The 64901-nt window shown below is 36.7% G+C and overlaps 2 protein-coding genes across 6 annotated transcripts; one reads left to right on the plus strand and one right to left on the minus strand.

The window, feature by feature from the left end:
- Positions 1-10326: 10326 nt before the first annotated feature.
- LOC144958353 (gamma-glutamylaminecyclotransferase C-like) lies at positions 10327-26658 on the minus strand. Of its 4 annotated transcripts, none has more exons than XM_078890297.1 (3): positions 26576-26658; positions 18682-18887; positions 10327-17088 (listed from the first exon to the last, which is right to left on the minus strand). In XM_078890297.1, exons 2-3 carry the CDS (start codon positions 18877-18879, stop codon positions 16774-16776), a joined length of 513 nt encoding a protein of 170 aa, XP_078746423.1. In that variant the 5' UTR covers positions 18880-18887; positions 26576-26658; the 3' UTR covers positions 10327-16773. The 4 variants fall into 4 exon arrangements, with proteins under 4 accessions (XP_078746423.1, XP_078746421.1, XP_078746425.1 ...); XM_078890295.1 differs by lacking the exon at positions 26576-26658 and adding an exon at positions 26215-26330; XM_078890299.1 differs by lacking the exon at positions 26576-26658 and adding an exon at positions 25626-25969.
- Positions 26659-26692: 34 nt separating this feature from the next.
- Positions 26693-59584, plus strand: LOC144958349 (WD repeat, SAM and U-box domain-containing protein 1-like). Of its 2 annotated transcripts, none has more exons than XM_078890292.1 (13): positions 26693-27223; positions 28172-28363; positions 29981-30210; positions 31148-31362; positions 32821-32925; positions 35658-35751; positions 39040-39073; positions 39666-39706; positions 40649-40755; positions 42053-42262; positions 45744-45896; positions 47298-48009; positions 49759-59584. In XM_078890292.1, the coding sequence occupies exons 1-12, from the start codon at positions 27155-27157 to the stop codon at positions 47456-47458; spliced, it is 1611 nt and encodes a 536-aa protein (XP_078746418.1). In that variant the 5' UTR covers positions 26693-27154; the 3' UTR covers positions 47459-48009; positions 49759-59584. The 2 variants fall into 2 exon arrangements, with proteins under 2 accessions (XP_078746418.1, XP_078746417.1); XM_078890291.1 differs by having other exon boundaries at positions 26929-27223; positions 49395-59584.
- The last annotated feature ends 5317 nt before the right edge of the window (positions 59585-64901 follow it).

A 64901-nucleotide genomic window follows, 5' to 3' on the forward strand; every position in this document is an offset into this window, starting at 1 on the left:
AGCTTGGGTAGAGTTTTTAAAAGCGTATTTTTTAAAGACTTAAGCTTTTATATGGCGCAATGTCCACTAAACTTGCTTAAAGCACTTTACAGGGATAAGCATTGATCACAAACTACGTTTGTTTGTTACAGTCTTAGGATTCTACTGTTCCCACCTGCATCCGGGATCTGGGTGGGGATCCTGACCTCCCATAGTGGGTTGGGTTCCTGACCTCCTAGTGGGCAGGGAGGTACTTCCTGTGTCTTCTATCCCCCTGTATCTGTTTTTCAACTTGCTTTCCTGTGTGGAGTTCCTGACCTCCCATAGTGGGCAGGGAGGTACTTACTGTGTCTTCTATCCCCCCTTATCTTTCCAACTTGCTTTCTGTCTTTGTCTTGGAATGAGATTACTTGATTTTGTCCTGGCCCTGGCCGGATACCCTTGCTGAGAGGGAAACAGTCAAATGTATTGTTTGTTTTGGGAGATAATTTTTTCCTTGTATATCATCTCTCTGTTATGAACTGTATTGTGTTTTATTTACATATTGTATATGATTTGTAAAACATTTGAGAGTATTCCTCTTAGTGGGCACCTGTGTTTGTGTCTAGATGAGACTTTTTTCACTGGGTGGGGTTCCTGACCTCCCATAGTGGGCAGGGAGGTACTTAATGTCTCTTCTATCCCCCTATATCTGTTTTCCATTGGCTTTCTGTCTTTGTCTTGGAATGAGATTACTTGGTTTTGTCCTGTCCCTGGACGGATGTCCTGGCTGAGAGGGAAACAGTCAAATGTATAGTTAGTTTTGGGAGATGATGTTTTTTTCCTTGTAAATCATCTCTCTGTTATGAACTGTATTATGTTTTGTTTACGTGTTATATATAATTTGTAAACATTTGAGTGTATTCCTCTTAGTGGGGGCCTGTGCTTGTGTCTGGATGAGACTTTTAGGTGATCTCAAACGAAGTACTTTGATGGGGTGCTCTTGGAATATACATCTGTTTCCTATTTGAACCAATTCCCCTTTGTCTTACCTTTTCTTGGGTGCTTTAATTGTAATTCTAGAACTTTTTACTTTCCCATTTTCTTCCTTTTTACTGGCGCTGATATGACCTTAATGTGTTGCAAGCGCCGTAAAACCCTTAAAAACAAAAACAAAACACTTTTTTCATTTATTCATCCCATGATCTGATGATAGTCGGGGGGATACATGAGATGAGACTCACACCACTTTCCGCCTTCTTCTCTATAGTTGGCCTTCTCCAAGAGTTCTTCCATCTTCATTCCTGTCCATTCCTTGATATTGTCCATCCAAATTTTCCTGTCTTCCTCTTCTTCTTCCTCCTTCAATGGTACCCTCCATCGCTGTTCTGCACAAACCTTCATGCCTCACATGGTGGCCAAACCATGACAGTTTCCTTCTTCTACCTGTGGTTGAGGGGTTCCTGTCGTCCTGCACGATTTTGCACCTCTTCCAATACGTCTTTATCGGTTCTGTGTTCTGTATACGGCATCTGCAGAAGTTTTCGATAACTTTCCATCTCAAAAGCAGAGATTCTGCGCTCTAATTCCGCAGTTAATGTCCATGACTCACAGCCGTATAGTAAGATGGAAAGTACCAGTGATTTGTACAGTTTAATTTTTATTTGCAAACTGATTGGGCTTTTCCATATTTTTGTCAGTCTCGTTCGTGTTACTGTTGACATTCCTATTCTTGTCTTAATCTCAATTGAATGGGTACCGTCCTTGGTTAGCAGAACACCCAAGTATTTAAATGTTGATATTTTCTTGAGTTTGTCATTATCGATTGAAATTCTGCATGTCCATCATTTCTGTTGTCTACCAGTATCTGAGACTTTTCTGTACTTATTTTAATGCCGTACTACATTGCTTTATGTGTAAGTGATTAGTTGCTGGGCTGCCACATGCGTGACTAAATTGGCCAAAGAGAGAATCTATACTTTGGCATTAGACACCAATTACCTGATATATCTTGTACTTCTTGTTCGCTTTCAGTCATGAGGTTTATGTCGTCAGCAAAACGCAAATTACAAACTAAGTACTGTGATAGTGTGCCCTTGGAATCTACATCTAATTCCTATTTGAACCAATTCCCATCCCCCTTTGTACCTTTTCTTGGGTACTTTAATTGTAAATCTAGAACTTTTTACTATCCCATTTCTTCCTTTTTACTGGCGCTGATATGACCTTAATGTGTTGCAAGCGCCGTAAAACCCTTAAAAACATAAAAACAAACATAAAAACGTATTTATCTATAAATTAGGCTAGGGGACGGTGGCGACAGCGGCTTCCAACTCTTTCAACTGTTTTCCCAATCTCATTCTGCCTGTCCGAACGTTTAAATTTAAATCATCGCATGCCTGTTGCATATCAAAAGACGCTTCCAACGATAATACGTGTTTAGTATAAAAAAAAAAGTCACTGACGTTAGTCGAGTTTGACTGGAAGCTTGGTCGTCCTTCTGGGGCGTATTTATTAAAGGGGGATAACAAATAAGATTAAAAATACGGTTGTGTCGCTGAAGGATTGTTCCCTTTGAGTTTTGGATACGATAAACATCGGATAACTTATTTTCTGGTCCCCGAGAGTTTATCTTAAGCGACTGCAGTGAAGATCATATGTATTTTTATGTTCAGATGAACGAAGTCAAATGTTTTGAATTATAAACGTGTGTGTTTCTATTGAGTTGGATTGTAAGTCCTGGCTGAGTGTACAAACAATAGATCGATAGACAAGAGAGTGAGTCGGGCAGGTATGTAGGTAGGCAGGCCGGCCGGCCGGCCGGCAGACAGATAGATAGATAGATAGATATAGATAGATAGATAGAAACAGAGAGAGAGAGAGAGAGGAAGAGGGGGGGTATGAATGTGTTGTGCATGTTTGTTGCGCGCGCGCGCGCGCGTGTGTGTGTGTGTGTGTGTAAGTGTGTGTGATTCTCTAAGGGTTTTGAGGTGCATGAAACACAATTAGATCATTTCATCGTCAGCAAAAAGGGAAGATGATAGGAAAACATGAGGTAGATGAAGAAGTTAAAAGCATCTCATGTTTGTTTTTATTTTTACGGGTTTGACGGCTCTTGCAACACATTTAGGTCATATCAGCGCCAGTAAAAAGGAATAAAATTGGATATTTGAAAACATTCTAGATGCACAATTAAAAATAATTGAGGAAAAAGTAAGACAAAGGAGAATGGTTCAAATAGGGAACAGATGTAGATTCCAAGAGCACACTATCAGTGTACTTAGTTTGAGATTACCAAAAAGTCTCACCCAGACACCAGCACAAGCTCCCACTAGGAGGAATACACTCAAATGTTTACAAATCATATGATTTTTTTTAAAAAAAACGGTACATAATAGAGAGATGAGTTACAAGAAAAAAAATATCATCTCCCAAAGCTATAACTATACATTCAACTGTTTCCCTCCCAGCCAAGGACTCCGGCCAGGGTCGTGACAAAACCAAGTAATCTCAATTCCAAGACAAAGACAGAATGCAATTTGGAAAACAGATATAAAGGAAAAGAAGACACAGTAAGTCACTCCCTGCCCACAATGAGAGGTCGGGAATCCCACCCAGGTCTATTTTGTTTGTTTTGTTTTTAAGGGTTTTACGGCGCTTGCAACACATTTAGGTTATATCAGCGCCAGTAAAAAGGAAGAAAATGGGATAGTAAAAAGTTTAAGACATAGGGGAACTGGGAACAAATAGGGATCAGATGTACATTCCAAGAGCATACCACCAATGCACTTAGTTTGAGATCACCTTAAGTCTCATCCAGACACAAGCACAAAATCCAACAAAGAGGAATACACTCAAATGCTTGCATTATCCATTAAAAATAACAAATATAATAACACATAACAGAGAGATGATTTACAAGGAAAAAAATATCATCTCCCAAAACAATAACTATGCATTTGACTGTTTCCCTCCCAGTCAAGGACTCCGGCCAGGGTCGGGACAAAACCGAGCAATCTCACACCAAGACAAAGACAGAAAGCAAGTTGGAAAACAGATATGACATCATTTCTTAATATAACAGTCCCATCCAGGCCCGAACAATGGACCCCCGCTATGAAGGATAAAGTCAATTGTTTACAAAGCACAATATATCAAAAACTGAAAAAAAAAATTAGTATTACCTAACAGAGAGATGATTAAGAAGGGGGAGGGGGTGAAAATCTCTCTAAAAAAGGAATTATCCATTTAACTGTCATCTTCTCAGCTAAGGACAAAAAAAATAATCAATGCCAATCTAGAACAAAGACCGAGAGCAACATGGAAAAGGGAAAACAGATATAGAAGAATAGATGTTATAGCAATAGTGACCTCTCCGCCCATGATGGGCAGTCAAATTACCCCACCCAGCGAATACAATCAGGAAATAATAATAATAATAATAATAATAATAATAATAATAATAATAATAATAATAATAATAATAATAATGCTGAAAACTTATATAGCGCTATAACTCCGAGACACCAGACTCTAAGCGCTTAAATTACAAATTATTTTTTTTTTGGTAGTTATTGTATCCGTTAAAAACTTAAATTTTTATCAAAGGAAATAATTGCCACAAAACCAAACAATCTCTTATTGGTCCAAAATTCAAGAGGCAAAGTTTCCACTTAACTAAGGCAATCCCCCCCCCCCCCCCCCCCCCCCCCCCCCCCCCCCCCCCCCGAAAAAAAAAACCAAGGCAGAAGAAAAGAGTTACATATTTATGTTATTCGAAGATCTTTATATCCGTAGTTAGTTATTTCATTTAGACAAAGTGGGGCAGATATGAGTTCATTAAAAATGGACAAAATATTAAATCATGGAAGAAAAATAATAAACGCAGTGATTATGCGGATTCTGGATTATTGGTTTCTGTTTGTTTTTTAAGGGTTTTACTGCGCTTTCGTCACTTTTAGGTCATTTCAGTGCTAGTATAAAGTAAGAAAATGGGATTCTAGTCCAAAAAGTTATAGATTTACAATTGAAATCACACGAGAATAAAAATAATAATGATAATAATAATAATAATAATAATAATAATAATAATAATAATAATAATAATAATAATAATAATAATAAGACACTTGTTGAGTGCTTTCCATGAAACCAAACATCTCAAAGTGCTTTACAGTTAATAAATTACGTTACAGTCACAGGTAGTCAAAATTAAATATTGAAACAAAAAACAAAATGGTTTAATAAATAATAGTATACAAACATTACAATCGGCATGGTGTAAACTGAATTTTGAAAAAGTGGGCTTTTAAATCAGATTTGAAGTTTGAAATATTCTCGATTTCTCTAATGGGGTGGGGGATGTAGGGTATTCCAGAGTTTGGGGCCATAACATTGAAAAGAGCGATCACCGATAACTTACTTTTTTGGTACAGATAATAAAGTGGTGTCGTATGATGATAGAATGCTTCTGATTCCAGGCTTAAGGTTTATAAGTTCAGAAAGATATTTTGTTTTGTTTGTTTGTTTGTTGCTTTAGGTCTCTTCCAACACAACTGAGGTTATATGAGAGACCGCTGAAACAAAAAAAAACAAACAATCTAACAAAAATAGTACAAATGTAAATCAAAATCATAACCTAAAGATATCATAAGCTAAATTATAAATAACCAAGAACAAACAGGCAGAAGATTTACAGAAAAAAAAATATCCCCTGTCAAAAATACAATCACAAACCAAAGAAGCAGGATAGTCTAGTAAAGAGAAGAAGAAACGACATCACTATCGGATCGTACACCCATGCGAACATCATAGGTATATGATTCAAGGGTGATGCTCCCATCCAACCACCCGCTCAGAAAGATAAAGAGGGGCTAAATTTTAAATCGTTTGAAAACTAATAAAGCAATTGTGTAATCTATTCTGTCGCGAACAGGAAGCCAGTGCAAATTTTCCAAAAGTGGGTGATATTAATGAATTTTCTTTTTTTGATATATTAGGTGGGCTGCTGAATTTTGTACCCGTTGTAATTTACTAATTAAATTCAGTGGGAGACCTGACAAAAGGGAGCTACATAATCAAGTTTTGATAAAAACCAAAGAAACCATTAATTTTTTGGTGACATTTTCAGTTAAAAACTTTCTGATTAGGAATATTCTTATGATTTCAAAAATGAAACATTTTCAGACATTCTTTTCATGGAATGACATGGAGAAAAAGTAAAACAAGGGAGAATGGTTCAAAAAGGGAACAGATGTTACATTTTAATTCCACTTCTCCGACAGTCACCAAAATTAAGAAAATCCTACACGACAACGATTTACACCAGCACATCACCGAGACAACACACCAGGCCGGCAACATAATTGATTGGGTCATCTCCCCTGTGTCAAGTAATAGAATAAGAAAGACCGAAATTGTTGACCTAGCGATATCCGATCACAAAGTTTTATTTGTGGATATCGTATTAAAGAAAGTTGATCTCCCGAAACGAAACATAACAACAAGGAATTATAGACAAATTGATATCAGTGGTTTACAAGATAGCATTCGTGACGTCATAAATGAGGTTAAAAATATAAACGACTTCAACAAAGTATTGCGATCTATTATTGACCGTGAGGCACCGCCACAACGTCGGGTCGTATCGAATCGACCACACTCGCGATGGTTCAATTCCGAGATAAAGGAATTAAAGAGAAAAAAGAGACAGGCTGAAAGGAAATGGCGAAAGAGTGGCCTAACGGTATTTAAGGATATCTACAAAGCAGCTAAGTCGGCTCTTTATAACGCCATCACATGCGCAAAAAAGGCCCACTACAACGAAAAATTTCAAAGCATTACATCTTGCAAAGAACTGTTTTCCACCGCAAACGACCTTCTTGGCAGTAAGAAATCCACACCCCTTCCAGCGTCTAGAAATAACACCGAACTAGCTCAAAATTTTGCCAACTATTTCCTCGACAAGATAAAATCCATTAGGGAAAACTTAGACAATACATCATCATCATCGTCACCGAGCTTTGGACCATTCCATGGAACGCCACTACATGTTTTCGATCCAGCCACTGAAGATGAAGTGAAGTCAGCCATTTTAGATAGCCCATCAAAATATTGTGACTTAGTAGACCCCATCCCAACTAGTATTCTTAAGACTTGTATTGAAGAACTGTTACCAACAATAACTGAACTTATAAATAATTCGTTGGTCTCAGGTAGTGTCCCCGACTCGTTTAAAACGTGCCATTGTTAAACCACTATTAAAGAAGTCCGATCTAAATGTAAACGAACTGAAAAATTACAGACCTGTCTCCAACCTTCCATATCTATCCAAAGTGCTTGAACGCATTGTGTTAAAAAGACTTTTGTATCATATCCATCTAAATAATTTAAGTGAAAATTTCCAATCTGCCTATAAATCACATCATAGCACTGAAACTGCCCTTTTAAAAGTATGCACTGATATTCTTAATAGTATTGACAAAAATCATGTCTCTTTATTGACTATGTTGAACCTTTCGGCTGCATTTGACACCATTGATCACGAGATACTTATTAAACGATTAGAAATTACTTTTGGAATAAGAGACACTGCGCTTAGTTGGTTTAAATCATACCTAACATCAAGATCTCAGTCGGTTCTGATCGATGGCGCAGTATCAGAAACATTTCCTCTAAATTACGGCGTTCCGCAGGGGTCTGTCCTTGGTCCTGTTATTTTTACTCTTTATACTCAACCTCTTTCGGATATTTTTGTTAAAAATAAATTAATGTATCATTTCTATGCTGATGACACTCAGATCTATGTAAGCGATATCCCTAGTAATATCCCATCATTAATTACCCGTGTTGAAGACTGTATTAGAGATGTTAAATGCTGGATGGAAATTAACAAGTTAAAGCTGAATAATGAAAAGACAGAGGTGATGGTGTGTGGTAGAAAAAGTGTTTTGAAAGATGATTTTCTGAAGTTTACTCTAAATATAAATGGGTGCACAATTAACCTCTCAACGTGTGTGAAAAACCTCGGGGTAATGCTAGATCAACATATGACTATGCAGGCACAGTTTGATTCTCTATGTAGAAGTTTGACAATAGGATTAAAAAGAATTGCTTCAGTTAGACCTTTCCTAACAAGAGAAGTAACATGCAAACTAATAACATCTTTCATACTATCCAAAATAGATTACTGTAATTCGTTAATCTCGAATGTAAGCAACGATAAAATATCACGCCTTCAAAGTATCCAGAATGCGGCTGCTAAATTGATTTTAAGAAAGAAGATAACATCCTACTCGTTGCCACTTTTGTATGAGCTGCATTGGTTACCAGTTAAAGTGAGAATCGAATTCAAACTAGCAGTATTGTGCTATAAGTGCCTTAATGATCAAGCACCATTGTATATTACTGAATTTTTAGAAACTTATAAGCCAACGAGGAGTCTACGTTCTGCACTAGATTCTACAAAGCTAATTGTTACAAATAAATATAAATATAAATTTTACGGCGGCAGATCGTTCAGTCACGTCGGACCTTCCATCTGGAACTCTCTTCCTAAAAGAATAAGAGAAGCGCAGTCCTTATCAATATTTAAATCAAAGTTAAAACACCATCTCTTTGTTAAAACACATCTTGATTAATGCATCTTTGTAATTTGACCTCAATATGAATGTTAATTTAGTTAATGTTATTATATCATTATTTTACTTGGTGGGGATCCTGACCTCCCATAGCGGGCAGGGAGGTACAAACTGTGTCTTCTATCCCCCTTTATCTGTTATCCAACATGCTTTCTGTTTTTGTCTTGGAATGATATTACTTGGTTTTGTCCTGGCACTGGCCGGAATCCTGGCTGGGAGGGAAACAGTCAAATGCATAGTTATTGTTTTGGGAGATGATATTTTTTTCCTTGTAAATCATCTCTCTGTTATGTATTATTATTTTTATTTTGAATGTATAATGTAAGCATTTGAGTGTGTTCCTCTTTGTTGGATTTTGTGCTTGTGTCTGGATGAGACTTGTAGGTGATTTCAAACTAAGTACATTGGTGGTATGCTCTTGGAATCTACATCTGAGCCCTATTTGTTCTCAATTCCCCTTTGTCTTACTTTTTCTTGGGTGCTTTAATTGTAATTCTAGAACTTTTTGCTATCGCATTTTCTTCCTTTTTACTGGCGCTGATATAACCTAAATGTGTTGCAAGCGCCGTAAAACCCTTAAAAACAACAAACAAACATATCATTATTTTATATTATTTCCGTATTTGACATAGCATGTGGATATATTATAACATATCTTGTATTAATGACTTTATGTTTAGTTATTACATTGTTGTATAATGATAATATTATGTAGTTTGTATAATGTTTCATTTGTATAATAATGTCACTGTATTATTGTTTCGCGCATTGAGCATCACCCAGTGATGAAAATGTGCGTTATAAATGTCATGTATTATTATTTAGATGTAGAATCCAAGAGCATACTATCAGTGTACTTAGTTTGATGGGTTTTTAAACATGTTTTTAAGGGTTTTACGGCGCTTGCAACACATAAAGGTTATATCAGCGTCAGTAAAAAAGGAAGAAAATGGGATAGTAAAAAGTTCTAGAATTACAATTAATGCACAAAGAGAAAGTAAGACAAAGGGGAACTGGGAACAAATAGGGATCAGATGTAGATTCCAAGAGCATACCACCAATGTACTTTAGTTTGAGATCACCTATAAGTCTCATCCGGACACAAACATAAATTCCAACAAAGAGGAATGCACTCAAATGCTTACATTATACATTCAAAATAACAAAACAGAGAGATGATTTACAAGGAAAAAAATATCTCCCAAAACAATAACTATACATTTGACTGTTTCCCTCCCAGCCAGGACTCCAGCCAGGGCCAGGACAAAACCAAGTATAATCTCATTCCAAGACAAAGACAGAAAGCAAGTTGGAAAACAGATATAAGGGGATAGAAGCTACGATATGTATCTCCCTGCCCACTATGGGAGGTAAGGAACCCCACCCAGGTATTTAGATTGAGAATATCTAAAATTCTCATCCAGACACAAATATAGGATCCCACTGAGAGGAACACACTGAAATGCTTACATTATACATTCAAAACAACATATAATATAACAATACATAACAGAGAGGTGACTTAGAAACAAACAAAAATAAATCATCTCCCATAAATCAAACATTCGACTGTTTCCCTTTCAGCCAAGGACAAAGACAGAGCAACTCATAAAACAGATATAGGGGGACAGAAGACACAGGAAGAGACCTCCTGCCAACCATGAGAGGTCAGAAGTGTCCACCCAGATTATGTGGACTCCACTGTATGAAAGAAAGAGACAAATATATGTAATATTATAGTCTTTATATTCAAATACAAGTCTCTCAAATCCAAACATCTCCATTTCTAGCATTTAAGTTTCTTTTGATCAGAAAGCTCGTCCTTCGAATAGCTATTGATTTAAAATGACCCTCATCTTATCAAAAACTCTCAAACTTGGGACTTCGAGAAAGTTCCAGAATTGAGAATATAAATAAGCTGGATAGTCATTAAAAGTGAAACACTTAGATAAATTCTTTTTTTTATTTTTAATGTAACAAATTTTTATAAAAACCTGGACATTTACATAACAAAATATGAAAGTGAACAAAAATGTGATGACACCCAAAAGGTCAAATTTTTTCAGGTGAATTTAAGTAAGATGAAAAATGGGATGATTTGTGTTGAATGCTTTTATCGATTGCAAGACACATTAGCATATTATATTCAACTCTCCACCCATAGCACAATTTGAATAAAAAATATTCAAATGCTCTTAAATGTGACCCCTCACCACAAAACGGTATTAAGTCGGGATGATTAAGATGCTAAAAATGGAATTTGTAGCCAGAAATAGCATGCTTACGTTGAGTTTATATGCTTTATAGAGGAGAAGGGGAATATCATATTTTACTGTGCTAAATACCAACGTTTCATATTTTTGAACAGCTTGATTATAATTTGACTTTTTAGTATCTGGTCCATCCCGACATAATAGCGTTTTTAGACGAGGGGTCACAAATGTATGGTTAGAAAGCTTCATAACAGTACATAATAAGAGCACTTTGTAATCACAAAATTAATTTTTTCTAAACAAACAAACAATAAAAAAAAGAAAAAAAGAATCAGCAGTGTGTAAATCCAACAACAAGAAAAAGTTATGATTTTTTTAAAAACGGAAGCCAATCACAGGTATGTCATTCTGGTTATAAATATAAATTGTGAAGAAACGTTTGTTTTGTTTGTCTTTAACTCTCTCCTAACCAATCATTTTCAATATGTTTCCAAAATGTCACGCTTACCAAGCAGAACAAAAATGATTTTTTAAACTCAAACAAGCTCTCTATAAAACAACTTTATGTTCTTATTGATTAAACAACAAAGATCATTCTTCAAAGTTTGTGATGTACAAAATAAATCTGAAAAAGGAAAAAATGTATATTGTGTCGTAACAAATGTGACAATTTTACTGTAGGTGGTAAGAAGAGGGTTAATTGTCTCCTCACCAACTATAAGAAAATCGGCACATCCGTTACGATACAGCCAACATTTTGCTCTTTCAGATTATTTTTACACATTACAAAATTTGAAGACATATTTTTCTATAGTTATGAGAACTTAATGCTGTCTTTTAAATAATGTTTTGAGAAACAAAATTATGTACCTATATCGTGTAGATATTCATTTTGAGTTGGAGTATGAGGTTTCTGGGAAAATCCGGAAAATGGTCGTGAGGAGAGAGTTAAGGGTTTTTCTACGCTTGAGACAAATTCAGGTCATTCCTGTAAAAAGATAAATAATGGGATAGTCAAAAAATTATAGAATTACAATTAAAACCAAACGAGAAACAATAAGGCAAAAGTGAATTGGTTCAAATAGGAATGGATGAAGATTCCAAGAGTACTCTATCAGTGCTTACTTAGTTTGAGATCACCTAAAAATCTCATCCAGACACCAGCATAGGATCCCACTTACAGGAATACACTCAAATGTTTATAAACCATTATATACATTCAAAACAAATAAAATGTAACAGTAATAACAAAGAGATGATTTACAAGGGGAAAAAATATCATCTCCCAAAACAAACACTATACAATTGACTATTTCCCTCTCAGACAAGGACTCCCGCTAGGGCCAGGACAAACCCAAGCAATCCTGACCACAATATTTAAAAAACAAACCAACAAACCCGATAAGATATGTAAAGCATTGTGTGTCATTCTGGTATCATGTCAGAATAAACTGTAACTAGACGAAGAAAATTGAGTTTAACCCTAGAGGTTTCAGAGCCGATTCCACTCCAAAAAAAAATTATTTTTTTTTGAAGACCAAACTTTTGTCAGAATTTATTTATTTATATTTTCTTTATTTTTAAGGGTTTTACTACGCTTGCAACACATGGAGGTCATATCAGCGCCAATAAAAAGGAAGAAAATGGGATAGTAAAAAGTTCTAGAATTACAGTTAAAGCACCTAAGAAAAGGTAAGACAAAGGGGAATTGGTTCAAATAAGAAACAGGAGTAGATTCCAAGAGCACAGGTTCAAAGTACTTAGTTTGAGATCACTAAAAGTCTCATCCAGAGACAAGCAAAGGTCCCCACTAAGAGGAATACTCTCAAATGTTTACAAATCATATTTAATAAATAAACAATACATATTACAGTGGATAACAGAGAGATGATTTACAAGGAAAAAAAATTCTCCCAAAACTAACTATATACATTTGACTGTTTCCCTCTCAGCTAGGATATCCGGCCAGGGCCAGGACAAAACCAAGTAATCTCATTCCAAGACAAAGACAGAAATCAAGTTGTTTGTTTGTTTGTTTTTAAGGGTTTTACGGCGCTTGCAACACATTTAGGACATATCAGCGCCAGTATAAAGGAAGAAAATGGATAGTAAAAAGTTCTAGAATTACAATTAAAGCACCCAAGAAAAGGTAAGACAAAGGGGAACTGGGAACAAATAGGGATCAGATGTAGATTCCAAGAGCATATACTTAGTTTGAGATCACCTATAAGTCTCATCCGGACACAAGCACAAAACCAACAGAGAGGAATACTCAAATGCTTACATTATACACTAAAAATAACAAAAATAATAATACATAACAGAGAGATGATTTACAAGGAAAAAAATATCATCTCCCAAAACAATAACTATGCATTTGACTGTTTCCCTCCCAGCCAAGACTCCAACCAGGGCCAGGACAAAATCAAGTAACCTCATTTCAAGACAAAGACAGAAAGCATGTTGGAAAACGGATACAAGGGGATATAAGACACAGTATGGACCTCCCTGTCCGCTTTGGGAGGTCAGGATCCGCACCCAGTTGTCAGAATTTGACGAGTTGCTTCCATTTCATGAGGCAAAAGATTAGCACCTGAGATGCTATCTCTATCTTCTCTAGAGGTTTGTCTCAACACAGTTACTAATCTCTTGCTGAGAACGATGGACAGATCATACAGTACATTGAGGTGACTTAAAATCGGCCCTAGACAGCTGTAGGGTTAAAGCCAAATTAATCAGAATAAGGAATTTTTCTTCTTTTTAAAATTTTTTTTGAAGTCAAAGAAACTTCTTCAATATGACGGCGTGCCCTCATTCCGAAACTCAAATCAAGGTCATAAAATATGAACTAAATGCACATATTTAAATATCAAATTTGGAAAGGATACATAATCAAATAGATAATATTCAATCACAGCCATTTAAAAAAATATATAATTTTAACAGTTTTGATAATTTACCTTTCTTCACAAAAAATAAATATATATATAGGCACTTTATCCGGAAGAGTGTGCTCATTAAAAATAATCCGAATATGTATTAGAGGAGATAATAATAATAAATAATAGTAATAAAGTATTCTTCTGTAGCACTAAATGCACTTTACAATATACTTAACAAACCATAAACACACCCACACCATGCAAAACAGACACATACAACAGTCACACACACAAACTATGCTTTCAATAACTGTTAAGTCTCCTAATCTCTTATATACCATTCAGAGAAAATTGCTATTTTTCTGGTCGTTTATTTAGTGAAGAAAGAAGAAAATGTCTCTCCTGTTTGTCTTCTAGAACAATACTGTGACTGTGAGTGTTGTATAATGTCAGCTTTTCCCTGGTGATTCCGAGGTGACCAGTAAATCAATATTGGAAGGGAATTTGATCTTCTTTTATACCTCAGAGTTGCTTAGTAGGTTTTGAAAGGTCCTTAATTTCTTAATTTGATTTTTTTTTTTTAATGAAGCAACTCAAATGTCTTCATTCTCGTCCTCTTGTATTCAATGTATGTGTTGTTTGATGCAAGCAAGGGTTCACAGCGTAAGATGCGTACCCTGGTGAAGAATAGAGGTATTAAAATTGTCCCAACTATCAGGAGCCACTGTGGTGTAATGGTAGCTTCATCTGACCGGTAATCAGAAAGTCTGAGGTTTGATCCCCAGTTGAGGTTGACTGATTTTTTGGGATGGATTTTTTTCTTGTATTTTTCTTTCTTGCTTTGTCTGGCACCTTTCATACACTTAACATAACTTGTTCAGATCTTTTTTTTTTTTTTGGAAGTAAGTCATCTCCATAAATGAAAAATATAACTTAATTAAAGCATATTATCACAAATGTGACTCAATACCTCTAAACGGTATTCTTTCTGCGTGTATCAGATGCCGATAATTTTTGTTTGTTTGTTTGTTGCTTTAGGTCTCTTCCAACACAATTGAGGTTATATGAGAGACCGCTGAAACAAAAAAACAAGCAATATAACAAAAATAGTACAAATGTAAATCAAAATCATAACCTAAAGATATCATAAGCTAAATTATAAATAACCAAGAACAAACAGGCAGAAGATTTACAGAAAAAAAATATCCCCTGTCAAAAATACAATCACAAACCAAAGAAGCAGGATAGGCTAGTAAAGAGAAAAAGAAACGACATCACTATCGGATCGTACACCCATGTGAACATCATAGGTATATGATTCAAGGGTGATGCTCCCATCTAACCACCCGCATGCCGATAATTAAATATATAGCCAGAATCATGGAACTTGGGTTATATTTACTTGTTTTGTTGTAGAGAAAGATCATAATATCTTCAAGAGCAAATAATTAGTCTAATATTTCTGATAGTTTTCTGCATCTGGGTTACCCCAGCATAATAATACTAGACTACTAGGTTGTAGAAAAAAACTAGAATCCGACTAATTTTGACTTCCAAAAATTCTGTATGTATACAGATTAAATTTGTACAAGTGACAGGTTGTAGAGAAAAAAAATCTAAGCACGACCAATTTTGGCTTCCAAAAACTCTGTATATGTACAGATTAAACTTGCACAAGTGACAGATTGTAGAAAAAAATCCGAATATGACTAATTTTGGCTTTCAAAAATTCTGTATGTGTATGGATTAAACTTGTACAAGTGACAGATTGTAGAAAAACCTGTACAATTGACAGGTAAGCACTACAGCCTTTGTTCCCATCAAGGACCAAGAGCAATAAGCACAAGCTGTTTGACTAAAAAAGTGTAGGATTATAAATCCTGGATAGCCTAACCATAAGGTAAACATATTATACAAATTTTAATCAACGAAGCATTAAAAAAAAAAAAATCAACTATTGTATCTGTATCCTAGCTCTCATTAATTATTTCTTGTTCCCCAACAAGGTAAAAGGGGAAAGTATAACAAACTAGCATATAAAAGGGAATGGGTAGCGAGAAGTTTGATGACATTTTTAAATAACAGACTTATTTGTTTTAATTGAAGACGCAGAATGGTTCCATTATTGTCAATATCAATAAGAATATTTATATTTATGATTTCTTGGACAGAAAAAAAAAAATCTTAAAATTTTTTGAATGTCTGAAATTGTTCAGATTAACACAGATGCATTCTGATTAAGCAGTAGAAATTATATAGCCTAAATTCTGTTCCCATTCATCTGTTTCTCCGATAAAAAAAAAGCATTTATTATGACAGTATGGGCCAGATGTCAAAAACTTATAATACAATTAAAATGATAAGAAATGTGAAATTTTGGTTTCTATCCCTTGTATAAACCATATCTCGTGCCCTCGATAAAACATATAAACGTAACCCAAGTCTCATATTTGCAGATTCTCAAAATTTTTAACATCATAATCAGTCCAACATTTTGTTTGTTTTTAAGGGTTTTACGGCGCTTCCAACACATTTAGGTCATATCAGCGCAGTAAAAATGAAGAAAATTGGATAGTAAAAACAATCTAGATGTACAATTAAAAGGAGTTGAGGAAAAAGTAAGACAAAGGGGAATTGGTTCAAATAGGGAACAGAAGTAGATTCCAAGAGCACACTATCAGTGTACTTAGTTTAAGATCGCCTATAATTTCTTCACCCATAAACCAGCACAAGATCCCACTAAGAGGAATACACTCAAATGTTTATAAATCATATGTTAAAAATAAAAATAAAAACAGTACATAACAGAGAGATAATTTACAAGGAAAAAAATATCATCTCCCAAAACTGTAACTATACATTCGACTGTTTCCCTCCCAGCCAAGGACTCCGGCCAGAGTCAGAACAAAACTAAGTAATCTCATTCCAAGACAAAGACAGAAAGCAATTGGAAAACAGATATAGGGGGATAGAAGACACAGCAAGTACCTCCCTGCCCACTATGGGAGGTCGTGAACCCCGTCCAGCAGTCCAACATGATACTGTTTCTGGTCGTTGAGTCACAATGAACAACTACCAACATTAAGAGGGTGGAAATACCAAATCGCAGATCTTAATTTCAGTATCCCTTTCTGTCCTTACAACATATGGAGGAAACTCTCCCGATTGTGACTTATAGTCTGACAAATACTTCAGCTGGTGCCAGTCGTCTTTTGTTTTTGACAGGAAGTAGGTCCAGCAATTCTTGGATTGGGCTGGCAAGATCTCATGGCCGTCTTTGTCCTCTGTCAAGGCGATGGCGACTTCCTGTCGTAGATAAAGGCGTGGATGATATTCAAATCTATCCAGATATTCTAGCATCTTATCGTCGACACTGTACAGCTCACCTCGGACTCTCTGGGAGGAAAAATAATATTTTTAATAATAATTATAAATATTTAACATTTCCTTGGATTCATCAAGCTATATTATTGGCAAAATTGAAGGGCAAGTGGACTGTTATGCATTATATGCAAAATGGGGGATTTTGCAAGATGAGTAGAGTAATGGATAATGTCAATGGGCGTTTCTAAAGGTTTAGTTTTTATTATTTTATCAGCACTGTTAGTAAATATCATAGGTGTAGTACACTGGCAAAACATATTATTTGCATTTCGACCAAAATTCTTAAAAAGAACAAACTTTGGGATAAATGATACAGTGGAATCTGCATATAGTCAACACTCTAAAACTCAACTCTGATATCAGGATTTCACTGTATTGATAAACTAAGATAACATCCAATACCTTTCAAAAATCTCTTAAGCAAGATTAAGATTTAAAATGTTTGAGGAGTTGGTTGTTCTGATTGATCTGTATTTGAGCAGAATTAAAAAGTGCTTTTCCCCAGTGTACGCCAGGCTCGCCCTAGTGTCACAAAATAATGTAAACAATTTTATCGGCCCAGCCCACCGTTCAATACCTTCAAATGTCGCAATAACATGTAAACAACTTTGTTGGTCCAGCCCACCGTTAAATAAGAAATCTCAACGAATTCAGTGATCACAGATTGTAAGTCTTCCATATGACATTGTGTCGACCTGTCATTGAATTTTTTACAAATGTACACACGTGATGAATCATTGCTCCGTATCCATCAGAAGAAAAAAAAATACTCACTCCACTGTCACTGGGGGGGGGGGGGGGGGGGGTATTGTGTGCATGTGGGGGGGGAGGTCCATGTTGATATTAGCAATGGTCTAATATTGTGGTGAGTTCATGTGGGGTCAGATCACCCCAGAGACTGGATCAGAGGATTCTCCCAACATCAGTGGGGAAGCAAAATGACCACTAAGGAGCATTACAATGGTCAGACTGTATGTCTGAGATGAAGCCTCGTCATTTTTAACTTTTGGAATATTTTGTGCTGCCAGATTTAATTCTCCATTAAACTTTTCAAAATTTCAATTCATTGAATCTTCAATTGACGACTTTTTTTACGAGCATGGATGCAAATTTACGGCCATTTACCTTTACGACCAAGAGGTCAAATTTACGACTACGACCTTGCTGGACACCCTGGCTTTAGGTGTGGACTTCTGACTTCATTTGAATGCAGCTTTGGTCTGACCACTAAGGAATCACTATGACAAAATTTAAATATTATTTAGTTGCGATTTCATCAGATACTCACATAGGCATCTGTTGGTATTGTGCGTGTAACACTACAAAGAGCACGGGCAAAACTCGGGAGAACAGCTGGAAGCATGAAAAAGTGGGAGCTGGCCGAGACTAGCTTGTGTACATGTGGATGCCCAGAGTAGACGATGAAACACATCCGTAGAGAATGTCAGGTCGGGCCCGGCTGCACTGACCATGACCTAAGAGTCTGCTCCCCAGATGCTATAGAGTGGGTTCGGTATTGGAGTGACTAGCTATGACGATGATAGGCATCTGTGACAGAGCAAAAGTAATGAAAGTGACAACGTAATTTCCTTAAACAAAACTCACCTGTCCCAGTCCCTCGACTTTCATCATGAACGGAACATTGAAACGAGTGGCCACCACCAATGGGTATTTATCCTTTGTTTCCCCACATCCCAGGAACTCTGCAGTTCCTTTGTCTTTATTAAGCATCTCTTGATGATTCGGTTCTCCTCGCTTCAAAGTTCCATATGTGAATACAAGGTGGAATGAATTTCCAGACATTTTGATGACTGCAAATAAATGATCAATAAATAAACAAATGAATCAATCAATCAACCATTCGACCAATCAAAAAACAAAATAATGAATTAATTAATAGGGTAAATAAAACTAATAAACGAAAAGCGAAAAATATTTTAAAATAATAATTCACCAAGCCAATCTGAATCAGAAAGCTGAGTCCCTAACACATTATTAAAAGCATGGAAAGCGGCAATTGCATGAAATAGCAAACAACTGCCAGATGGCTATGTACATAGCTAATTCGGCCAAAATGGCCACAAAGAATTGTGTATCTATTGTTAATTGTTTTATTGGGGGGTTTTTTTAATTACAAATTTTTTCAATGTTTATTCGATTTTTTGTTCATCAAATCGGATGCAATTTTCAAGGGAGTCATAGTTTCAGTAGTGTTTAGCCATGTGAAGTTTCATGTAGCCACTTTCGAAATCGGAATTGGCTAATCTGACAGCACTGCTTACATAAAGGGTAAGGCATAAGTTGATTTTGATGATCAGTCATCCCGGTCCTCTAGAAAACACAATCATGAAGCCAAATATTTTGCCTTCCATCATCTTTTCTTTGCGTATTTGCATATAAAGAAGAATTCACTAAACTTAAAGAACCACAACATCATAATCAACTCCAGCCACTAATACAATCACCACCACGACAAGACCATTACCACCACCACTACTACAACAACCATTACATCATTACATCATCATTCCTCCCAAGACTACTGCACCCGACACCACCACATCATCATCATCAATCCTACCATTTCTACTACTCTTCAGTTGAACATGCATGCTTTCCCTTTTTTTTTTTGGGTGCAATCTTAGAATGAGTAATTTGTATATTTTTGCATATTTTGCTCTGCTTTACATGAATATTTGCTTAATCCTGATGCATATTATTTTTCATTTTTAAAATATATAGAACTGCTTAGAACTGCGAGGTTATTGCCCCCTCAGTCGGTGGCAGCCTGATGAACTCTCATTGTCACATAATTAGGTTATAGTATCATATTATAGTAATCGAGTACATTGGGTGGATTAAAAAGTGGAAATAATAAACGGTTATGATTTAGATGTTCAAGGAGACAAGACGTGTTTGTTGACTCTGTCATTGAGTTAATAATATATAAGCCCAAAATATGACATGGTGTCAGAAGTGAACGTTATTCCCAAATGGATTACCATTCATTAGAGGAATATTTATACAGTTAAGTAATTTGTATTAGATAAATATATATTTTTTAATTCATTATTTGTCATACCCATCCCAGCTTCATAAGAGGTTAAATAGGTCACTCAACTATTTAAAGGATGCCTAAGTTTAACCAGCCAAATGAACTTAATTTTCAAAAGCCTGCATGGCAGGATTGGAAAGAGCGTTTTTCTAGATTTCGACTAGCAACGAAATTAAATAAAGATGAGGGGATAATACAAGTCCCTTGATCTACGCAATGGGACAAGAGGCAGAAAAGATTTTCAAGTCTTTTACATTTGAAAACGAAGAGGAGAAGGATGACTACGATGTCGTTCATGCTAAATTTGAGGAATATTTCATCCCAAAGATAAATGTTATTTTTGAAAGAGCTAAATTCCACAAGAGAAATCAACAGGACAACGAATCCATTGAAGAATTTGTTAGGTCGCTGTATGAATTATCAGAACACTGTAACTTCAATGACAGAAACACGCAAATAAGAGACAGATTGGTCATAGGAATTCAAGATAAACATCTATGTGAAAAGCTTCAATTGAAAGAAGACTTAACCCTTGAAAAGGCCATTGAAATTTCGAGAAACCACTAATTACGAATTAATTAAACAACAAAACTCAGAATGTCTAACCAGAGAAGTTGAGGCTATGAGCCTACGGAAAAAGCACCGGGAAGCACTGCCAATGAATGCGCAGATAGATTGCAGGAGACAAGGAGTATTCAGAAATCAAAATACTCAGAGAAACAATAAAAACAATTTTCCGTCCACAAGAGATAGGGGAGAGCCAATGTTATGCGGACGATGCGGAACAGTTCATCAGGCGAGAGCTTGTCCGGCTTATGGAAAAATTTGTTTGAAGTGTAAAAAGAAAAATCATTTCGCACGAAGATGTAAAAATACAAAGGATATCGCAGCGACATGTATCGATACCAAAATACAAGAGGACAACTTCTTAGGGTCAGTTCGCGACAAGGAGAGAGGTGAACTTGCGTGGAGTGTGAAATTATCAATCAACGCCAAGCTTGTCAACTTCAAAATTGACACGGGGGCAGACTTATCAATTATGCCAAGACACATGTTCAAGACCTTAAACTTGAAAAAGATACTTCACGAGACTGATAATATATTGCAAAGTCCCGCAGGTAGATTAAAACAATCAGATTTTTTGTGCAGTCTGTCACGTACAACACCAACCATTATAATCTCAGATTTTTGTTGTTGACACAGAAAGTCCACATTGCCTCTTGAGCCGCGAGGATTCAGAGAGACTTAAGTTGGTAACACGAATAAACGAAATCCAAATTCCTAGAACTGTCTTCGCCGCCACAGGGATAATGAAAACACAACCCGTAAAATTGAGTTAAATGATAATGCAGTGCCGCATGTAACAACTGTACCAAGGCGTATACCAATTCCATTATTGGAAAAGGTGAAAAAGGAATTAGAAAGAATGAGTAGCATGGGGAAAATTGAAGAAATTACAGAGCTAACGGAATGGTGTGCACCCATTGTTGTTGTTCCAAAACCTGGAAGTGATCGAATTCGACTTTGCGTCGATTTGACTAAGTTAAATAAAGCAGTCAAAAGAGAAAGATTTACACTACGTACTGTAGATGACATTGCTCACAAGTTATCAGGAGCAAAGTATTTTAGCCGCATTGATTGCGCCTCTGGATTTTGGCAAATACCGTTAGAGGAAACGAGCGCAAAACAACTTTTAATACACCTTATGGCAGATATTACTTCAAAGTCTTACCATTTGGTATCACCAGCGCAAGTGAGATTTTTCAGAGAAAAATGAAAGAGCTTATAAAAGACTGTGGAGGCTCAGATTGTTTTATTGATGATGTCATTATTTTTAGACGGACAGAAGAGGAACATGACAAAAGATTGCATGAAGTCTGTCACAAACCGCTTGTTGCCCGTGCTAGGTGAGCAATGATGCTTGTTTCCTGTTATGTTACCTTTGCGTGTCCGGTTATTTCGCCTTAAGTATTCAGTGTTGTTTTTTTTGTTTGTTTTCTTTTGTTGGAAAAACGTCGTTGATGAATATTAAATAGTCACCTTAATGACATTAGGATAGAGTGGCGCCGTTATGGGAGATAGAGAGATAGCGTGGCAGGGAGACTAGTCCCGTGACTATAGAGTAAAAAGTTTTCTTTAGTCCCGTAACTATTGAATAAGAAAGTTTTCTTAAAAGTTCCGGAAACCGGGTAGTTCGTTATCGGACTTTGGTGGAAACCTGACACTTTTGAGAATTGACTAAATAATAGAATGTCTTGACTGATCCTGAGTTACGTTAATTTATTGTCTATGACCATGGGTTGGGTAGACGAAGTTTTATTAAATAGAAGAGAGTTTTACCAATTTTAGTCAGTCCATCACGATAGCCTCAACAGAGCAGAGACATGCTAGGTCCTCTCTGAGACTCTCAAAAGTCATTCCATTTTGTAGAAATTCACTTGGCTTGGAAATTAATATTAACTTTGTATATTAACCGCCAGTGAAATTTCATTATTTGACGGCTCTATTAATGGTGTGTTTCCATTGATTAATTGTGATTTTAATGATAGTTTATTCTATAAGTTTGATTTATGATGTACGATCATCAGCAGTGAATTTCCATGTGTACTATTATTGTGTATTTCTTCAGATTTCAAATATTAAGATATTTTAATATCGTGCTTGAAGTTTAAGGATAACAGAAGTAAAGATTGATTAAAGAATAAAAGTTATCTACACTTATTTAATCTCTGTCGTAAATAAATATTGAAATATTAATTTTGAGATAATTAAGAGTAATCGTCAATCTCTCTAGAATGAAATGATGTGCTAAGAAAAGTCTCACTTATGTATAAGTATGGCACAGGATTAAGTGTGAATATAGGATCATTTTATTAATCATGTATCTCTTTCTATACAGAATAGAGTCGGTAAGCCCCGGCTATAAACCCAGACCTGATACCAATAACATTTGTTCATTATATTGAGAAACATTTTGGTTCTCTATTTATCGGGAAAACAATTTAATAAAAAAACATTTCCAACCTGGACTTAAAATAAAGTGCAAATAACAATTGAAAGAACTTGTGACAGAAAAAGTGAACTGTGAACATGTTTGGACTCCTATAGATAATATAATACAGAAAGACCGATAATGTGGTCAAGAATATCATCTTCACCTTCATCATCATTCACCATTCATTGCATGTCTGCGCATTAAGTAAGATAAGGGGCTCCAACCTGTAGATTATTATTTGCATCATCACCATCATGCATCATCATCATTTTTGATATTTTCTTATATGTTGTCACACATATAATTTGAATATTATTCTTTCTTTCCTTTTATTTTTCTTTAGATTTGTAATAAACAGTTATAAAATTATAATTCAATTGTCTTGCGATGTGCATTTAGTTTTATGTGTCGTGTGGAACCATCTTTAATGTCTCAAACCTGGGGTAAATAGCCACCGTACTCTGGCTTTGGGATCGTCACGTAGGTCAGTACCTTTGCCTGCACCTACATTGTGACAAAGTCCTTAAAGAAATTGAAAAGTCAGGGCTGAAACTAAATAAAGAAAAATGCAAATTTAAGAGGACAGAAATAAAATTTTTAGGATTTAAAATAAACAAAGACGGCATGACACCTGATGATGAGAAAATCAGGGCAGTACAAGAATTAAGTTATCCAAAGAATGTATCGGAACTTAAAAGTATCCTGGGAATCATCAATTTCCTAGGAAGGCACTTACCAAACTTATCGACAACCTTAAAACCTTTATATGATTTACTGAAGAAGACTGCCACATGGTACTGGGGACCTCAACAAGTAGAGGCTCTTAACAAAGTCAAGTCGATAATTACGAATGCACCAGTGCTTGCTTTCTATGATCCTCTAAAACCAACTATTGTCACAGCCGATAGCAGCTCATACGGAATGGGAGGAGCGCTACTTCATAAACATGGAGACGAAATATGACCAGTCGCATACTGCTCTCGAACGCTTACTCCTACAGAAAGAGGATATGCGCAAATAGAGAAGGAAACGTTAGCCGCTGTATGGGCGTGTGAAAAGTTTTCCAGATTTTTAATAGGCTGAATTCATTTGGATTAAATTACAAGATCAAGACCAAGATATTATATTTTTAACTTAAAAGGGGAGATGTCACATAATTAGGTTATAGTATCATATTAGAGTAATCAAGTACATTGGGTGGATTAAAAAGTGGAAATAATAAACGGTTATGATTTAGATGTTCAAGCAGACAAGACGTGTTTGTTGACTCTGTCATTGATTTAATAATATATAAGCCCACAATATGACACTCATAGCAACTGCAGAATGATGCGTGCATATATTACAAAATTTGTCTTGCATGTATGTAATTATGTGCCTTTCGTGTATGTTGCACTAATAGAGTGACACCTAACACAACATTAGATATTGCTCTAATACAAATAGAGCAACACCTAACATAACACTAATTATCGCTCCAGTATATGGTAAAAACAGAGTCACTAAATAATAAATAGGAAAACAACTATATTCCTTGTTTTTTAAGCTAGCTACTGTGCAACTGACATTAGAAATAACCCCAAAAATGAATGTGTGTGTGTGTGTGTGTGTGTGTGTGCGTGCGAGAGTTCATTAACATCAGTATACTTTTACCATATATTATTATATAATTTTTGGGAGAAATGTTACATTGACTACTTGGATGAGCTAGATGGGACACTAGTATCATAACTGAAAATGACAAAGAGGACTAGGGGAGGCCTTTCGAAAGTAGTATAATTTATAATGTTCTAGTAGGGGTTTGGGAGGGGGGAGAATTTTTTTTTTTAAAAAGTTTTCCCCCTCCCAAACCCCCTACGAGTAGAACATTATAAAAAAAAAAAAAAAAAAGAATACTGGGGATGTAGGAGCTTTCAGAAGGTCTCCCAGGACTCGCCAAGGACGCTACCTTGTAGTACCCCGATGCCCACTTCTGCCCAATCAGATACTATTAATGCCTTCTACGCTAATTCTGTTTTCTGTCTTAGTCTTAGGTAAGGCTGTCATTATTCCCAGACGCCTGTCTGGGGATAATAAAAATTTGTTATCCCCAGACAGGTGTCTGGGGATAACCAATTTTTGTTATCCCCAGACACCTGTCTGAGGATACTATCCCCAGACGCATGTAGCAAGTGGGCAGAAAGAATTTATGCAAAATGCCAAACTAGGCGTGAAAAATACCAAATATTCTGGAAAAAATACAAGTGGTTGTGTCCCAAAACAGTTAATATATCAAGTGATATTTAACACAAGATGAAAGTAAATAGTGATCAAATGTCAAATCCAGCTCTTTTTAAAAAAATATTTAAAGCAAATGGATCAATGAAATTTCTTTTGTTACTTTGATCTGAAAACGTCAAACTGGCAATTCGACTTTTTATTTTCAACCAGGAAGAAAGTTGTTAATCATCAAATCTGTTCATAGTCCACCAACCATTTAAATTTTCATTACCAACCTACCTGTTAACTTTATTGATCATCTCTTGTTTCTATAATTTGCTCATTCTGGCCACAATTTTGGGGACGACCGGCAATAATTTTTATGTCGCGGACGAATTCCTAGGCCATGGTGTTGTTCGCCCCAAAGCCCAAAACCCACACCTGTTATTTTCCTGTCTGCTTCGCACAAGACAATACAATTTAGTATCACACGTCCACAAAACTAGATCCAACAACATATTTTTATTCGAATCAGAGATGAAAATAACTACCAAAACAAGGAAGCAAAAATGGTGGAAATATGTTTAGCTCATATATGAATTTAAAATATTCCGATAGCGGTATGGATAGGCAGCTCAGTGTGGAAGGCCAGCTTTCATTTTACTCCTTTTAGCTGCAGAGATTCGACCCAGTCGCGACCGCCCCCCCCCCCCCCCCCCCCCCCCCCCCACTCACTTTTCTTTCTTTCTTCCCAATTGATATTCATTGTTTTCACTTTTGTTCCGAGTTCCGAGCAAGAGGTTTTTTTTAATCAGTTGAATTTTTTATTTCTCCGATAATATTATTTCATTATTTAATTTGCTCTAGGTCTAACTCTAACCCAGCTTACTTTCCCGGCTAACCATGCCATATGTTTCCAGCTTCTGAGTCTTTGACGATGCCTTAGCAAATTAGCAAAGTCTAGGTAGATTGCAGGATGATGATGGTGAAAAGGAAAGTAGAAATGGAACCTTGATCGAAGAAAAAAGTAGAGGCCGGGTAGGGGGAAAGGGGAAAGGGGGGAAGGGGGGGGGGGGGGGGGGGTGAGAGAAGGGAAAAGGAAAGTGAAAGAGTCGGAGTGTATAAGTATAAGAGTAAGAGGAAAAGAGATTTAAAATCAAAGCAATGAGCGATTTTAAAACGAATTCGTTGGGAGGCCTTCCAATTTCTTGAATTAAACTATTTACCTTTATCTAGATGTCTATACTTACTTTTATATCTCCTCGTCGGTATGTGAGCATGAGAGCCGAAGGTACTTTCGTTTTGGGTTTGTTTCTTCTTTTCGATGGGTCGGCTTTTGTTTCTAAATATAGAACAATCAACAAGTCACATGACCAAATATTATTTTTGTTGTATGTTGTCATCCTTGTCGTCATTGTCACATTCAGTTTTTATTTTCATGGACAATGATCGATGAGATTTATGTGACTTGTGTGTTGTTTTCTGTGGATTGATATTCTAGCCATAGGTATACTGAAGATGGAGACGACATGCGAGATACTGGAGTAATTAACTCTCCTTCAATCTGTGTTTTCACCCATCTTTGGTGCCTTCCCTCTGTCACAGTCACAACAGTCATAGCCACTAAACTACTGAACTGCACTGTTGTTTATTGACTCTGACGTCTGTACTGTACTAAATCGATAAAATATATAAATTACTTGTTGCCCGACTGTGTACGTTGTTCTGTAAGGTAGTGGAACCATCAACTACATTATATTGAAAAAAAAAAAAAAGCTGGGAAAAATTATCTGGCTAATGTTGCTGGTCGTTGATTGAGAAAGATTCATATGTTTGTTTCAAGACCCAAGGTTTTACATGGGGAGAATCTATTGACTTCCCACACTATGACTGATCATGTAAGTGAAAAACGTAGTCATTTATTTTGCATGTTTAATCCTCTCCTTACCAACTATAGGAAAATCATCACATTCGTTAGGATACAACCAACCTTATTCTTATTATTCAAATTTATTTTGTACACCATAAAATTTTAAGAAAATGAACAGTCTGTGAACAGCATGTTTTGCAAAAGAAATTATGATTCGCAAGAACTTTACTGCTTTTATGTCTGAGTGATAAAAAAAAATATTTTTGTGTTAATTGGGTGTGAAGTTTTGGGAAAAATCCTGAAAATGGCTGGTAAGAAGAGGGTTAAAGCAAAGGGTGTCATTATTCCCAGACGCCTGTCTGAGGATAATGAAAATTCGTTATCCCCAGACGGGTGTCTGGGGATAACGAATTTTTATTATCCCAGACAGGTGTCTGGGGATAATCACAGCGTAAAGCATATATAAGGTTTCGAAAAGAGAAAAGAGATGATCTTTGTTTTTTAATCCAGCTAATAAGGTTTTCAGCTGTATGAATTGAATAGGCTACATTGAATCTTGCATACACTGCAGATAAACTCCCCAGGACCAGAAAAGAAGTTTATCTTCTTATCCGAGGTTAATCTTATCCAAAACTCAAGGGGAACAACCCTCCAGTGGACAAACATTTGTTTAATCTATCTATGTTTTTAGTTTTTAACATGTTAATGACAGTTGAATAAAACTATCTATGTAGGTCTACATGCTCATTTTTAATACATTTTTTCCAATTTTGAAAAGTAGCAAAAATCTCTAGGATTGAGTGAGTAAGCTAGAGTGTATCTTAGTTTAGGCCTTTGCAAAATATTGTCACTTTGTCACGCTTTCTTCTCTTGTAGCAGTTCAAGGTCTAAATCAGTCAGTGTCCTTGAAGTCAATGTATTTTGTTATGAATCCAAATTAAGATTATAACCATGCCTATTTCTTCTACAATTCCAGAGAGTGTCCGTTAAAGCAAGTGTTGTTGCCAGCAACACACACACAATTACCCAGCACACATCTGACGTGACATGTGTTGCATTCTCACGTACAACGTTGGCCTCCTGCTCAGCCGACAAAAGTGTCAGGCTCTGGAACGTTAAGGACTTCTCTGAGTTACCAGTATCGCCTTTGCTCGGACACACATTCCCAGTAAGGATTTGGTGTCCAGTCCCAAATTTTGTAATGTTAATGTTGCTGCTCGAAGCTCAAAGAAATAATTAACAATGTGAAATTGAATGTAAGCTTTAATTTAATATACGAAAACAGATAAAATGGACATTTTTAGGTTTCCCCTTTATCAACAAAACAGGATGAATGAAACACTACAGATGAATAAGATAATGTGGTAGTTGTGTTGTTAAGATGAATTGGTTTATTCATCTTAACAACGCTACTACCACATTATCTCATTTGTCTATAAGTGTTTCATTCGTCCTGTTTTGTTGATAAAGGGGAAACCTAAAAACGTCCATTTTATCTGTTTTCGTATATTAAATTAAAGCTTACATTCAATTTCACATTGTTAGTCACACAGATTGATATAATAAGGGAAATGAATTATGTTGCCCATTGCTTGTCAAGTTGTTATATATCATCGTTGATTTCATATATTATTGTAATTGACATTTGATCATATTAATTACATGTAAGATATATATAATTTTATATATTTTGTATGTTTTGTTTTTTTTCAAACAACAAGAAGTAACCAGTGGATTTGGGATAAATCATGATTTTAACACATACAATAGTGTGTCAAATCCTTAATTATTATGCACGGTATTGATACTTAGTTTCTGATGTGATAGTATGTGAAATTTGTTATTACGATGATATGTGAAATAAACTATGATGTTCCGGGAAAATTGAATAAATAGATTATAGCTAGATATATGAGATGTGCCAGTATTTGTTTTAGATTTTATTAAAAAGAAAGAATAATATAAATTTTTAACAAGTCAAAATGTAAAATGTCATAGTTTTGATGATTTTTACTATAAAGTCACTTTTCATTATCTGGATCGCCCTGACATAATGCCAGATTGCAGTGATGCAAAAAAATGAAATTATCATAGATGCCTGATTGGTGGTGATTGCCAAAGTACGTGGCCTGTCTATATTTCGGATTATAAATAAATAAAATTCCCTTTAATCATTGCACAGGGGAAATTTTGTATTTAGAGCCCATTCCAAGGCAAGACTGGAATAAAAGGATGTCATGGTCTGATGAGCACCCAAGAGCACTGCTAATGCTAACTCGACGACATTTATAAAATAAAGATGTGATAAATAAAGCCCCCAGAATTTACTAGTTACTTTAAAAAAGAACAAATGACAATTTGTTTAAGATGATATGAATACAAAGTTGGATTTTAATGAAATGAGACTTCCTATAGATGAATGGTGATCACAGTTACAAATGAAAATAAGTTAATTGATAATATTACATATCTTATACAATCTTGATGAGATGATGATAATGTTAGATATTGCTTTCAGATTTGTGGGGTTTCACTTCCAATCTGAGAGTAGTTGCACTTCTTTTCCGTCAGGGATCTTAGATCTGGTGGAAAGTACCTTGCAATAGACTAGTGTCCTATACAAAGGTAGCAAGCAATTGCTATTGTCCGTTTCACACTATAGAAACCCGGATAAATAGCTCTTAAGGACTACTTTCAGGATTACTTGAGGTATTCTAGCTACCAGAGTCACTATTGTTTTTAAATGCTTGCTGGTGGCTTATTCATTTGAAAACTCTTTTGACAGATCCATTGTTGCTCCTTTTCACCCTTGGGCTCCATTCTGGTGACATGTTCCACGGACGGGACCCTCCGTTTTTGGGATGTGAAATTGGGACAGGAAGTCACCATCTTGATGCACCCCAGCAAGAATGCCATTCGTGTCTGCCAGTTCTCCTGTGATGGGACAATGATGATTACGGGAGGAGATGATGATCTCGCCTGTCTGTGGAACATTCCTGAGAAAAAACTCATCAGGTAAGATGGATGGATTGGTGGGTGAAAGGTAGTGTCAGGCGGTCTCGACCAGTTTAGGTTTCGCAAAACTCGAGACCACTTCCCAGCGGCACCGTGGTTCTCGAAACTAAGAGAGATAACTAAAACAAAAAAGTCAAAATGGCAACTCGCTTTTTGACTTTCCAAGATTTTTCAACAAGAGAAGCCCTACCAGTTATCTCTGTCGTCTATCTGGAATTTATTAAAGTATTTATGTCCTTATTGTTTTTGATCGTTGGCTGAAGAAGGGTTTTGAGCCTGAAACGTTTCGTGTTTGGTATTTTGTTCTTTTTTTTTAAGCTGTTATATTTATTTTTGTATATTACTTTTTAGTGTAAAAGAAGAGAGAGAAAGAAAAAAAAGTTAGCCTTTTTTTTTTTTTACCGCGTTCCACGTTATATATCAACACGTTTGAATAGTCCATAAGAACCATGGAGTTTATCCCAGTTTCTATAGCGTCAAACGGATAGGATAGAACGCTAGTCTATCACAAAGTACTTTTCATCAGATCTTACAGACCCAGCTATCCAATCACTGCTGGGTAGGCAGGAGTGAAGGGGGGGGGGGGAGGGGAGGGGGTTGTCCGAATATCTATACTGCACTCAGGATCGATCCCAGACCCTTTGGTTGTGAATTGAGTGCTCTCTCTCTCAACTGAACTCTATGGACCTACTATCACATTTGAGACAACTTGAAATGGGGTTTGTTTTGTTTTGTTTTGATTTTAAATATTAATCTGGTACTGATTCAGTCACTTCAATGGTACCAGTGAGGACGAAGGGTACTACACACCCTTCTCTACACTCTATCCTAACACAACAATAGGGTACTTCTTTGATGTACCTATTTACTGTATGACTTTTCTCAAGCCTTTCTATTGCCTTTACCGATGCCTCTATCATTTTGTGTTATCTTATAGAACTCTTCAAGGCCACGAGGAGACTGTAACAGCCGCTGCGTTCTCCCCTGATGGAAACTATGCATTGACAGGAAGTTCTGGTGGAGATTACGGTGGGGAATTGTGTATATGGGATGCCAAATATGGACATGGTCGACCTTTGACCCGTGTCAATGAGTGTCACGACCTTGGGGTGTCATGCATTCAATTTTCCCCAACACATGGTGTGGATAAAAGTATGTAGTATGTATGAGTATAGTGTTATGTATGATTTAAAATGATCGTTGTGCGGCTATGTAGTCTTGTGGTATGACACTCGCTTTCGACAACGGTGTTAATGGCCAGGTACTCATTGTACACCTGAGTATGGTGAGAGAATGTGAGTAAAGAGTCTTTTTCAAGAACTCAACTAGGCATCGAGCGAGGCTCGAACCCAGGACCTTCCGATCCGAAAACAAGTGTCATACCACAAGACCACTTGGCCGCACACACCTTTTCAGATTTTTACATTTAGGTAAATTGGAGTCAAGTTTGTCATACGAACCTACAATTTTCCTGTCTTCTCCAAAAGACATACACAATATGCAACCCATCACATCAATTCTGTATTATGTTGGAATGAACTTGACAAAGAAAATTGGTTCTAAATTCAAAATAATCAGATTTAGAAATACGAGTTTGTTTGTTTTTTGGAGTTAATCAAAAGAAGATTTTTTAAACACCACCACTCCTCAATGATAATATTTTCATTTAATCTGATTCTTGTGTTATAACTATTCTAAGTTTAGCATAAATCTTAACTTAAAGCATTGGGTTCAGTGAAAAGCTCACTATCTGTCCGAACCTAGCAAGGATCGGAGTAAATTTCCTCCCCCCCACCCCCTCTTCGCCCACTATGTGTACATAATCTGTAAAAAGCTGTAAATATTTTGGTTGGTACATTTTACATATTTTCTTTGGGGTTTTTTTGACATTTCTTGAGATATTTTGTCATTTTATGCTTTGCTATTAATGTTCATTATCACACCAAAATAAGCATTCAAAAGAGAAAACGATGCTTGATTGGAGTGTTTTTGTATTATATTGATGCTGTGCGCTTGGTTCAAATACTCATTACATCCACCAGCCGGGTATAGCGTACCAGAGCACAAAATTATATTATGTAACCTTGATATAATTAGTGAGAGCTAATCATTAAAATGGGTATCTAAAAACAATAACAAAGAGCTGAATGACGTCAATTTCATTCCGTCTTTATATGCTATATGTGTCAGTGCATGACATAATCAGTCGGAAGGTGGAAATTTTGGATTTGCATTATTTTTTTTTCATTTTCTGAAAGACTATGCTCAACACGGCATATTAATCTTAATTTGAGGTAAATCGGGTGATTTTTCATGAAGTTATGGTCAGATGTATGGGAAAGGTATCCAGCAACTTTTCTCAACTTTCATACTTTTTCAACTTGACAAGCTGTAAAAAGTATTTAGAATTGAAATTACGCTTTGATATTTCCCGAAGATGTACAAAATGGGTTGATTAACTCATTTTTGATAAAAAAATTGACCTTCTAACTAAACTTGACAATATCTTAGTTCAAACCTTTTCACCATCCGACTGATTTTGCCATTCACTGTAAATTATATGAAAAAACATTTTAATCATTTTAGAATATCCTGTTGTCTCAATTTCAGACCAATCAACCAATCATAATCCAAAGAGACAATTTTTGGTGGCAACCGGTGGGAAAGACAACCTGGTCAAACTTTGGATTCTGAACTGTGAAGTCGGATCTCAGAGTAAGTCTTTTCTTCTCTTGTTTATCATTAGTCTGACATCTCTGTGACTAGTAGTAGTAGCAGTAGCGTATGGCTACACCTCCAATTTCGTTTCACCAACCCAGCTTCAAAAGTCTTTCTCCACCCTAAGAACTTTTTCTTAGCCACCTTCAAGTTTAGTTCCTGGGCAGTGGAGGACGATGCTTGTGATTGCTGGTCTCTGGAGCTGCCTGACATTTCCAGCAGGCATCATTGTTTCCAAGTTTCCATCTACACATATTTGATTTAGTTCTGCCGTGTCCTGTTAAGAGGCAATTTGAGGAAACCCAGTCTTTCCTGCCATTTGGAATGCAGGCATTCTCTGTGACTAAAACCATAGGAGGAGGTGACTTCTAACAATGCTAAGTCTCTTTTTCATCGTTCAGAGAAAACTGACATTCTTTGTTATTTATTTAGTGACTTGAAGAGGAAAGTAATAGACCAATATCCTGAATGACTTGAAATTCCAAATTTCCCTGGTGGTTCTAAGGTGTGTAACTGATTGAATCAGAGAGTTATTCATTTTCTTTTTTTAGCAAGACTAAGCGACTTTTGAAAATAAAGCTATACAAGAGTCTGATTTACAACTGTGGAACATGAGCACTAACAAAAAGCGAAGAAGATAAACTAGATGCCTTCGATAGGAAACAGCTCAGGAGAATTCTAAATATCCACTTCCCAACCAAAATAAGTAACAAATCTCTGTACATAAAATACGAAGAAACTCCTCTATCGATTCAAATTTTTAAAAACAATATGGAGACTATTTGGACATGTCTTATGTAGAGACAAAAATATTCCAGCTAATAAGGCAATGGCGTTATGTTTTACACTAAACTGACATAACAAACACAAAGGCAGACCCACAACAAGCATATACACTACGATGAATAAAGACCTCAAGTGCCTAGATGACATACAAGAATAGAGATGCGAAAAGGATTTAGAACACCTGAAATCCATCACAGCAGACCGTCACCAGTGGAAAGAATTTACTCAACAAATCAGAGTCATTAGGCCCATGGAGTCGGAGTTTATCCCAGTTTCTAAAGCATGAATCAGACTATAGCAATTGCTTGCTACTCTTTGGATAGGACACTAGTCTATCACAAAGTTCTTTCTGCCAGATCGAACAGACCCAGCTACCCATTTACTGCTGGGTTGACATGGGGGTCGGAAAGAATCTCGACTGCACCCAGGATTGATATGATCTTGGTCTATTTGCTTGTGAATTGAGTGCTCTACCAACTAAGCTATCGGGGGGGGGGGGGGGCATAAATCGGCAATAAGTGTCTGGAAAATTCATCTTAAAAAGATAAAATGTAAAAATGTGTGAATGAAACAGTGCCAGACAAAGAAGAAAGACAAATCCAAGAAAATGTCATCCCAAATAATGGGGATGGAACCTCAGACCTCCTGATTATCCAAATTCATATTTATTTTTTAAAAAGCCTATTCTTGATTGGGCTAAACATATATAACACTTCACAAGGCTTCAATAGGTTCTTGGTTCGAGTCCAACTCTGGAGGACACATAGTTTAATCCTTTGCTCTTTACTCAGATTCTCTCACTGCACTCAGATGTAAAAGGAAACTTGTCAGTAAGAACATTGTGTTTGTCGAAAAAAAATGTAATAGTGCATTACAGCCATTACTGTTGGCTTGGGACCATTTGTAAAGTGCCTTGAATACATTAAATGAATATTGCGCTCTATATAAGCTCTAAAAAAATTTTCTAAACCCCTCATTGATGGTGTGTGTGTTTAAGAAAAACTCTCACTTGTCCTGCCTGCCAGATCGATTGTACCAGCACATAATCCTATAAGTAACCTTAAATATTTATGGTCTGTTAGTGAGAACTAATCACCCACCTGGCAGCCTAAAAATGAAAAACAAAGAGCCGAGTGACGTCACCTTCATTCGTTATTGGTTTGACATAAGCTTTGCATATTCTATCCAAGCTTTCACGTATTTTGAGGCTCAGGTGCTGGCATTCTCATGCATTTACTTCTGGGTGAATAGAGGGGCCAGTTTACAATAGGCTTCAACAGGCGTGACGTCACTTCCCTTGTATTGACGCATAGTAACTTAGTAACTGGCTCTAAACTATCGGAACAATGGCAGATGCCCTTATGAAATACGTCTCCGATGAGCATAAAGATAAAAGTGTATCCAGAGGAGAAAAACATTATAAATCTGATCATATTTTTGACTTTTATACATTCTGATCACATGACATGTGAAATAGTTCTAGCCAGCACGAAGAATAAAAAATACAGATTTTTTTTTGTTTAGAATCAAGCTGCTCGTTGTTGGGCAGACATGACATCAGACTATTGAATCCAATTGGATTTGAGTTCCGTTCATTTCATCAACCAATAAAGTTGCTGGGATATCGATCCCATATCAATCTGGCAAACTGCATGACCCCCCCCCCCCCCCCCCCCCCCCCCCCCGCCACTTTGCTTTAGGTTATCTTAGGGGTTTTCAATTTTAGGTTTTGTTTTACTTTGTTTTTATTACAAAGATTTTTTTAATATAGAGACACAATATTTTTGCATTAATTTGTAAAAGATTTTTTTTTTCTCGGATTTAATAACTTACTTTTGCCACACACCCCTTTCCCCCTTCCCCCCCCCCCCCCCCCCCCCCCCCCCCTTTGAACCTCTCACCAATCCCTTATATTATAAACTCTTCTTTTATTCTTTACCCAGAATCCTCTGTCAAACGTAAGACCATGTTGCCTGGTCACACAGACTCTGTCCTCTGGTTGTGCTTCACTTATGATGGCATTTTACTGGCATCAAGGTAAGGAAGTAGTAAAAGAGAAAAGTCATAGGTAGTCCTTCAGAGCCATTCCGCCCATGGAGCCGGAGTTTATCTCAGTTTCTACAGCATGAAATGGATAATAACTAATTGGTTGCTATCCTATGGATAGGATGCTAGTCTATTGCAAAGTACTTTCCACCAAATCTAACAGACTCAGCTACCCATTCACTGCTGGGTGGACAAGGGGGTCAGATAAAAATTTCGACTGCTCTTAGGATCAATTACGGTTCCTTTGCGTGTGAAGTGAGTGCTCTATCAACTGAGCTATCGTGACCCCCAAGATAAGGAAATGCACCATGGGTAGATTTGGAGAAAAAATTTTTTTTTAATTCTTGTTGAAAAGAAGTTTTACTTGATGGAAAAGAGATGCACAACAAAATTAAAGTTGTAGTTGTTTGCCTCAGTCTTCCATTATGTTAAATAACTATTATCCTATCCAAACCGTGGCAAGCAATTGCTACAGGCCTTTTAGTGCTATAGAAATCAGAGTAACAACAAGATATGAAGTGAATAGAAAAGTGCCAGAAGACAATAGAGAATAAAAATTTTTCGCGGCGGTGGGGTTTGAACCTGCGACCTTATTGGTACGACAACTCCGCCTGGCAGGTGAGAGCGTGGCTCTACCGTGTGAGCTATCCACGAACACAAAAATATTCGTTTCAAACTCAAAGTCATTACTAGATCCCTCTCTCACCCACTTCTTGAGACCGCCGATTCGTTCGTACACCACCATCGCGAATAATTTTGACCAGCAGTTAAGCTTAATAGCCAATATTCTCAACACAAACATATAACATAGAAACGATTGAGACATTGAGTATGCTCCGGTGTATGGGGTGAATTTTTAATTCAGAAAAGTGAGTGGAGCAGGCACTTATGTTGGTAACAACAAGATATGAAGTGAATAGAAAAGTGCCAGAAGACAATAGAGAATAAAAATTTTTCGCGGCGGTGGGGTTTGAACCTGCGACCTTATTGGTACGACAACTCCGCCTGGCAGGTGAGAGCGTGGCTCTACCGTGTGAGCTATCCACGAACACAAAAATATTCGTTTCAAACTCAAAGTCATTACTAGATCCCTCTCTCACCCACTTCTTGAGACCGCCGATTCGTTCGTACACCACCATCGCGAATAATTTTGACCAGCAGTTAAGCTTAATAGCCAATATTCTCAACACAAACATATAACATAGAAACGATTGAGACATTGAGTATGCTCCGGTGTATGGGGTGAATTTTTAATTCAGAAAAGTGAGTGGAGCAGGCACTTATGTTGGTAACAACAAGATATGAAGTGAATAGAAAAGTGCCAGAAGACAATAGAGAATAAAAATTTTTTCGCGGCGGTGGGGTTTGAACCTGCGACCTTATTGGTACGACAACTCCGCCTGGCAGGTGAGAGCGTGGCTCTACCGTGTGAGCTATCCACGAACACAAAAATATTCGTTTCAAACTCAAAGTCATTACTAGATCCCTCTCTCACCCACTTCTTGAGACCGCCGATTCGTTCGTACACCACCATCGCGAATAATTTTGACCAGCAGTTAAGCTTAATAGCCAATATTCTCAACACAAACATATAACATAGAAACGATTGAGACATTGAGTATGCTCCGGTGTATGGGGTGAATTTTTAATTCAGAAAAGTGAGTGGAGCAGGCACTTATGTTGGTAACAACAAGATATGAAGTGAATAGAAAAGTGCCAGAAGACAATAGAGAATAAAAATTTTTCGCGGCGGTGGGGTTTGAACTGCGACCTTATTGGTACGACAACCGCCTGGCAGGTGAGAGCGTGGCTTACGTGTACACCACGCCATTTCGTTCAAGCTCATCACATTACTAGACAAAAATATTGTTTCAAACTCAATCATTCCTGCAAATTTCTATTCCTCTATTGTCTTCTGCAACATTTCTATCACTTCATACTCTTGTTGTTACTCAACATAATCTGCTCCATCATTTCTGATTTTCCATAAGGTACTCAATGTCTCAATCGTTTCTATGTTATATTTTGTGTTGAGAATATTGGCTATTAGCTTAACTGCTGGTCAAAATTATTCGCGATGGTGGTGTACGAACGAATCGGCGGTCTCAAGAAGTGGGTGAGAGAGGGATCTAGTAATGACTTTGAGTTTGAAACGAATATTTTTGTGTTCGTGGATAGCTCACACGGTAGAGCCACGCTCTCACCTGCCAGGCGGAGTTGTCGTACCAATAAGGTCGCAGGTTCAAACCCCACCGCCGCGAAAAATTTTTATTCTCTATTGTCTTCTGGCACTTTTCTATTCACTTCATATCTTGTTGTTACCAACATAAGTGCCTGCTCCACTCACTTTTCTGAATTAAAAATTCACCCCATACACCGGAGCATACTCAATGTCTCAATCGTTTCTATGTTATATGTTTGTGTTGAGAATATTGGCTATTAAGCTTAACTGCTGGTCAAAATTATTCGCGATGGTGGTGTACGAACGAACGAATCGGCGGTCTCAAGAAGTGGGTGAGAGAGGGATCTAGTAATGACTTTGAGTTTGAAACGAATATTTTTGTGTTCGTGGATAGCTCACACGGTAGAGCCACGCTCTCACCTGCCAGGCGGAGTTGTCGTACCAATAAGGTCGCAGGTTCAAACCCCACCGCCGCGAAAAATTTTTATTCTCTATTGTCTTCTGGCACTTTTCTATTCACTTCATATCTTGTTGTTACCAACATAAGTGCCTGCTCCACTCACTTTTCTGAAATAGAAATCAGAGTGAACTCTGGCTCCATGTGTGTTATTGCTCTAAGAAAATCATAAATGATCTTTGTATGACTTTTGTAGACATAATGGAAGCTTTTAAACTCTAGTTTTGTTTTGTTTTCGTTTTTGTGCGGCTATGTGATCTTATGATATGACACTCGCTTTTGGATCGGAAGGTTCTGGATTCGAGCCTCGCTTTGCGCATAGTTGAGTCCTTAAAAGACTCTTTACTCACATTCTCAATAGCAACACTTAACATATAGTACGAGACACCATGTCTGTTTGCCGATTTTACATATTTTTCCGACAGAGACAATTCTGTTAACGCCCAGGTACTCATTTTACACCTGAGTACAGTGAGAAAATGTAAGTAAAGATCCTTTTCCAAGTAGGTACTCAACTATTTACTGCTCAGAGTGGGATGCGAAACCTGGACCTTCCAATCTGAAGGCAAATGTCATACCACTAGACCACATAGCCGCAAACATGTTTCATAATCTTTTCCCTTTTTTTTTTTTGTTTCAGCTCTCTCGACAAGTCAGTTCGACTGTGGAATATGGTAGGTTGATCTCAATTGTGTGGCTGGCTGAGAAAACCTGGAAAGAAGAGAGAGAGAGAGAGAGAGAGAGAGAGAGAGAGAGAGAGAGAGAGGGGGGGGGGGGGGGGAGAGAGAGAAGGAGGGATGGAGGGGACAGAGAGAGAAGGAGGGAGGGAGGGGACAGAGAGAGAAGGAGGGAGGGAGGGGGAGAGAGAGAGAGAGAGACCTAAGCCCAGGTGGATGCTTAATATTTTGACAATATTTTTCAATTGCACATTTGTAAACTGCATTTCATGAGAAAAGAAACCAAATAACATTTTTTTAAAAGATAAATATATAGAAAACTGAGGGATTGGATAATGGGAAGATTCAAAACATTTGAATAATAATTAAATTGATCATCATCATCATTAACATCAACACCATATCATCATTGTCATAATTCACTATCTTATCACTCAAGCCGGAAATGAATGTTCAAATCTCTTCCATCCATTCATTTGTTTTTCATCATCATCATCATCATTTTCATAATTTGCAATATTATCACTCAAGCCATAACAGAATGTCTAAATTTCTTCCATCCTTTTTCCTTTTTTTTTTCCTCCATCAGAACACAGAGCAAACTCTTCTTATTCTTGACAGCCACACAAGGTAGGTCTTGGATGGACTCTTCTCTATCATCACACAATGTTATAATATGGACAGTTTTAATTACGATTGGATGTCTCTCAATAGCTCAGTTTGTAGGGCATTCGTCTCCCATGCAAAGGGAAACAATATTTTCTCTTTTTTTTTTTTTTTACGAGGACATTTGTGTGGGTTTGTTTTCCAAATACCGTTTAGTGTAAAATAGCTTTTCCCTATCTGTTCGTGTTTAATTTTATTTATTTATTTATTATTATTATTATTATTATTATTATTATTATTATTATTATTATTATTATTATATTGTCGTTATTATTATTTTCTTTTTTTTTTTGTTCGTTTATTTATTTGATTGTTTATGTGGTTATATCTCGTTTTTGTTGGGTTTTTTTTTGTTGTTTTTTGTTGTTTTTTTTTGTTTTTTTTTTTTTTGGGGGGGGGGGGGTTCGTTGTTTTTTGTTGTTTTTTTAAAGGCTAAAATTTGTCTTTTACAATGACTCAAACTCGAAAATCCATTTAGCAGAGAAAATAACAATGTGATATATTGTGCAGTGTCAATCAAATCTTTAGTGAGTGTTTTCCCTTCCATTTTTCATTTAAAAGATAAAATTGCAACAGTTTTTTTGTTTATTTGTTTAACAAAATTAAACCCAGGGCTACAGTCTCTATTTTGTAACTTAAGCTCCAATACACCCCAGCCATGCCTCGTGTTATTATTATTATTTTTTTTAATACATGGTTTTCCTGAGAAAAGTATTAACTGATTAATCTTTTCATACAGTTTCTCCAAAGAATGTTGTTGTGTTTTGTTTTTTTTTTGTATTTTTTGTTGTTTTGTTGTTTTTTATGTTTTTCTTGTATTTTTGAGTGATTTTTAAGATTTTTAAAAAATTTGTTTTGAAATCCCTCGTTTAATCTCTCAGTATATTTTCAATTTTTTCTTTTCAGATATGTATCTTCATGTGCCTTCTCATGTGATGGAAAAAATCTGGCAACAGCATCCGGTGACAACACATTAAAAATTTGGCAGTTATCCGATACGTCTGCTATCATGGGTAATTTTCATTGTTTATCAATAGAATTTATGGGGGACCCCGGTAGCTCAATTGGTAGAGCACTCGCTTCACAAGCAAAGGGACCAAGATCAATTCCGGTGCATCGAGATTTTTTCTGATCCCCCTGTCCACCCATCAGTGAATGGGTAGCTGAGTCTGTTAGATCTGGTGGAAAGTACTTTGCGATAGACTAGCATCATGTCCAAGGGATAACATATTTTTTCTATTGTCTTTTCACATAATAGAAACCGAAATAAACTCCGTCTCGATGGCCCCAATGGCTCTGAAGGACAACATTTTTCTTTCTGGAAAGTATTTTGCGAAAGACTAGCTTCCTATCCAAAGGATAGCAAGCAATTGCTATTGTCCATTTCACACTATAGAACCTGAGATAAACTCCGGCTTCACGGGCTTAATGGCTCTGAAGGACTGGGGTTTTTTTTTCCTTTTTTCTTTTTGGATAGAATTTATAATATTGATGAAGACAATGGGAGATCAATCTTTTAACTCTCTCGAATTCACCCTCATTGAAATTTGAACAAATTTGTTCGATTTTCTATGCATATGATCTCAAGAGAGTTAAACACCAAGCAAGGACCAACACTTTGGAACAATTTACCACGGGGGGCTAAGAGGGATGAGGACAAACTAGAAACGATTGAAAGAAAGACTAATAACATTTCTTTTCACTCGTTAATGGTGTTAGTGTATGAAGCCTGCTGTCTATGGGGATTGGTGCGCTATAAATGCCATTCATTAATATTATTATTATTATTATTATTATTATTATTATTATTATTATTATTATTATTATTATTATTATTATTATTATTATTATTATTATTATTATTATTATTATTATTATTATTATGGTGATTATTGAGATTGAATGACCATTAACTCTTTGAATGCTGAGGTTATATTGGCATTTCCGTCACAAAATGGCTGACATCTGAGACAACATGAGAATGACAAGCTAAGATAATGCGACATTCAAATTCAAAATATCAATTAAAATACCCCCCTAGGGCCAATTGAATGTTCTGATGAAAGAAATGATACCATTGGTTCAATTTATAGTACTTTTGTAGAAAGTTGGATTGGATTACATTATTATTTTTGCCATTTCAAGACTTGCTGCATTGTGCGGCCATTGGCCACTGATTCTGCAGATTCTGCTCTGGCCGCACATTGCATCCAATGGCACTGAAGGAGTTAAAAGAGTATTATCATTATAGATTAAGAAGTCAACATCTATATAAGTCAGGGTTCCTATGATGATGATTTCTTCCTGCAGATGGATTGAATGGTTATGAGGACGAGGAGAAGGCAGAAGACAGCCCTTTCAGTCAGGTTGCCATGGAAACGTGGAGTGTAGAGGATGTCTGCCATTGGCTGGATTGGCTAGGCCTCGGGGAGTATGAAGGAAACTTCCGGAAGAATGCAATTGATGGAAAGGAGCTACTGGCCTTGACAGCCTCTGACCTGGAAAATTCCCTTGGAGTTGGTAAGACAAATTGATTGAGATAAAGATAAAAGGAGTAAATCTGACTCATGTATGAACAACACAAAACAAACGACGTTTCGGCCTACTTTAAATCAAGTAAACACAAAATATATATGGGTATATATTTATATTAGATTGTCATAATGATATAGGTGAAAATGTGTGTGTGTGTGTGTGTGTGTGTGTGTTTGTGTCACACACACACACACATTTTCACCAAAATTATTATGACAATCTAATATAAATATATACCCATATATATTTTGTGTTTACTTGATAAAGGCCGAAACGTCGTTTGATTTGTGTTGTTCATTCATGAGTCAGATTTACTCCCTTTATCTTTATCTCCATTTTATTGACTCATTTAGGCACCTCTAGTTATTGGTTTTACAAATCGATTGAATGTGAAATTTATAGGTATTGCAAGTCTTATTGAACAATAATCGTCTCTATCGGTTCCCGACGCCTGCACTCATGCTCTGACAGGGCCGTCAACGCGGCGACCGCCGGGCCGGCGGTTCGCTCCGGGGACTCGGTGAGTCACCCAAGAGATCCCTCCCTCAGCCCGTGAGGGCCTCTCGCTTTCACTTCGCCGTGGGGTTTAGTGGAAACCCTGCAGCTCGCACAGGCGTTGGACTCCTTGGTCCGTGTTTCAAGACGGGTCGGGCAGGTACTGGAAATAACAATGTGAAATTGAATGTAAGCTTCAATTTAATATGCGGATAAAAATGGACGTTTCAGGTTTCCCCTTTATCAACAAAACAGGATGAATGAAACACTACAGACGAATGAGATAATGTGCTGGTGGTGTTGTTAAGATTCATTCATCCTGATTTGTTGATAAAGGGGAAACCCGTAACATCCATTTTATCTGTTTTCGTATATTAAATTGAAGCTTACATTCAATTTCACATTGTTATTTATGTCTTCAAGCAGCAATATTTACATTACTTTCTATCTATCGTGCGGCTATAATATGGTCTTGAGATATGACACTTGCTTCAGATCGGAGTCCTTGGAAATTACTCTTTACTCACATCCTCATATTGTACTCAGGTGTAAAATGAGTACCTGGTCGTTAACAGCTTTGTTTCTGTCAGAGAAGTTGTAATATCTCCTAACAGGCATCATGTTTTGTCCTACATGTTTAGTGTTGCTGTTGACTAGGGATTCTCTGTAAAGCGCTTTGAGTATGTTAAGTGAATTTTGCGCTTTATAAAAGTTATAAAAGTTCAAGTTTATTTGGGGGTTTTGTGTTTATTTTTAGATAATTACACATTTAAACTCAAGTCAAGTGAGATTATGTGTGATGTCCTACACCAAGATACAGTGAATGGTTCAGAGTTTTGCCACACATCACTTGACTCCCGTGTTACAGTAGGAGACAATGATGCTATGATGGTTGAAATAAAATGTAACTCCTAGGAGCCACATAAATAATTGTGGTCTCAAGTAATCTCTCTATATGGTACAGAGTTTCATCTTGTAGCCAAAACTCTAATCTAACAGAGCAATATTGAATGATAAATATGTTACAGTGAATGACATAATCAGTCGGATGGTGAAAACGCTTGAATTGAAATATTGTCAAGTGTAGTTAGAAGGTCAATTTTTATAAAAAATGAGTTCTAGTCATAAATGATGAAATCAACCATTTTTGTACATCTTCGGGAAATATCAAAGCTTAATTCCATTTCTAAATATTTTTTACAGCTAGTCAAGTTGAAAAAGTATGAAATTTGAGAAAAGTTGCTGGATACATTTCCCATACATTTGACCATAACTTCATGACAAATCACCCGATTTACTTCAAATAAATTTAAAATGTTTTGGGAAGCATATTCTTTGAGAAAATGCAAATAAAATGCAAATCCAAAATTTTCACCTTTCGACTGATTATGTCATGCACTGACACATATGAATATTTGATAGATTCATCTCATTCATTAAACTAAAGTTTGACGTTTCAACAATCGTTTACTCCAATTTACTTCACCTACTCAATGTTATGATCTGTTTGGGGTTTGTTTTTTTTTCTGTGACATCTGTCATCATAACAAAATCCTTCCTAGTCGTACAGCATTACAACAGCCATTATCTCCAGAAGAAGCTTCAGCAATTTAAACATTTTGACAGCCATTTCATTATCTACAGAAGAAGCTTCAGCAATTTAAACATTTTGACAGCCATTTCATTATCTACTGAAGAATCTTCAGCAATTTAAACATTTTGACAGCCATTTCATTATCTACAGAAGAATCTTCAGCAATTTAAACATTTTGACAGCCATTTCATTATCTCCAGAAGAAGCTTCAGCAACTTAAACATTTTGACAGCCATTTCATTATCTTCAGAAGAAGCTTCAGCAATTTAAACATTTTGACAGCCATTTCATTATCTCCAGAAGAAGCTTCAGCAATTTAAACATTTTGACAGCCATTTCATTATCTACAGAAGAATCTTCAGCAATTTAAACATTTTGACAGCCATTTCATTATCTACAGAAGAATCTTCAGCAATTTAGACATTTTGACAGCCATTTCATTATCTCCAGAAGAATCTTCAGCAATTTAAACATTTTGACAGCCATTTCATTATCTTCAGAAGAAGCTTCAGCAATTTAAACATTTTGACAGCCATTTCATTATCTCCAGAAGAAGCTTCATCAACTTAAACATTTTGACAGCCATTTCATTATCTACAGAAGAAGCTTCAGCAACTTAAACATTTTGACAGCCATTTCATTATCTCCAGAAGAATCTTCAGCAATTTAAACATTTTGACAGCCATTTCATTATCTCCAGAAGAAGCTTCAGCAACTTAAACATTTTGACAGCCATTTCATTATCTACAGAAGAATCTTCAGCAATTTAAACATTTTGACAGCCATTTCATTATCTGCAGAAGAATCTTCAGCAATTTAAACATTTTGACAGCCATTTCATTATCTCCAGAAGAAGCTTCAGCAACTTAAACATTTTGACAGCCATTTCATTATCTCCAGAAGAAGCTTCAGCAATTTAAACATTTTGACAGCCATTTCATTATCTACTGAAGAATCTTCAGCAATTTAAACATTTTGACAGCCATTTCATTATCTACAGAAGAAGCTTCAGCAATTTAGACATTTTGACAGCCATTTCGTTATCTACAAAAGAATCTTCAGCAATTTAAACATTTTGACAGCCATTTCATTATCTACTGAAGAATCTTCAGCAATTTAGACATTTTGACAGCCATTTCGTTATCTACAAAAGAATCTTCAGCAATTTAAACATTTTGACAGCCATTTCATTATCTACAGAAAAAGCTTCAGCAATTTAAACATTTTGACAGCCATTTCGTTACCTACAAAAGAAGCTTCAGCAATTTAAACATTTTGACAGCCATTTCATTATCTACAGAAGAAGCTTCAGCAGTTAAGACATTTTGCAATGTTTCCTCAAATCCTATAATGCATTATTTTTAAAAATCTTTTTAGGTGCCCTTGGTCATCGTAACAAGATTTTGCGCCTTCGTACAGCGTCACAACAACAGCCCGTATCAACAGGTGGGAAGGATTGGGACAACGTTCCAGGAGAGTTCATATGTCCGATATCCTGTGAGGTGATGAAAGACCCTGTCATCGCTTGTGGTGAGTGACTTGTATGGGCAAAGGGGCTGGTGGGGCACAGGTGAAAGCTGATGTCAATCAATTTCCCTGAAAATCACTTGGTGAAAGTTGATGTCAATCAATTTCCCTGAAAATCACTGTGGTGAAAGTGGAGGTCAATTTCCCTGAACCCTCCCAATGGTAAGGATCAAAATGTCAACAAACATCTCATCCATCCCCTTACTACAAGGAAAAAATATTGTTCCTTTCTTTATGACTTTCTGCACTTAACATTGAAGACGAGACACCATAGCTCTGAGCCTTTGAGATTGTATCAGGTGAACAAAGGTACAGCTACTTAATGACTGCTGAGATGGACTGAAGGGTCTGAAAATATTGATTAAAATGGGTTTGTTTGCATGCAAGTTAAGTGTTCTGTCAGCGAATTTACCAATATCATTTTCATATCATTAAATATTGACTTACACTTGCTGCTTGCAGAACATAGGGCCGCCATCCACCATCTGTTTCTGTCATTGGCTTTCTTCTTTTAATTCAGTAAAGTGAGTGGAGCAGGCACTTATGTTGATAATAACAAGAAATGAAGTGAGTAGGAAAGTGCCAGAAGATAACAGAGAATAAAAATTTTGGGGCACGATGGGGGCTCGAACCCGCGACCGTACTGGTAGGGCAACTCCACCTGGCCGGAGAGAGTGTGACTCTATTGTATGAGCTATCCACCACTCCAATAAAAGTGGTTTCAAACTTGGTGTCTATCTTGAGCCACTCTCTCCCCGACTTCTTGAGGTCACGGGTTCAACAACCACAAACGTTGCGAAGTTAGTTGGCCAGCACTTAAGCTTAATGCCAATATTCTCAACACAAACAAGTAACATAGAAACGATTGAGACTTTGAGTATGCTCCGGTATTTGGGGTGAATTTTTAATTCAGAAAAGTGAATGGGGCAGGCACTGATGTAGCCTCCAAGGTGAGGTTTGTCACTTCCAATTCACCTGTTAGTTAGCACCTCCATGTCTGCTTCTTTTGTGTCCCTTAGAGCTAAACCACACCGGAGACTGACACCAACTACCGTCCTCTGCCGTCTTCGGGATAAAGACGTCCGGCACAGACTATATACTAAGAATAAAGAGAAGAGCCGCTAGACCTACCCATACCAAGGACCTGACGTCCTCTGTCGGGTTTTTTCGAGCCCGACGTCTTTATCTGGAAGACGGCATTGTTGGGTCGTCAGAGTCAGTCTCCGGTGCGGGTTAGCCCTTAGGGTATCCAATCAAGGGATTGATGAGTAATGTTGATCCCCTTTCTTCTAAAGGCGTGACCAACCCATCTCCATGTCCTCCTCTTAAATATTGGCATTTTATTTATATTTTTACTTGAAATGAAATGTTTGTATTCCTCAACTCTCAATATCACCTCTACAGATGGCTACACTTATGACCGTCCAGCCATTACAGCCTGGATGGGCCAGGGAGAGGCCAGGAGCCCGATGACCAACATCCTCCTAGCGTCTACTACACTCACACCAAACAGGACGCTCAAGATGATGATACAGAAATATATACAGCAATCGGAGAGTGCATAGATAAACGTCCAAGAAAAGTCACAGAAACGGATGTCCATTCAAATCTACCCGAATTGATAAAATGGACATCTGGGTTTTGATGTTTCATGCAGATCTGTTACTTATACTTAATCAGTTGGGGGTTTTTGCAGGGAAGGGGGGGAGGTTGTTTTCTTTAGTCTTTGTATTATTTTTTTTCTTTGCGGACAGCACTATCAGAGTGCATCATGTCAGTCAATTTACGACAAATAAAAAAAGGCTTTTAACCATCATGTTTTGAAAGAGGGAATTTTTTTTTTTCCATAAAGAAAACTACATAGAATAGAAGAAAATTATTTTACTTGTCAGATTTAGTTGACACGATTCTAATTTAGAATCAAAGAAAAATATTTTATTTAGTTTTTTAAAATTTTAATGTGCATTTATATAGAATTTTACCCACTTAATGTGCTCAAAGCACTTTATTAGGAATCCCTAACCAACAGAAACACCTAATAATATGACGGATGAGACATGATGCCTGTAAGGTGATATTACATTTTATTTTGACAGAGACAACACCATTAACAATAGTGCGGGGCGGTCCTTGGCAAGCTTAAGGACCACGGTCCTACGGTCCTTGGGAAATGAAGACCGCAAGGACCGGTCCTAGGACCGGCGGTCCTTTTCGACATTGAACATTCCTGAGAGACCGTTTTGACCTTTGGGACCATGGGATCGTTCATTCTTGAACCGTTAAAGACCGCTACACGATGAAAACCGTGGTCTACAGGAGTAAAACACACGAAAGATAGTGCACACTCATTCAATGTAACTAATTAGAGAAGAGGGAGTAGCAGCTTCTTATTTGATACACAGTATTCATTGTTACTTCGATAATTTAGCGTGAATAAAATTTGAAATTATCCCCATTAACGGAGATAGTGGAAATCACCCAATGCGTTGATCGAGTTGTTCGTGGCGTTTATACAACAGCACTGCACCCCCCCCCCCCCCTCTACACATCAACAACACAAACTGCAGTAGGGCAGCGTAGCATTGAGAATGTAAAGAAACGTGAAGTTAAATAGAGGAGGGTGGTTGCGGTAATTAATAAAAAGTAAGTGGGGGTCGATGGTGACTTTTCGCCAGATACTAACAAACCCAGCTACCCATTCATGCTGAGTAGAGGGATTCAGAAAAAAACTCGACTACACACCTGGATCGATCTCTGGCTGATGCGTATAGAGAGTGCTCTATACAACTGAGTATCGGGGCCGCCAAATATTCTATGGACCTTTTAAAATACAGACGTTTAGACTGGTTTTTTTGGAAGGAAGAATACTAATGAAATCTATCGTTGTTAGTTAAAACACCAACGAATATTTAATATTTTTATATTTTTAAATGACAACAATGCGATAGAAAGGAGTTGCTGCTAAATAGATGACAAAATAAATAAAAAATCAGACTTGCAACTTGCTAGGTTGAACCACACAACACACAACCACCATCTATGTAAGTCTAATATGTCAAACAATAACCCATTAGAAAGAGGGTCATCCCATCATAGATCATTGTCATTCGATATTATGGTGTAGTAATTTTGAAATTTACCACGTATAATGGAACGTCCAAGGCGTTGCGCCTCCTGTTCACCATCTCACACACGAAAGGGCGGTTTCGTGAGTGGAGGGAAGGTGGTCGTTTGCCTCTATGGTCGTCTGGTCGTTTTTAGTGTATGGCAAGGGTGGTTGTGGGTCGATTAATTAAGTGGGATGGGTTGGTGATTGGTGAAGATAGGAAAGGAACCGAGGCAAATAAATTCATGCGGGGATTAGTATGGCGCCAGACCGTTTGAAAGGTGATAAGAAGTGAGGACCGCGGCGTTTCCTCTTTGGGACCGGACCAGGATCCAGCTAAAAAGACCGTGGGACGGTCTCGGTCGGTCCTCAGGGCGGCACTAATTAACAACCAGGCACTCATTTTTAACACTTGAGTTCAGTGAGAGAGTTTATGTAATGTGATGTAATGATTAACCTATACAGTATGCAGAATCCCCAAGGTGCTCTAAGGCACTACACATTCAAAGACAATAGATAACACAAAACAAACAAATACTTTAACTACTCAAAATTCTGCCTGAATAGGAATGGTTTTAAAAATAATAAAAAAAATTGAGCTTTTTTATATAGCGCAATATCCACTTAATGTGCTCAAAGTCAAAGCGTTTACAAGGGGTCCCTGACCAACCGTAACACATAACATGTAGAACGAGACATGATGCCTGTTAGGCGATATTACAATTTTTTTCCGACAGAGACAACGCTGTTAATGGCCAGGTAGTCATTTTACACCTGAGTACAGTGAGAGCATGTGAGTAAAGAGTCTTTTCCAAGGACTCAACTATGCACCGAGCGAGGCTCGAACTCAAGACCTTCCGATCCGAAAGCGATTGTCATACCACTAGACCACATAGCCGCGCAGTCTCCTAAATTTACTGAGCTTGAGAAGGCTTCATCGATTTCTTTATGTAATTTGTTCCATAATTTTGGGACTGCCCTGGAGAGAAAGATTCGTCAGCTAAAGATAGTTTATATATTATGGGAACATGAATCAATCGTTCATTTTAGGATCATAGTGGTCTACCACGTGTAAATAGAGAGCCTTTTCCAAGGATTCAAGTTTGTCATTAACAGCATTGTCTCCGTAAAAAAAAAAAAAAAAATTACAATATCGCCTTACACGCGTCTTGTCTTGTCCTAATTGTTTAGAGACTGTTGTTGGCAGTGGACCCTTTGTAAAGCCCTTTGAGCAGGTTTAGTGTTTATTACGCTATATAAATGCTCACAAAATGTGCATAAATATTACCAGTATACTTAGAAATGGACTTTGAAGCTCTATTCTGCAGCTAAGTGGTCTTGTGGTATGACACTTGCTTTCGCATCGGAAGGTCCTGGGTTCAAGCCTTTACGCATAGCCAAGTCCTTGGAGAAGGCTCTTTGCTCACATTCTCTCACCGTACTCAGGTGTAAAATGAGTACCTGGCCGATAACAGCTTTGTCTCTGCAGAAAAAAATTGTAATATCGCCTAACAGGCGTCATATCCCGTCTTAAATGTTAAATGTTGCTGTTGGCCAGAGACCTCTTGTAAAGCACTTTGAGCACGTTTAGTGGATATTGCGCTTTATAAAAACTTAATTGCAAAACATATTTAATTATAATTCGGTCCAATTGTTGATTTATAAATGTAAAATAGGTTCCTACAGTTTCTCCTTTTGTTTTCCTGTGAGAGTTGTGAACTGTCTAATTTCCAAGTAACCAATGTCAGCCCAGTGAAAAGGTCCTATCCACTCGATGTTGGAAAGGGACACAACTTAATGAATTCTATTTTTTTTCCCCCAAAAAAAATATATTGTTATAACCAGTTTGATTAGTGTGAGTATGTTTTGTATGATGTCAAACAGACTATTTATTTATTTATGCCATACAGTAATTGTTCTTTGTTGTTATTAGATTGATACATACAGTGCTGCATTCATTCCTCAACTGTGCTGGGACAATTATTTAAAAAGAAAAATACGTGAGGAATAATTGTAATTCATGTTTGACAGTGAGACGATTTTCGTTCTCACCGTTCATGATTGGGTATTAGGGAATCTTTGTAGACTGGAGATGACGAGAATTCTTTGTAGATTCTTAGTTACGAGGTAGCTCAGTTGATAGAGCACTCGCTTCACACGCAAAGGGACTAAGATCGATCCCGGGTGCAGTCGAGTTTGTTTTTTTCCGACCCCCCTTGTCCACCCAGCAGTGATTGGGTAGCTGGGTCTGTTAGATCTGGTGGAAAGTACTTTGCGGTAGACTAGTGTCCTATCCAAAGGATAGCAAGCAATTGCTATTGTCCATTTCACACTATAGAAACCGGGATAAACTCAGGTTCCATGGGCCCAATGGCTCTGAACGACTACTTTACTTAGTTACAAGAAATCTTTGAGATTGAGGAATACTTTTTGCATTGTGTGTATCAGTTTGTACCGAGTCATCCTTGGTTTGTACATATTATTATTGTTGAACTTGCAAATTTGTTATCCAACTAATGGCATCTTTTCCATATTCCAGACATGACAATGTGTAGGTGTGATGAGTATTGAGCTACTACTACTAGCTATGCATACAAAAATACTCTTTCCTATTTCATTGTATTCTTTGTTGAAGACCCAACCTGCATGCAAAACGTCACCATCATGATCCACGTTAATCTGGTACTGGCAACATGTCGGAATGAACTGAGTGTAAAAAATACTAATGAAAGAGTGATAATGAAGAGGTTTTGGATGAGACCAATACAGACAATGAACGTTTCGAACACAAATCCTTCATCAGCACAACAATAAACAAATAAACGTTGAAAACAAATAAAAAGAATGAAGTGTAAATTGTATCGTCTGTAAGGCGATATTTGTTTTCAATGTTTATTTTTAAAGCAACTTAGTATTCTCCTGGGATTTGGAATTATAAGTTTTATAAAGTTTATGAAAGAAATTTCACCCTCCTGACTGAGAGGTCATTTGTTTAAACTCAGTTTTCAGGTTAAACAAACTCATTTTAAGCGTCAGGTTCAGTCTGAAATTACATTCATTGATTTTCGAGGTGTTTTTCGAGGATTGGTCACAAAATGGTGTCGTATAGATAATGTCGTTCCCTGTTCTGCTGTACTCTGTCAAAACACTTTTTTTTTTAATTTTGGCCAGAAAATTCATCCTTCAAATTTCGATGGATTAAATGGCCCTCGTCTTGTCAAAAACTCTCAAACCTGAGACTTCAAGGAATTATTTCATCAAGTCTCATGTTTGAGAGTTTTTTAAGAATCATTTTAATATTTTTAATTATATTTATATATATAAAGGACGTTTTCTGGCCTAATTATTAAAAATATGATCTTTCTTTTCTATTTGTTATTTTTATGGCAATCTACATACTATTTCTAAACAACGTCACACATTTGACCCTCTTTACGGGTGGGGTTTTATGATATAAATGTCTTATTTGACTTGATATCTTACAAAGAAAGCAGGAGCATCGATGCATCTCTGTAGTCATTCAGAGCCGTTCGGCCCATTGAGTCATTCGTTTATCCACTGTAGTGTGAAATGGACAAGAGCAATTGATTACTATTTTTGGAATCTACATTTGTTCCCTGTTTGTCCCATTCTCCTTCGCTTTGTCTTACTTTTCTTAGGTGCTTTAATAATAATCTAGAATTTTTTACTATCCCATTTTCTTCCTTTCTTACTGGTGCTGAAATGACCTCAATGTGTCACAAGCGCCGAAAAACCCTGAATTGTTTGATGGTCATTTCCATTTTTATCCAGACAAGATTTCCAATGCATAAAAGTTTCATTTTACCTTTGAATAACATCAATGTAAAGTTTCATGAGCATCGATTATTATCATCTCTAGCTATTGAAAAAGCAAAGATATTTAAAGCCAGTTTTTAGTGTAAAACCTGTTGTTGTTTTTTTTTTTTTTTGCTTTTTTAAAATCTTCATTTCACAAACTGTTTTCACTCCACCGTATTCAACATGTATGAAAGTCAAAAAAAATTGTCTGATTGCCCAAGCATGTGAACACAACGAGAGTTTGAGTTAAGATCAGGCTTTCAAAATCAATCACCTGAAATTCTCCATGAAATTACAAACAATTCACTGGATGGGGTTCATGACCTCCCATAGCGGTCAGGGATGCACATACTGTGTCTTCTATCCCTCTATATCTGTTTTCAAATTTGCTTCTGTCTTTGTCTTAGAATGAGACTACTTGGTTTTGTCCTGGCTCTGGCGCATAGCAGATTTATATAATAGAAAACTCAGGATGTTTCCAAGATTAAAGCAAAGATTAAACTTACTCTTTTTTCCTTGGTCATGACATTGTATGTCATAACTTTGTCGTCTGTCTCCCGTTTCCAGTCTGTTTCAGTTGTAATCAATGGATGCATTCCTGTATTGCCTTATTTGGTGTATTATATGATGTGATATGTTTTATAAGAATATAATTTGATATTACGTATATAATATACGTATATGTTTTATAAAATGTAATTGATATTATGTGACGAGATGTTGTGTAGTGTTTAGTGTGTTATCATGCCCGTTGTAATTCTTGTATCATTACCGTGGAATGGGGTCATTGGTTTTTTTTTTTGTACCCAATCAAAGCTTACTTTATGCCTAAAGATTTGAAACTAAATTTATAGAATGACGAAGACCAGCCCCTAATGTGCCCCACCCCATCCCCCGATTGAAAGACTACTATTTAAACATCTTTATATGATATATATTATATTCTGTCCGATGTTCTTTTCCTAAAGTATGGAAAAGGGGGAAATACATATGTCAAATGATTTACACTTTAATTTTACCATATTTGTTTTATAATTTTCAAATTGGGGAGCACATTTCGGGGCTGGTCTTAGTCAGCCCAACTGGCCTTAATCACTCCATTCTACAGTACATGGTTTCTGTCTATCCTTCTGTACAATACCTTTTCTCACTGGGTGGGGATCCTGACCTCCCATAGCGGGCAGGGAGGTATATACTATGTCTTCTATCCCCTCTTATCTGTTTTCCAATTGCGTTCTGTCTTTGTCTTGGAATGAGATTACTTGGTTTTGTCCTGGCCCTGGCCTGAGTCCTAGCTGGGAGGGAAACAGTAAAATGCATAGTTATTGTTTTGGGAGATGATATTTTTTTCCTTGTAAATCATCTCTCTGTTATGTATTATTATGTTTGTTATTTTTAATGCATAATGTAAACATTTGGGTGTATTCCTCTTTGTTGGATTTTGTGCTTGTGTCCGGATGAGACATATAGGTGATCTCAAACTAAGTACATTGATGGTTTGCTCTTGGAATCTTCATCTGATCCCTATTTGTTCCCAGTTCCCCTTTGTCTTCCTTTCTCTTGGGTGCTTTAGTTGTAATTCTAGAACTTTTTACTATCCCATTTTCTTCCTTTTTACTGGCGTTGATATAACCTAAATGTGTTGCAAGTGCCGTAAAACCCTTAAAAACAAAAACAAATACCTTTTCTCATTTCGGACCCTCTGTTTGAAATGCCTTACCACAGAGCATTCGTGAAAAAGAATTGTTGGCTATTTTTAAACGATCGCTTAAAACATATGTTTCAATTTTAGTAGATGATATGAGAAGCAAGATAGGTGTCTGGCTTCTGTTGTGTTGTATGTGTATGTATGTGTGTGCGAATGAGTTTGTTTCAGCCAAATTCATTTGTAATTTAAATGCTTAGAATCTAGTGTCTCGGAATTATAGCTCTTTATTATTATTATAAGTTTTCAGTATTATTATTAATATTATTAATTCCTAATGTCTTGTATTATGAATAAATAAACCAAGAGCAACACATGGAATTCCCTCAAAGACTGCAGGATGTAATTTGCAAAATGGGCTTGTGGGGCAAGCATTTTACAACATTATCATGGGTGGGGTTCCTGACCTCCTATAGTGGGCAGGGAGGTACATACTGTGTCTTCTATCCCCCTATGTCTGTTTTCCAACATGCTTTCTGTCTTTGTCTTGGAATGAGATTACTTGGTTTTGTCCTGGCCCTGGCTGGATACCCTAGCTGGGAGGGAAACAGTCAAATGTATAGTTAGAGTTTTGGGAGATGATATTTTTTTCCTTGTAAATCATCTCCCTGTTATGCACTGTATTGTTTTGTTTAAATATTATATATGATTTTTAAACATTTGAGTGTATCCCTCTTCTTAGTTGGGACCTGGGCTTGTGTGTGGATGAGACTTTTAGGTGATCTCAAACTAAGTACTTTGATAGTGTGCTCTTGGAATCTACATCTGTTTCCTATTTGAACAAATTCCCCTTTGTCTTACCTTTTCTTGGGTGCTTTAATTGTAATTCTAGAACTTTTGACTATCCCATTTTCTTCCTTTTTACTGGCGCTGATATGACCTGAATGTGTTGCAAGCGCCGTAAAACCCTTAAAAACAAAACAAACAAACATTATCATCTGCTTGTACATTGCTAGAGATCTAGCTTTTATTTATTACTACAAATGCCCTTTGCTATCTTTTGGATGTACCCATATAAGTATAAGAGGGGAACCAGTGCTTGTGTCTTGGTGAGACTTTTAGATGGTCTCAAATGAGACGGATTGATTACTCGATATCTACTTTATTTCAGCCTTCTATTTAAAGTATCATCCCATTGTTTTACTAATTTTCCTGGGAGCTTTTGAGATCACCTAACTGGGTGGGGATCCTGACCTCCCATAGTGGGCAGGGAGGTACATACTGTGTCTTCTATCCCCTTATATCTATTTTCCAACATACTTTCTGTCTTTGTCTTGACATGAGATTACTTGGCCCTGTTCGGAGTCCTGGCTGGGAGGGAAACAGTCGAATGCATAGTTATTGTTTTGGGAGATGATATTTTTTTCCTTGTAAATCATCTCTCTGTTATGTATCATTATATTTATTTTTAATGTATAATGTAAGCATTTGAGTGTTTTCCTCTTTGTTGGATTTTGTGCTTGTGTCCGGATGAGACTTATAGGTGATCTCAAACTAAGTACATTGGTGGTATGCTCTTGGATTCTACATCTGATCCCTATTTGTTCCTAGTTCCCCTTTTGTCTTACTTTTTCTTGGGTGCTTTAATTGTAATTCCAGAACTTTTTACTATCCCATTTTCTTCCTTTTTACTGGCGCTGATATAACCTAAATATGTTGCAAGCGCCATAAAACTCTTAAAAACAAAACAAAACGAGATCATCTAAAGTTTATATTCATAAAATATAATCTTTTGACAATCCTGTCGTCTTCGTTTTTACTTTAGCTAAAATTGTCGTAGACTGCAAACGCTTAAAACCCTTGAAATCAAACCATATTTGTCCTATTTGCCTTATTTTTCTTGGGTCTTTGTTTTGTAAGTATAGATCTACTAATAATATCCCTCAACGATACCATTATCTTTTTCTTTCTACTTTTACCGAACTAAATTATATATATAAGGGCCACAATCAATGCATGCGCTCTAAAAAATGAATAAATTTGAGAAAAATGTGTGTGTGTATAATATATATTACATGTAATACGTTAAAAGTTTGTTACTATTGAAACACCGTGTTCAAACCCACTTCCTATTGCCTTACGATTCGTCGAAGCCTTCTTCGTCGTCATTTGCATTTTCTCTAGCCTTTTAAGAGCAAAGTTCGATCTGACTTGAACTGATGTCATGTTTTGTCATTTTCTTTAACAGAGCAGTAAAAAACATGTAGTTGAAAGCTGCACTTCTGTTGCTGCTCTCTTATTGAAAACGTTTAATATCTGTGTCCCATTGATTCGAGACAGTTTTATGTTGGGTTGTACATCTCATCACATTTTCTTTTTCATATAAATAAGGGTTCACTGATAAGCACTCCGTAGTGATTTAGATCAAGTTACAAACGGATGTGTGTGTGTGTATGTGTGCATTTGAGAAAGGGATGGATGGATTTTAACGTCATGAATTACCTCCCTTTAACTGCACGCCTCTTTTAATTTATTTTATTTTATCACTTTGATGGAAATAATCAAAATTATTTTGTGGACATCATTCCTTAGTGCAAACTATAAACAATGGATGGTGTTCCATGATACTTGTTTGTTTTGTTTTTTTAATTTAAAACACATTTTTAAAATATTATTTTATAATGTTATAGCAATATCTACAACCTACAATTATACATTTGCAAGTCCGATAGCTGAATGCAATTATGAGCCTGTTTTATCATTAATGTAATAGACATTATTTTACATTGGATGAAGTATGTTATTCCATTACAAATGCAATTATAGCTGTTTATCATAATGTAATAGACATTATTTTACATTGGATTGAGAGTATGTGTATTTCCATTACAATGCATTATGAGCCTGTTTTATCATTAATGTAATAGACATTATTTTACATTGGATTGAGAGTATGTGTATTTCCATTACAACAATATTATATGCTCATAACAATTTGGGTTAACAGCTGATCTGCAAATAACTACAATTGGGGATGAAATTATTACTATTACAAAAATGAGTACGAGTCCATAACAATTTCGGTTATCAGACCTGCAAATAAGTACAATTCAGTCTGAGAATATTTCCATGATAACAATATGCCCATAACAATTTGGGTTATTAGACCTGCACATCTGTAAGTTCTTTGTCTACCACCCATTTATTTTCATGGGTTAAATTTGGTTGTAAATTGTAATAATATGCAGTCCATTTCGTCAATCTGGTATCATGTCGGGATAAGACAGCAGCAGTGTCTACTAATGGTCTCGCACTTCTGTTATAATTGGATTCAATAGTCTGATGTCACATCCCCCAGCAACGGCCAGCAGCATGGTACTTTTTATTCTTCATGCTGGCTAGAACTTTTCATATGTCATGTGATCAGAATGTATAAAAGTGAAAACATGATCATATTTATAACGTTTGTCTCCTCTCGTGAGAGAAATATTTCATACGGGCGTCCGCCATTGTTCCGATAGTTTAGAGCCAGTTACTAAGTTACTATGCATCATTACGAGGGAAGTGACGTCATGACTGTTGAAGCCAATTATAATGGTCCATCCAGATGGTGAGATCGTTCGGCATTTGTGTACAGGCAAGAACCCACCCAGAATCCTCGTCACGACACAATTCTGTGGGGCTTCGGGTTCTTGTCCACAAAGCATACACAATCCGTAGAATTACGAAATTTCGGCTCCAGTTTCAGAAATTCACGAGCATCTCAAAGTCATTCAAACAGGGAAAATGAAAGTTTGGTACCAGACGATATAATTTACAGGATTTTAAAAGTGTTATTTAATCCTCGTGAGGGTAAACTGTTGGCATATAAAGTAAACTATAGCGACTACTATTTTTATCTCTTAAAAAATACGAATTTTAACATTTCCAAGAAGGCGGGTTAGTGTACAGGTGGAAAGTCCCCATTGATGAAGCGTTGCTATAGTTAACTTAAAAATCAACAATTTACCCTCACATTCATGGATTAAATAACACCCCAAAATCATAAAAATCATGTACAATGGCACCAACCATAGTTTTCAATAATAAAAAAATTAAAATAATAAAATTCTCTTTATTCATCCCATAGGGGAAATTTGTCTCTAGGGTATATTCCAAGGGAAGACTGGAATAACCCAGGCATCAGCCGCAGTGGAACACTGCAAATTGAGCTAGGCCGAGGTGACTTGCTCAAGGCGATACAGCGCAGCAGCGGGTGATCGCACTCTGTACCTTCCAGATACGAAGCAAAGACGGTATCACTGAGCCACGCTGCCCCTAATGACTTAAAGATGCTCATGACCTTCTGAAATAATTGTAACTGTAATTAAATCTCTCCTAACCGATCATTTTCAGTATTTTCCCAAAATGGCAGACACCCAGCAGAAAAATTGATTTTTTAATCTCAAACAAGCTCTCCACTTTATGTTCTTATTAATTAAACAAAGATCATTCTTCAAAGTTTGTGATGTACAAATTAAATCTGAATAAGTAAAATGTATATTGTGTCGTAACAAATGTGATGATTTTGCTGTAGGTGGTAAGGAGAGGATTAAGTAATTCTATGAATTGTTCATACTTAGGAGGCAGGTCTGTTCTGACGTGATGCCATTTTGATACACACTTCCTCCAATCCTCCAAGGTCATGCAGTGACATTGGGAACTAGTTCAAAGTTCCAATCGCAATAGTTCAAGAATCGTACATTCAATAAGCAAGATTTCACATTCAGTATTGATAGAATGAAATTGACGTCACTCGGGTCTTTTTTGCCATCCACGAATTCTCACTAAACTGTATTAACCAAGCTATAAAAGTTCATGGTTACACATAGTTTTGTGCGTTGGTGCGTTATACTTCCGGATGGCAATGTTGTGAGATTCTTAGCCAAGCGCATACTATCTATACTAATCTGTAATTGTGAGACTAACCCGACAGAATATCATTTTGAGACGCGTGGTCTCATGTAAATTATAGTTGTTTTGTTTATTTTTCTATAAAGTATCTTGTGTATTATTCAGAAATCTTTTGTTATTCTTATAAATATATCCTGTGATAAATAAAACCTGTCTTGTTTCCTGACTGCTATTTTGTTCTCTCCTTTTCTTAAACTATTGGAGGTGGGGAAGAGTTTGGAGCGCTGCTATTGGGTTTATTGGAGTTTTTAAAGGTTTTAAGTTTTATGGCGCTTGCAACGCATTTAGGTCATATCAGCGCCAGTAAAAAGGAAGAAAATGGGATAGTAAAAAGTTATAGAATTACAATGAAAGCACCCAAGAAAAGGTAAAACAAAGGGGAATTGCGGGTGGTTGGATGGGAGCATCACCCTTGAATCATATACCAATGATGTTCGCATGGGTGTACGATCCGATAGTGATGTCGTTTCTTCTTCTCTTTACTAGCCTATCCTGCTTCTTTGGTTTGTGATTGTATTTTTGACAGGGGATATTTTTTTTCTGTAAATCTTCTGCCTGTTTGTTCTTGGTTATTTATAATTTAGCTTATGATATCTTTAGGTTATGATTTTGATTGACATTTGTACTATTTTTGTTAGATTGCTTGTTTTTTTGTTTCAGCGGTCTCTCATATAACCTCAATTGTGTTGGAAGAGACCTAAAGCAACAAACAAACAAACTAAACAAAGGGGAATTTGTTCAATTTGGGAACTGATGTAGATTCCAAGAGCACATTATCAGTCAGTGTATTAGTTTGAGATCACCAAAAAGTCTCATCCAGGCACGAGCACATGTCCCAACTAAGAGATATACACTCAAATGTTTACAAACCATATATAATATGTAAACAAGACGATACAGTGCACAACAGAGAGATGATTTACAAGGGAAAAAAAATATCATCTCCCAAAACTCTACTTATTTGACAGTTTCTCTCCTAGCTTGGGTATCCGGCCAGGCCTGGACAAAACCAAGTAATTTCATTCTAAGACAAAGAGAGAAAATATGTTGGTTTGTTTGTTTTTAAGGGTTTTACGGCGCTTGCAACACATTTAGGTTATATCAGCGTCAGTAAAAAGGAAGAAAATGGGATAGTAAAAAGTTATAGAATTACAATTAAAGCACCCAAGAGAAAGTAAGACAAAGGGGAACTGGGAACAAATAGGGATCAGATGTAGATTACAAGAGTACATCACCAATGTACTTAGTTTGAGATCACCTATAAGTCTCATCTGGACACAAGCACAAAATCCAACAAAGAGGAATACACTCAAATGCTTACATTATACATAATACAAAAATAACAAATACTCGTACATAATGGAGAGATGATTTACAAGGAAAAAAAATATCATCTCCCAAAACAATAACTATGCATTTGACTGTTACCCTCCCAGCCAAGTACTCCGGCCAAGGTCGGGACAAAACCAAGCAATCTCATACCAAGACAAAGAAAGAAAGCATGTTGGAAAACAGATATAAGGGGATAGAAGACACGGTAAGTACCTCCCTGCCCACTGTGGAGGTAGAGAACCCCACCCAAATGTTGGAAAACAGATATAGAGGGATAGAAGACACAGTATCACTATGACTATGAGAACCCCACCCAGGCTCCTGAGTGAATGCACAGTCACAGTCTGTCCATTTTTCCGACTGTTATGAGTATGAGAAATTTACTAATCAATTATTAGAAAACATTTCTGTCAATGGATGACATAATTATTGATCTATACAAAACCCAACACTAACACTATCCACACCTGATAAATGTTGCCACTATCTTCATAGTGGAAGTTAGGGAAGGTTTTGGACAGGGGAAGGAAGGGGATTCAACCATTTTCGTATTTTTCTTCTGTGGTGATAAGTTTCATAAATCAAACAATGTCAAATTAAGAAATTACTGTTTTTGTTGTTTTTTAAAGTTTTACGGCGCTTGCAACACATTAAGCTCATATCAGCGCCAGTAAAAAGGAAGAAAATGAGATAGTAAAAAGTTCTAGAATTACAATTAAAGCATCCAAGAATAGGGCAGACAAAGGGGAATGGTTCAAATAGGAAACAGATGTAGATTCCAGGAGCACACTATCAAAGTACTTAGTTTGAGATCACCTAAAAGTCTCAGCCTGACACAAGCACAGGTCCCCAGTAAGATTTGTTTGTTTTTAAGGGTTTTACGGCGCTTGCAACACATTTTGGTTATATCAGCGCCAGCAAAAAGGAAGAAAATGGGATAGTCGAAAGTTCTAGAATTACAATTAAAGCACCCAAGAGAGAGTAAGACAAAGGGGAATTGGGAACAAATAGGGATCAGATGTAGATTCCAAGAGCATACTATCAATGAACTTAGTCTGATATCACCTAGAAGTCTCACCCAGACACAAGCACAAGATCCAACAAAGAGGAATACACTCAAATGCTTGCATTTCATTATACATTAAAAATAACAAATATAATAATACATAACAGAGAGATGATTTACAAGGAAAAAAATATCATCTCCCAAAACAATAACTATGCATTTGACTGTTTCCCTCCCAGCCAAGGTCGGGACAAAATCTCATACCAAGACAAAGACAGAGAGCATGTTGGAAAACAGATATAAGGGGATAGAAGACACGGTAAGTACCTCCCTGCCCACTGTGGGGGTAGGGAACCCCACCCAGGTCCCCACTAAGAGGAACACACTCAAATGTTTACAAATCATATGTAAAACAAAAACAACACATGCATAACAGAGAGATGATTTACAAGAAAAAAATATCATCTCCCAAAACCCTAACTATACATTTGACTGCTTCATCAGAATTCAGTCTGGACTGCGCTAAAATGTCCATATAACCAAGCTGTCACAGGGGTGAGAATGACTGGTCACTAAAAAGGAGGAAATTTTTCAGCGCTTAGATCAAGAACCATCCATGCAAAAATAACCTATAAATTTAAATTTCATTAAAAGTTATTGTGATGCAATCCAAAATGTGTCTCCCAGCAATTTCTGACATCACTCGGAGGAATTTCAAAAACTGAAAGTGTAATTATAACATGGTGGTTGTAGTAATGGTAGTGGTAGCGATAATGATGTGGTGGTGGTTGTAGTAGTTGTGGTAAGGATGATGATGTGATGATGATTGTAGTAGTAGTGGTAGTCGCCACATACATCTCCCGTATTCACAGATTCACTAATGCCCACATCCCATTGTTTCAAGTTGACCAGAGACGCCAGCTTAAAATTTGGCCCACGTAAATTTCAGAAACAATTCCGATCAATTTCAATGCTTAAACAGGAATTTCTGCAAACAAAATATAATCTATTGAGATCTATAATCATCCTAATACCCCTTGTTTCAAATCAAGTAAAGTTCCAAAACCAATTTATGACGTATAAAATATTAAAATGAATGGTAGGTGTGGTGGTAATAATATGATGGTGGCTGTTGTAGTGGTGGCAGTAATGATAATGTATGTGGTTGTGGTGGTTGCAGAAGTGGTGGTGGTGATATTGTTTTGTGTTGAAGGAGGTTGTAGTAGTGTTGGTAAAGATGTTGTTTTAATAGTGATAGAGTTGTGATGATGTCGTAGTGGTGGTGGCAATGATGATGATGATGTGGTGGAGGTGGTTGTAGTAATGGTGGTGCTTCATGAAATGATGGTGGTGATGGTGGTGGTTGTAGTAGTAGTGGCAGTAATGATGATGATGATGATGAGATGTATAATTCAAGTAACAAAAATACAACAACATAACAGAGAGATGATTTACAAGAAAAAAATATCATCTCCCAAAACACAACTAACATTTGACTGTTTCCCTTCCATGTGCCAAGAATACCAGTCCTTGAAAAGACAAGCAGCTGAAAATCATATCAGGATAAAGACAATACCCCTTGTCCACTTGGAGTCAGAACCACCAGGTGATGTGTGTTGTGGTGCTTGATAGGAGCAAGCGAGAAGAAGAGAGAGAGAGAGGGGGGGAGAGAGACTGCTCAAAGTGAATATAGTGATAGTACAGAGAGATTAAAGTGCAAAACTAACCGAGGTTAAAAGTATGAGTGAACTTTATTGTTAGGTGTGTATTTGCTTTATTGTTAATCGTAAATATTAAGTTAACGTATGTATTCATGTTGGCGATTGCCAGAAATTAACATTTTAATTGAAATCCCTGTGTGGTGTGGTGTGTTGTGTGTGTGTGTGGTGTGTGTGTGTCATTGTGAGTACATGAAGATAAATTTAAATTTATTGAGGCTAAGAATGGGTGCACTTTACTGATTTGTAGTGTGTTGTGTGTGTAGTGTGGTGTGTGTGGTGTGATGTATCATTGTTAAGTACATGACGATGAAAAGTGCAAAACTTATCGAAGCTAAAGAACTGGGTGCACTTTACTGATTTGTGTGTGTGGAGAGAGAGAGAGAGAGACGAGAGAGAGAGAGAGAGAAGAGAAAGAGAGAGCCAGAGAGAGAGAGGAGAGAGGAGAGAGAGAGAGAGAGAGAGATATCTCAATGAATGTAGGATGAGTACAGAAAATGAAATGAAAATTATACGAACTTAAGAACTGAGGAACTTTATTGATTTTGTGTGCACGGTGTATGTTGTAGGTCATTTCAGCGGCACTTAAAATAAGATGGGGCTGTAAAAGAATATATGAGTTTAAGTAAGATCAAAAGCACCGGAGAAAAAGTGACTGGTTCAAATAGGGCTCACAAACGGATCGCAAGATCAAACTATCAATGTAGTTAGTTTGAGGTCACCTAAAAGTGTCACCAAGCAAGACACAAGCACAGAATCATTATGAGAGAAATAAACTATAGAACAACAAATCTAACGTCACACAAAAGAGAGATGTATACGAGGACAAAATATCATCTCCCAAAACGACTATACATTTATTGTTTCCTCCGTGCCAATGAATCCGGCCAGGAAAAGGATCAAGCCAAGACAAAGGCAGAAAGCAACCTGATCATGAAGTCAAAAGATCCACCAGGAAGATGATGTGTATAGTGGTGCTTGCAAGGATCAGCAAGACAGAGAGAGAGAGAGAGACTGCTCAAAGTGAATGTGATAGTACAGAGAGATTAAAGTGCAAAACTAACCGAGGTTAAAAGTACTGAGTGAACTTTATTGTTAGGTGTGTATTTGCTTATTGTTAATCGTAAATATTAAGTTAACGTATGTTTCATGTTGGCGATTGCCAGAAATTAACATTTTAATTGAATCCTCGTGTGGTGTGGTGTGTGTGTGGTGGTGTGGTGTGTGTGTGTGTCATTGTTGAGTACATGAAGAGAAAATTTAAAATTTATTGAGGCTAAAGAACTGGTGCACTTTATGATTTATGTGTGGTGTGTGTGTGATGTGTGTGTGTGTTTGGTTGTTCATTGTTAAGTACATGACGATGAAAAGTGAAAACTTATCGAAGCTAAAGAACTGGGTGCACTTTACTGATTTGTGTGTTGTGAGA

This window comes from Berghia stephanieae, chromosome 12, assembly GCF_034508935.2.
Source record: "Berghia stephanieae isolate SIO BIC M18660-M18661 chromosome 12, UCSD_Bste_1.3, whole genome shotgun sequence".
NCBI classification, from domain to species: domain Eukaryota; kingdom Metazoa; phylum Mollusca; class Gastropoda; order Nudibranchia; family Aeolidiidae; genus Berghia; species Berghia stephanieae.

What these genes read in the sequence shown, in the direction of transcription:
- LOC144958353 (XM_078890295.1), bottom strand. An exon ending in AAGTCGAGGGACTGGGACAG is followed by an intron (nt 17,089 to 18,681) that starts GTGAGTTTTGTT and finishes TTTTCCTCCCAG; the next exon opens with AGAGTCCGAGGTGAGCTGTA.
- LOC144958349 (XM_078890292.1), top strand. Translation starts at nt 27,155, where the DNA reads ATGTTTGTTTCAAGACCCAAGGTTTTACATGGGGAGAATCTATTGACT. An exon ending in CCTGAGAAAAAACTCATCAG is followed by an intron (nt 30,211 to 31,147) that starts GTAAGATGGATG and finishes GTTATCTTATAG; the next exon opens with AACTCTTCAAGGCCACGAGG. An exon ending in AGACCCTGTCATCGCTTGTG is followed by an intron (nt 45,897 to 47,297) that starts GTGAGTGACTTG and finishes TCACCTCTACAG; the next exon opens with ATGGCTACACTTATGACCGT.